General features: G+C 43.0%; 3 protein-coding genes and 2 pseudogenes across 4 annotated transcripts; all 5 read left to right on the top strand.

The window, feature by feature from the left end:
- Nucleotides 1-872: 872 nt before the first annotated feature.
- On the top strand, nt 873-1,805 carry LOC138846694 (vomeronasal type-1 receptor 4-like). Its single transcript, XM_070063197.1, has one exon. The coding sequence runs from the start codon at nt 873-875 to the stop codon at nt 1,803-1,805; it is 933 nt and encodes a 310-aa protein (XP_069919298.1).
- Nucleotides 11,078-11,944, top strand: ORYCUNV1R-PS1586 (vomeronasal 1 receptor oryCunV1R-ps1586 pseudogene; annotated as a pseudogene).
- On the top strand, nt 16,574-17,445 carry ORYCUNV1R-PS1582 (vomeronasal 1 receptor oryCunV1R-ps1582 pseudogene; annotated as a pseudogene).
- Nucleotides 17,446-25,665: 8,220 nt separating this feature from the next.
- On the top strand, nt 25,666-27,003 carry LOC138846380 (vomeronasal type-1 receptor 4-like). Its single transcript, XM_070061893.1, has one exon. The coding sequence runs from the start codon at nt 25,934-25,936 to the stop codon at nt 26,837-26,839; it is 906 nt and encodes a 301-aa protein (XP_069917994.1). The 5' UTR covers nt 25,666-25,933; the 3' UTR covers nt 26,840-27,003.
- A 1,558-nt stretch (nt 27,004-28,561) lies between these two features.
- LOC138846379 (vomeronasal type-1 receptor 4-like) lies at nt 28,562-37,428 on the top strand. 2 transcript variants are annotated; one of them, XR_011383867.1, is made up of 2 exons: nt 28,562-28,730; nt 29,088-29,271. XR_011383867.1 is itself a non-coding variant. In XM_070061892.1 (2 exons), the coding sequence occupies exon 2, from the start codon at nt 36,390-36,392 to the stop codon at nt 37,335-37,337; it is 948 nt and encodes a 315-aa protein (XP_069917993.1). In that variant the 5' UTR covers nt 28,562-28,730; nt 36,087-36,389; the 3' UTR covers nt 37,338-37,428. The 2 variants fall into 2 exon arrangements, 1 of the variants encoding a protein (XP_069917993.1); XM_070061892.1 differs by lacking the exon at nt 29,088-29,271 and adding an exon at nt 36,087-37,428.
- The last annotated feature ends 14,418 nt before the right edge of the window (nt 37,429-51,846 follow it).

Below are 51,846 nucleotides of genomic sequence, written 5' to 3'. Positions count from 1 at the left end.
CTCCGTAACAAATGAATATAAATTACATTGGACCGAAATTTTAGATGTGCTAAGCAAGAAAGACAAAGGGATGCTTTGTTAGACTGTGCTCATCACCATGTGTGTGTCTGCCTCTTGGGGCCAGAAAGTTAGAAGGCTGTCCCGTGCATTGTTGAAAATTTAGCTGTATTCCCAGCCTCTACCCACTGTGTTTCAGGAGCTCTGCAGCATGTTTGAGGATTAAAATAGCTCCAAACACTGTGGTTAGATGAGGAGCGGAGGCAAAATGCTCACTTGGAAACCTGTTATTCCTTTTTTTATTTTAAAATGTATTACTTCTGTGTTTGATTTGTATAATACATGAGTGTTTAAACTACTCTGACATGAAATGCTAAAAATGTTCCTTGTTTGAAAGAATTTTCTGCAGTGTAAATTCTAAAAAATTAGTTCAAAGACACATAGTACACGTCATGCATTGGAAGTAGAATATTCTTCAGAGAGGTGAGATATACACATTGGCTTAGAGATTACAAGCACTCCTGTATTCTGAAGTAAATGTCACATGCAAATTTTTCATTCATAGGTTCAAAATGTCCACCTGGCAAAAGGTGAGAATGTAGGATGTGAGCATTTGATGTCCACCTTCTTCATATCATGATGTATAACTTTACTCTGAAATTCAAAGAATGCCTGAATTCCAGTCCCTGGAAGTATCACAGTTGGGTCTGAAATATAAAAGATTTGAACATTTCATCACCTGTTTCTCAAAAGAGCTGTCAGTCATCATATTCTTCAACAGACTCCATTTTGTTTATAATTTCAAAATACAAACTGTTTATTTTCAGAGGATGCCAAATTAGCCTAATTAAAAATTCTAACACATCTCTGAGATAATGTTAACAAGTGATACAATTTATAGCTTTATTCTAATATGTCAGATTTGTATTGGTGTTATGGCAAACTCATTGCTCTTCATTATATACACATATACCTTCCTCATTGAGCCTCATCTGAAGAAGCCCATAGATTCAATTTTCATGCACCTGACAGTGGCCAATATTTCAACCATTATCATCCGGTCAATACCAGAACTTATGTCATCCTTTGGAGTCAAAGATTTCTTTAACGATATTGGTTGTCAAACATTTCTGTATGTAACCAGAGTGATTCGAGGTCTTTCCATATGTACTACCTTTCTCCTAAGTGTATTTCAGGCCATCACTGTCAGTCCCAGTCATTCTAAGTGGGTGTGGCTGAAATCTAAACTCTCCAAGTGGATTTTCCCCTCTTTACTCTTTTTTTGGGTCATCAATATGCTGATCTACACCCACATCATTGGATCTGTAAAAGCCAGACTGAATTTCACTATGGTTGGTCAGGGATATGTTAATGCACACTGTCAAACCCGGAAGCTCGGAGACCATGAATCAAGGTCATTTATAAGTATCATAGTGATTCACGATGCAGTGTTCCTGGCACTGATGATCTGGTCCAGCCTCTACATGGTGTGGATCCTCTACAGACACCGCAGGAGGGCCCAGCACATTCACAACTTCAGTCTCTCTTCCAAGACATCTCCAGAAAACAAAGCCACCCACACAATCCTTTTGATGGTATTTTGTTTTGTGTTCTTTTACTTGTCAAGCAACTGTTTGACGCTTTATGGATTTTATGCATCTGAGAAAAACACAAGGTTGGAGGGTATTGGTGGAATTTTAGCATCATGCTACCCGACATTTTGCCCCTTTTTTCTGATGAAAAATAACAAAATTATTCTCAAACTGACTTCCTTCCTTTCAAATATGAGAATGACCTTTTGTCCATGAGCTTTCAGTGGCTGATCTGACATCATCTTCAACAGAGGAGTCTGCATCAAGATTATATGAGGAGAAGCAGCCACAGGGCCCTGGGGCACTGGAAATGGGGCTAGTTTGAGTGGAACTATGCAGTCCATTTAAAAACATTCATGTTTTGATATGTTAATGTGAATCAAATGTGTTAATCTTCACATAGATGACACAGTTAAGTAATCTTTTGGGTTAAATGACTGTGTTGAATATCATTAAGCTAATTTTATCTGCTTGGTTTTCTCTTTTCGAGTGGAGCTACTGGAAAATACAAAATCGCATTTGGGATTGCCTTATATTTCTGTTACACTGTGCTGTTCATAAAGACTTCCTTTATGCATTCAATATGTTAACACCTTGCATATTTTGGGGACTCACCTGGATGTTGGATGTTCCCCAGTGACGTAAAGTTAAAACAAAGGAAGTAAAGAGAGCTCTAAAGAATGTCTGTGATGCTGGAAAAATAGTTGTATTTGTGAAAAGATCTAGGAAAATAGGGCTGATTAAGAGGATGAGAAATTGTGGGAGATTCCATCTCCAGCATCTGTGTAAATCCATCCATAATGATCCCCTCCCCTTCATATTGATAAGCTGACATGCTGATTATTTGGATCTGACTTACTGGGATGTCAGTGAGAAGTGTCTCTTCATTTAAAGACTCATCAGCAGGGGACTGATTCTTTCCCATAGCTCCGTGGTGTACTGGTTTACAGCATATTGACTTTGCAAAACTTTTCAACCAACATCTTTCTTTTTTTTTCTGTTTCATCTTCCCCATCTTAAATTCTCTGTCCTACTTACCTCATTGTTCAGTTCCCTGCCCAGGGACAGCACACTGGTGACTGTAGCTTGAGTCTTTGCACATATCTTTTTTCCCAGGGCTAAAGAATTCCACCTCACCTGTCCAAGGGTTCCAAGGTTTGGAACCCAAAATTTGTAGAGTTCCCATTTCCCCTCTCTTCAGCTTTCCATGGTTCAGACACATAATCAAAAACTAGAAACTCAATTTTCTCCATGAGGTTTTAAAATTTGCCCTTTATCCTAATGTGACAGTCAGGGTGATGTCGGGATATACACCTCAGGGACCTTCAGCTTAGACACTGCTTCATTACTGTGTGGCTGTCTTTCCTCCCCAGTGTGTTTCCTTTCAGGAAGTGTTGCTACTCATGAGCAGGCACAGATGCCCCGTGGACAGCTCTCCGCCCCTCCTTGGCCCTCCACCCCATCATGGTTTCATCTTCGTGATCAGTACAGTTTGAAATTTTCTTTTCCTTGAATTTGCAACATCAAGTCTTATGATTGGCTATCCTCTCCTTCAAAATTATTTTCTTTTTATTTTTTTAAAAGATTTGTTTATTTATTTGAAATTCAGCTACAGAAAAGGAGAGGTAGAGGCAGAGAAATCTTCCCTCTGTTTGTTCCCTCCCCACATGGCCTCAGTAGTCAGGGCTGGGCAAGGCTGAAGCCAGGAGTCAGTTGTGGGGAGCTCCTCCAGGTCTCCCACATGGGTGCAGGGGCTGAAGGACGGGGGCCATCATCTGGTGCTTTCCCCGGCACATCTACAGGGAGGTGGATCAGAAGTAGACTACCTGGGACTTGAACCAGTGCTCTTATGGGATGCCAGTGTTGCAGGCATCAGCCTTACCTGCTCTGCCATAGGGCCACCCCCACCCCCTGCTTATTTAGGAGAAGTTATTTTTTAAAGTAGCACAATACTCGGCAATTTATCTTGCTCCATGAATGCTCACTGTGGCCACACCCAGGCACCAGCACCCAGATCCAGACCAGCACAGCTGCCCTCACCCCTCACCCCACTCTGGCTGCACCCCGTGGTGTTTACTCTGGACCAGTGACCCCACCACCGTGCCTGTCAGGTCTCCCACTCACAACAGTTGGTCCCAGGTGTCACTACTGCGTGGCCCCTAAATTCGTAGAGGAAATCATGCAGTTGCTGAGGCTCTGTCCTCTTTCAGCAGTGGCTGTTGAGAGAGTTGTGAGGACTCTCCTGCTCAGGCTGCCATATCCGGGTCAGCTCATGCTCCCGCCCCTGTGCCTCTCAGGAGGATCTGCCGCAGGATGCAGAGCGGTGACGTCATTGACAGACCCGGATGTTGCCACTGCTGGGACCCAGCTAAGGCCTCGCCGAAGGCCTGTTTGCCTGCGGGTTTGCTGAGACCACCTTTGCCCTTGTTAAAATCCATGAACAATCCACAGGTATTTCCAACACAGAGCTAATCTTCATAGGAAATCCCTGGGTGAGGGTAACCATCACTGAAATTTCCTGCATGCGTTCCCTGCACATCCACGGGTTCTCCCCAGGCTGCCAGTCTGACAGAATCTGGTGGACTGGGAGGCTGAGAGAGTGGGCATTGATTTTCTCAGGCTTGTAGGGCTGGTATTTGGGATGAGGGCGCCAGGGTGGCTGGGCCGTGGGAGCACTCTCTCCCTGGATGCTGGTGGCCATCTTGTCACTGTGCCCTCCTGGGGAGAGGGGGAGCTCTGGTCTCCTCCTCGTGAGGAACAGAACTCTGACGGGGCCAGAGCCCCCCCTCACGGCGGCTGTCACTTTCCTTCTGTCAAGACCTGATCTCCAAATACAGTCACACGTGGCTCTGGGCCTTCCATGTTACATTTCAGGGCAGTACTCAGTCTATGACACACACACACACACACACACACACACGTGTTGTATTGACACCTAGAAACCTCCATACTTCTTGAGTATATAACTCTTTAAGCCACCGCTTTAGGGATTTTTGGGAGGCAAAAGTGGTTTGCTTTTTGAGTGGTTTCTGCCTCATCTTCCTCAGGTGACAGATGATGAGTGAACCAGGTCGCATGCAGTGCAAATCTGCGGAATTCTTCCCCCGCCCCCTGAAACCCACGAACATTGGTTCCCTTTGATTGTGTCTGGTGCCATTGGTCTGATCACTCCCAAAGCGGCAGAATCTGAATTCAGCTCAAGCAGGTTCAGAATGCATTGTGCTTCCAAAACAAATAGTAAAATCTTAGTAAAATGCCACCTACAGGATCTTTCTTTCACAGACCTTGTTTGGATTTTTACAACTAGGATCATGAGTTCTTTCCTTACACAAGTCTCCTTTCTACTGATGTCATTGATGGTCTTCAAACAAACTCTTCAGGTCCTTCATTGTGGTTCACTGAAGCTTTCTTGTGTTTCTGGGTCTGGAAGGGTTTTTGCAGTATTCAGGTGATTCTGTCTGTAAGTGCTTTAGAACGCATAAAGGAAGAAATCATTAGTTTTGGAGATATTTTAAACAATAGTGCTGATTGCTTCTTCGATGGTTATTCAACTCTTGTGTTTTCTCTTTTTCACTCTTCTATAAGTGTTAATTATTTTTAGAGGATCAGAAAGACACACAGAAATACAAATAGTCCTACCTGCTGGTTCTCTCCCCCTAAATGCACACAACACCCAGTTACTGGGCCTGGCAGAAGGTGGATCCAGGAATCAGGCCAGGCCTCCTACGTGGGTGGCAGAAACCCATTTACTTGAGTCATCAGCTGCTTCCTCAAAGCATGTGCATGAGGTTGAATCCATAATTGGAAGCCCAGAGCTGGGATTTGGACATAGACCTTGGATGCAGGATGTCTGCATGCCAAGTGACATATTCACTGCCAGGCTGCACACCCAGCCCTGTCATTTTTTTGGTGTTTTTTATTTACCAAATGGGAGCATTGCCTCAACCCTTCCATGGCAGCTGGCTGTCATACACCACACACGTGTGAACTGAAATAACTCTGGGTGACTGTGTGAATATGGGAGTCATTAAACTTCATGAGCATTGACTGTGTTTCACAGAAGATGCATCCATGAAGTTCCATGAGTCCCATGACTAAACAATGAAACATTGCAATCTAGGGAAAAATCAAATCCATACCAAACTGCTCTTTTAATGTCAGAACACAAGTTTTGCTGGAACAACATTACTGGATATAGGATTTCTTTATACTTTTAAAAATTTGTTAAACTCATTTTCTATCTTTAATTATTGTGTAATCTACTACACAGCTCTTTTGGGGTCGGTTGGTTTCCATTTGGCTCCTGTGGCAGATGGTCTGGGTTTGTCCTTCTCATCCTGCCTCTGCTGTGTTTGCTCCCAGGGTTGCAAGGTTTCCTCCACCCTCAGGAGCCTGTGGGTGTTGTTTGTGACTGGCAGTTTCACCTCTGAAGATTTCTTAAGCCCAGATTTTCCAGGGAGTGCTCTGATGACCACATTTTATCACAGTTTCTAATTTAATATTCTCCTGAACTCTTGGGTGTGTAAATATTGTGAAATTTGTGCATGTCTCCTATATTTCCAGATTTATTGGTGGAACTATGATCTGTGGTGGTTTCTGTGTTAGAAAGCTGCATCAGACTGGGGGTCTGCTGGGCAACTCGGTGGCTGGCACTTGGCCCCTGTGGGATGGGGCGATAGGAGTGCAGAGGAACCCACTGGACTGCAGCCACCGCCTCACTGTTCCTGTCGAGGTCACCATGTCATGCTGTGACTTTTAGCTGTCAATCACACTGATGTCCACAGTGGGTGTTCCACGATGGACTTTTTGGCTGCAGGGTCTTTCCCCTCTCTCTGATGATTCCAAAGTGCCTCTGCTGGAAGTGTTTGCGATACCCCCTTTCTTTAGAGTTGTGGACTGCCTCACAATTCCTTAGCATTGCCCTGAGTAAGAATTTTCTGCGAGAGAATCTCCTGACCTCGGGTCCATGGGACCGCACGTTTCCTGAGGGCTCTGGTGTGATTTGGAGAGAGGCACTGGGTGGATGAGTGGGTGTGGTCCCACCTGCTGTCTGGATCCCTTGTTGGAGCTGACTGCTCTGACCTCGCAGCCGGTTTTCTCGGTTACAGAGACTGTTAAATTTTCCACTACTGTTTGGATTCTCCTATATCCCTGTAAGTTTCTGTTCCTTGACATAATAAAGGAGCAGTCTTTGAAAGTCTGATAGAAAATAGAATGAAAGGCCAAGTTCACGTTGGTGCAAACATGGGAAACCCACATATGATTTTGTTCATACCATGTGTTCTTCACCAACCTCTCACAGGCCTCTCATGTACATGGATTTCACAGTGTTTTTTGGCACCAAAATTCAATTGGCCCTGGCTTTGTTTTTTTTTTTTTTTTCCCCATGAACTTTTTAATTGGGGGAAAAGGTATGCACGGGTTTCGGAGGCTTCTGCACCAAAGAAACCTGGTCTCTGTTGCACCTTCATGGACTGTGGAGGTTTCCCTCGCACACTGAATCTGGTTTCTTTGCTCACAGCAGCTTCAGACCTTTTAATATTATCAGAATGGGCATCTCGGTGCCCAGGATTCTGATATCCCAAAGCTGGTTCTGTCTGAGGGTCCTGCAGGAGCAGCGGCTTCCTGCTGGGGAGGTGGCACCAGGCCGTCCCCTGCCTGCCTTTCCTTGAGCCTTTGTGTCTTCCCTTGTTTTGGGAGCCGACTCTTAGAAAACCCAGGCAATTGCTCTTGTGGCCTCGTCTCTGCTGTGAGTGTGTAAACCCTGGCTCTCTTGGTTAACCTGGCCTGTGCATCCCTCCCCTTCTCAGTGCATGTGTCCTACATGTGTCTGTGTGCTGGACGTGCAAAAGCATTGGACAGGGCAGAGAGGGGACGTGACATTTTCTCGCTTTTCATCTCTGTTGTTTCGGTCTGTTCCATTTTCATTTCCTGTCATGGTGGATGGCATGGATTTAGGATTAGACAGTTTGCTTCCCATTCTCTCTTCTCCCCTCCTGTAATTGTCCCTGGATTTTCTTCAGCATGAGTCAGTTTTCTTTATCTCAACTCTCTCTCCATATGTACACAAATTTAATATCATTATGTATTCTGTTTAACAAATATGAAATGGTTTTGCATGCTTTGTTGCTAGTGTTGAGCACTATAAAACAGAATTTGTCTTAAGAGTTACCAGCAGCTTCTGAACAGCAGGCATAACAACAACAAGTGCAACCATTGTGTTTTTATTTATTTATTTATTTATTTTTTAATTTTTGCCAGGCAGAGTGGACAGTGAGAGAGAGAGACAGAGAGAAAGGTCTTCCTTTGCCATTGGTTCACCCTCCAATGGCCACCGTGGCCGGCGCGTTGTGGCCGGTGCGTTGCACCCGGTGCACTGTGCTGATCTGATGGCAGGAACCAGGTACTTCTCCTGGTCTCCCATGGGGTGCAGGGCCCAAGCACTTGGGCCATCCTCCACTGCACTCCCTGGCCACAGTAGAGAGTTGGCCTGGAAGAGGGGCAACAGGGACAGAATCCGGTGCCCTGACTGGGACTAGAACCCGGTGTGCCGGCGCCGCAAGGCGGAGGATTAGCCTATTGAGCCACAGCGCCAGCCAACCATTGTGTTTTTGTCTCCCCGTTTGGAGGGGAGGCTTTGCCAGGCTGCATCTGCCATATCAGAGCACGTTCTGGCCATTTCTTTCACGTGGAAGCGACAGAAGCAAAATAGACAGAGGATGTCACTTGATGGGTAGGTCCTGCTGGCATTTGTCTGGAAAGATCTTTATGTCTCTTGCCTTCTGAAAGCCGGTTTTGTGGGTGCCTTATTCTTGGGGGTGCATTTTTGTTCCCCTGTCCCATTGCTTCCCGGCCTGCCAGGCTCTGCTGAGCAGTGCACTGTGGATTATTCTGGAAGCTCTTGTAGTTGCTTGTTGCTTTTCTCCTGCTGCTTTAAGGATCCTCCTTGGCAATGCCGTGGGAGAGTTGTTTCCAGTACATTCTGGGGTAGACATTTTTGGGCTTGACCTTCAACTCCTGGATTTTCATATCTCTTTCCAGCTGTGGCAGTGTTCTGCGATTGCTTCTTTGAATGAGCCTTGTACTCATTTGTCTTCTTCTGCTCCTTCTGAATTCTCATTTACTCCTGTATGTCCTCTATTGATAATTTTTAGCTCCATGAACTCTTTGATTTTTTAAAAAATTGTTTCAAGCTGTCTAGATTTCTCTGATGAATTTCATTTTTAAAAAAATTTATTTGACAGAGTTAGACAGTAAGAGAGAGAGACAGAGAGAAAGGTCTTCCCTCCATTGGTTCACCCCCATAATGGCTACTATGGCTCGCGCTGTGCTGATCTGAAGCCAGGAGCCAGGTGCTTCCTCCTGGTTTACCATGTGGGTGTAGGGGCCCAAGCTCTTGGGTCATCCTGCACTGCCTTCCCAGACTACAGCAGAGAGCTGGACTGGAAGAGGAGCAACCAGGACTAGAACCCTGCACCCATATGGGATACCAGCATCACAGGCAGAGGATTAACCAAGTGAGCCCCAGTGTCGGCCCCTTCTTTTTTTTTTTTAAGAAAGAAAGGGGAGGGAGGGAGTTTAGGAAGGATGGGAAGGGTACAAAGGAGGAAGAGAATATAATTATAGTCAGAATTCCAAAAAATTATTTTATAAACATTTATTTATTTGAAAGGTATAGCTGGCACTGCAAGTTGTGGCTTAGCCCATTGTGTCACCATGTCAGCTCTAATTTCTCTGATAAATTTCTGTATGGTTCCTCTGGTTTCTGAAGTTCATTGTGTCCCTGTGAGACAACTATTTAATCAGCAGCTTCTGAGCAACAGGCATCTCACAGGTGGAACCATTGGATTGTTTGTATTCCTGTTCAGAGGGGAGGCTTTGCCAGGCTGCATCTGACACATCAGGCATGTTCTGGCCATTTCTTTCATGTGGAAGTGACAGAAGCACATTTCCGTCTCATTGGGGTCAGTGTTCCATACATTAATTTGTCCTTTTGATGTGATCATGATCTCCTGGATGGTCTTCGTACTCACAGACACGTGTCAGCGTGTGTGCATCACAAAATAAGCCACTTACTCCAGGCTGACTGACGTGATCCCTCAGTCTTGACCATGACAGTCCTTTCAGCACCTCAAGTGCAGGTTTTCCATGAGTGTGACAGTGACGCTGAGGTTTGCGGGATGTCCATGCCCAGACAGAACTGGGGGAAATGCACAAAGGGTAACTGGATGGTGTTGGGAGGTAGGAGAAGGCAGAGCTGAGTCTGGGCTCCCTCACATCTTCTGTGGGACAGCGACTGTCAAGTGTGACGCAGAGGCTCAGCCACATGGGTAACCTCTGGGGAGTGAGGTCTGTGTGGTTCTCCCTCTGGGTCCTTTTATGACATTTTAGTTGCAGGCCCAATGCCAAGGGGGCTGTAGCTAAGTTCACTGGGACAGAAGCCATTTCTGCATTTGACCCCAGGAGCAGGTTCAGTGGGTCTGCTGCCTGGATATAGGTCAGTGTTCCCAAAAGGACCCTCCTGGTTCAGGGCTCCACCAGGGCTTCATGACCCCTCCCACCTGGATCCAGAGACTCCCACAGGAAACTGTTGTCTGTCTATGATGAAGAAGTATTTTTGTGCTGGCAGGAAGAGTGGGTGACTTTCTGTGTTGGTAGACGAGTGTTTAAACTAAGCACTATATTGGAATAGGTATGTAATGTATACTGAAATATAAAGAAAGTTCAAGTATTCATGCAGTCTTTATGCATTATAAATGCAAATTCCACAGACATTTATGAATATTGAAACATACAGGTTCAGGGATAAATATGTAACATACTACTCTTTTTTATTTTTGACAGGCAGAGTGGACAGTGAGAGAGAGAGACAGAGAGAAAGGTCTTCCTTTTTTGCCATTTGTTCACCCTCCAATGGCTGCTGTGGCTGGTGCACCACAGTGATCCGAAGCCAGGAGCCAGGTGCTTCCCCTGGTCTCCCATGCAGGTGCAGGGCCCAAGGACTTGGGCCATCCTCCACTGCACTCCCAGGCCACAGCAGAGAGCTGGACTTGAAGAGGTGCAACCAGGACAGAATCCGGCGCCCCGACTGGGACTAGAACCCGGTGTGCTGGCACCGCAGGCAGAGGATTAGCCTATTGAGCCACGGCACCGGCCAACGTACTACTCTTAAGAAAAAAATGCCTTATAGAAATATTTCTTTTGCACAGACAAAACATATCCAGGTGACACATTATAGTGCATCTAAATTTCAGCTTCCCAGCGGTGGTTCAGTACATGAAAGTTCACATGAATTCCCATCATCCAGCTTCTGAAGTGGCACACTGGGCTTGAGAGCCAGAGTAATTGGACATCAGACACCACCTGTCACACTGACCTGTCACTCCTTCTGTTCATCCACATGCTGAACTGTTTATAACTGCAGAATACACTTTTCTCATGTTTGTTGGGAAGCCTGGCCTGATTACAACATCCAGAAATATACTATTATGATTGTGCTCCCAAGTGATAGACTTCTTGGATTTGTCCTCACATTTGAAATTGCATGGGGTACATTGGGAACAGATTGCTTCTTGTGTTATATACGTACACCTTGTTCATGCAACTTCATCTCAAGACCATAGATGTGATTGTCGTGCACCTGACCTTGGTCAATGTCTTGACCATTGTGTTCAGACTGGTATCAGATATCACATTGTCTTTTGGAGTAAGACATCTTCTGGACGGTGTTGGTTGCAAAGCTGTTTTGTACACCTCCAGAGTTTCCTGGGGTCTTTCCATCTGCACCACCTCTCTCCTGAGTGCACTTCAAGCTGTCACTATGAGTCCCAGTCATTCTAAGTGAGCCTGGCTGAAATCAAAACACACTGCATGCATTTTCCTCTGTTTTCTTTTCTTCTGGATTATTAGTATGTTGATCTATATCAAGATCATCACAGAAATAGGATCCAAAACCAATGTCACTGTTGTTGGCTCTGGGTAGTCTTATGTCTACTGTCAAACTAAGAAGGCAGAAGACTGTTGTTCAAAAGCCTTCACAAGCTTCATGTTGATCCGAGGTATGTGCCATGTGGTCCTCATGATATGGTTCAGCCTGTGCATGGTGGGGCTCCTCTGCAGACACTGTACTGCTAGGTACATCCGGGTACATCCGGGTACATCCACAGCTCACTTCCCAGCCATCTCCTGGAATCAAAGCCACCCCCACTATGGTCTTGCTGGTGGGTTGCTTTGTGGTTTTATATTGCTTGAATGATGCCGTTAACATTTAGTTGATTTCCAGGCTGGAGAAAAGGCCAAGACTGGAGAGGATTACTGGACTCATTTCCTCATGCTACCCAACAGTCTGACCTTAGGTGTGGATGAAGCGTAACAAAATTATTTCCAGATTCACTTCTTCCCTATGAAAGAGGAATGTAGGTTTTCTCAAAGAGCATACAGCAGCTGATGGACACCATGGATTTCTACCTTATATGAGTCTTTTTTTTTTTTTTTTAAATTTGAAAGAGTTACCCAGAGAGAGAAGGAGAGGTGGGTGGGGTTCACTCCTTAATTTGCTGCATTGGCTGGAGCTGCACCTGTCTGAAGCCAAGAGCTTCTTCTGGTTCTCCCACAGGGGTGTAGAGTCCCAAGCATTTGTGACATCTTCCACTACTTTCTCAGGCTACAGGAGAGAGCTTGACCAGGAGTGGAGCACCGGGACTCGAACTGGTGCCCATATGGGATGCTGGTACTGCAGGCAGTGGCTTTACCTGCTGTAAATGAAAAGCCTACATAAATTTTTTCTAATGAAAAACCTACATAAATATCAAGTGAATATATTTCAGATTGGGTATTTGTTGAAATTGTAATATTTGGTGTTAAATGAAATACATGTTGAATGCAATATTAAAGTTAATTTTAACCTTATCTGCTAGGTGTTGCTCTTTGTCCAATGTGGCTACTAGAAGCCTTAAAAGTTACATCTGGAGCTTGCTTATTTTATATTAAACTGTGATGCTCATTTGTCTATGAGCATTCAAGACAATAATTTAAAGATACCATGTGACCAAAACCCAAAAGCTAATAACTAAATTAGAGTGCATACAATGTTCATGGTATAAGAAATAGTCCAAGCAGATGTGAGAAGAGGCATACCAAACACAGCATGTTAAGAGAAGTTGGAGTCCTGAGAATTTCATTCTTTCACACAGAGCAGCATGCAAGTGTGTGTTTTGGCATCAGTGTGAACCCAGATGTAACAGTGACCTCACTTGGGATTATGGCTGATGTACTCGCCATGTTACACCCAGGCTCTTATGATAATTCTGTTGAATGCATCTCTCTACTTGCAATGGTTTTCTCAGAAATGACTTGTTTTGCAGTGAATTAGTGTGCATTCACTTTAGATATATTCACTTGTCATACTCTTACTGCTCACATATTCACTGTTTTTGTCTTGTCTCGACTGAAGAGACCTCTGTTTTCTTCACTCAGAGTCCTCAGGGGTACCGTGCAAGTGATGAGTAGTTTGGATCCTTGTATACTTTGTCCCTCAAGTGAATAAGGACTCCTGCCTTGCTTAGACACAAGGTTTTTGGGTATTGCTTTTATATGTTTGGTGGCCTTTCCTCCCAAACTCTCACCCCCCCCCTTTTTTTTTTTTTACAGTATTTTCTAGCTCTCTGCAGTTCAGACAAGAGGTCCAGGGCCAGAATGATGGTTTTCCTTTGAAGAAGGTCATTTTTTTTTCTCTCAAGAGGTTTTTGAACTTGTGCTTTAATCCTTAGACAGTCACAGAGCTTAATGACCATTATCTTGATAAATATAGCGGCGTTTTTTTAATCACTCCTTCCATCCAGGGAGTGGCCTGGTGTGCAGGTCAAGTGTTCTTCAGCCTGGGAAATCGCCTTTCATTGTTTGATGACTGCCTTTCCTCCACTGATTCTGTTCATTGCTCTGGCTTGGTTCTTTATTAGCCCATGGGGACGCATGCCCCTGGACAGCCCTCCCATGTCCCATCTCTGCCTCCCTCCCCAGCCTGGTTTCCTATCATCAATCAGCACAATTTGACATTTTCTTTGCTTGATCTTCCAAACCCAATTCAGGTTTCACTGTTAGGTGTACTCTCCTTCCAAGACACCCACTGGTGGTTTGTTATCCATTTTATTAAAAAAGTACAATTATACCATTCCATGAATTTTCTTGATAGACAACCCCATGTGGCCAGTACCTAGGTCACAAGATGTCAGTAGCTCCCAGGAGGCCCCCTTTGGTCGCTGACCCTGAGGACACCTACAGACAGGAACAGTAACACCATCTACTGTGGGCAGCTTCAGGATCTGCAACTCCTAGGTAACTCCACAAAGCCACCATCTGCTGTATCTGAACTTCTCTGAGTGCAATGTCTTCTTGTTCAAGTTCTCTTCCATCTGTGTCCTCATGTGGTGCAAAGTGAAAGGCAGCTAAGCTCTCTGGGCCTCTTACAAGGGCAGTAATGGGGTTGGTGCCCCAGTAGTGACCTAATTTCCTCCCAAGGACTCCACCTCCTAATGCTGTCACATTGGCCATCAGGAGTCAGCATATGACAAGGGAAAGGGCAAGCATGTAGACCACAACAGAGATCACAGCTCACCAAAAAGATCTACAACACAGTACCCTATTTCTCAACAATGTTGTTTTTTTAAAATATTTATTTATTTATTTGGAAGGCAGAGTTACAGAGGCAGAGAGAGAGAGAGAGAGAGAGAGAGAGAGATATCTTCCATCTGCTATTTCATTCCCCAAATAGTCACAATGGCTAGAGCTGGGCCAATCCAAAGCCAGGAGCCAGGAGCTTCCTCCATGTCTTTTATGGGGGTGCAGAGGCCCAAGCACTTGGCTCATCCTCTACTGATTTCCCAGGCCACAGCAGAGAGCTGGCAGATGTGGAGCAGCCAGATCTCAAACTGACACTCATATGGATGCCAGCATCAGAAGCAGCAGCTTTACCCACTATACCACTTTGCCAGCCCCAAACAGTGTTTCTTAAAAAGTTGAATCTCCAGGGCTTATTTACCAAAGGGACACAACTCTCCCTAATTCTGTTTCAGCTGGGGCATTTTGTGCCCATTCCTAATAATTGAAGTCCTGGAGCAGTTTTGAGCAGAACCCAGCGGGGGATCAGAAGAGTAACTGGTTTCAGATTCCCAGCATTCTCCCTGAGGTGCTGAGGAGTAGGAAATGTAAATGAGAGCATTGATCTCCATCTCCCACACAGTTCTGTAATTTCTCTACACTCACTATTCTTTTAAAAGTGTTTATGCATTTTCTTTTATTTGAAAGGCAGGGAGAGAGAGATTGATGGAAATTCCACTTGCTGCCTTCTTCCCCCAGTGACTGCAACAGTCAGAGCTGGGTCAGCAGAAGCCAGGAGCCAGGAACTCCATCTGAGTCTCCCACATGGGTGGCAGGGCCACAAATATTTGGTACTTGAGCCACTGTCTGCTGCTTCCCAGGGTGTGCATTAGCAGGGAGCTGGGTGGGAAGCAGAGGCAGGCTTGATCCCAGGTTAGAGGTTGAGTTTTAGAACATCAGGTTCTGGTTTCAATAGATAGGAAACTAGGAAATGAGAGAGTCTTGAGATGTGGAGGCCACGGATAGTATGGAGGAAGCTATGTCATCAAGTGCACCCAAATTCATGATCACAAAATGTGTGTGAGTGTGTGTGCGTGTGTGTGTGTGAGAGAGAGAGAGAGCAAGAACAAGAGAAAGAAATGTTTAAGCATCACTAGCAGGGCAGAGCCACACCCCCATCCCCAGGCTCACAACCTTCACCTGGGTGTGGATTGGAATGCCACAGGTGAGCTGCTTCCCTCTGCTTCCCCCTATAAATGTGGTCAGTGTGGAGGAGACATGTATCAAATTCATTAGCAATCTGAAGGAAGGAAGGTAATGCCTTATATGAGAAAGACATGGTCTTTTTGAGAATGACATTAGCAAAACTCCATAGTCCAAAGAATATAGACAAAGCATTAAGTCAACCTCAATGACTGTCATACCCTTCTGGTTCTATGTTTGTGAACCAACTGTTTCTGTCTCTGTAACAAATGAATATAAATTATATTGGCCAAAATTTTAGATGTGCTAAGCGAGAAAGACAAAGGGATGCTTTGTTAGACTGTGCTCATCACCATATGTGTGTCTGCCTCTTGGGGCCAGAAAGTTAGAGGGCTGTCCCGTGCATTGTTGGAAATTTAGCTGTTTCCCAGCCTCTACCCACTGTGTTTCAGGAGCTCTGCAGCATGTTTGAGGATTACAATGGCTCCAAACACTGTGGTTAGATGAGGAGCGGAGGCAAAATGCTCACTTGGAAACCTGTTATTCCTTTTTTTATTTTAAAATGTATTACTTCTGTGTTTGATTGGTATAATACATGAGTATTTAAAACTACTCTGACATGAAATGTTAAAAATGTTCCTTGTTTGAAAGAATTTTCTGCAGTGTAAGTTCTAAAAAATTAGTTCAAAGACACATAGTACACTTCATGCATTGGAAGTAGAATATTCTTCAGAGAGGTGAGATATACACATTGGCTTAGAGATTACAAGCACTCCTGTATTCTGAAGTAAATGTCACATGCAAATTTTTTTATACATAGGGTCAACAGGTCCACCTGGCAAAAGATGAGAATGTAGCATGTGAGCATATGATATCTACCTTCTTCATATCATGATGTATAACTTTACTCTGAAATTCAAAGGATGCCTGAAGTCCAGTCCCTGGAAGTATCACAGTTGGGTCTGAAATATAAAATATTTGCACATTTCACCACCTGTTTCTCAGAGCTGTCAGTCATCATACTCTTCAGCAGATTTCATTTTGTTTATAATTTCAAAATATAAGCTGTTTATTTTTCAGAGGATACCAAATTAGCCTAATTAAAACATCTAATGCATCCTTGAGAAATGTTACCAAGTGACACAATTTATAGCTTTTTTCTAATACGTCAGATTTGTATTGGTGTTATGGCAAACTCACTGCTGTTCATAATATACACGTATAACTTCCTAATTGAGCCTCATTTGAAGAAACCCATAGATTGGATTTTCATGCACCTGACAGTGGTCAATATTTCAACCATTATCATCCGGTCAATACCAGAACTCATGTCATTCTTTGGAATCAAAGATTTCTTGGACGATAATGGTTGTCAAACATTTCTGTACATATCCAGAGTGATTCGAGGTCTTTCCATATGTACTACCTTTCTCCTAAGTGTATTTCAGGCCATCACTGTCAGTCCCAGTCATTCTAAATGGGCATGGCTGAAATCTAAGCTCTCCAAATGGATTTTGCCCTCTTTACTCCTTTTTTGGGTCATCAACATGCTGATCTACACCCACATCTTCAAAACTGTAAAAGCTAAATTGAATTTCACTGTGGTCAGTTACAGATATATTAATATGTACTGTCAAACCTGGAAGACCACAGCCCATGAATCAAGGTCATTTATAAGTATCATGTAGAATCATGATGCAGTGTTCCTGGAACTGATGGTCTGGTCCAGCCTCTACATGGTGTGGATCCTCTACAGACACCGCAGGAGGGCCCAGCACATGCACAACCTCAGCCTCTCTTCCAAGATGTCTCTGGAAAACAGAGCCACCCACATAATCCTTTTGATGGTATTTTGCTTTGTGTTCTTTCATTTGTCAAACAACTGTTTGATGCTTTATGGTTTTATGTATCTGAGAAAAACACAAGGTTGGATGGTATTGGTGGAATTTTGGCATCATGCTACACAACATTTTGCCCCTTTTTTCTAATTAAACATGACAAAATTATTCTCAAACTGACTTACTTCCTTTCAAATATGAGAATGACTTTTTGTCCATGAGCTTTCAGTGGCTGATCTGACATCATCTTCAACAGAGGAGTCTCCATCAGTATTTATATAAGCAAAGGATACATGGCCATGGGGCACTGGAAATGGGGCCAATTTAAGTAGAACTAGGCAGTCCATTTAAAAACATTCATGTTTTGATATGTTAATGTGAATCAAAAGTATTAATCTTCACATAGATTATACAGTTAAGTAACATTTTGGGTTAAATGAATGTGTTGTATATCATTAAGCTAATTTTATCTCCTTGCTTTTCTCTTTTCGAGTGGAGCTTGTAGAAAATAAAAAATCACACTTGGGCTTGCCTTATATTTCTGTTACACTGTGCTGTTCATAAAGACTTCCTTTATGCATTCAATATGTAACACCTTGCATATTTTGGGGACTCATCTGGAGGTTGTATGTTCCCCAGGGACCTAAAGTTAAAACAAAGGAAGTAAAGAGAGCTCTAAAGAATGTCTGTGATGCTGGAAAAATAGTTGTATTTGTGAAAAGACCTAGGAAAATAGAGCTGATTAAGAGGATGGGAAATTGTGGGAGATTCCATCTCCAGCATCTGTGTAAATCCATCCATAATGATCCCCTCCCCTTCATATTGATAAGCTGACATGCTGATTATTTGGATCTGACTTACTGGGATGTCAGTGAGAAGTGTCTTTTCATTTAAATACTCATCAGCAGGGGCCTGATTCTTTCCCATAGCTCCATGGTGCACTGGTTTACAGTATATTTACTTTGCAAAACTTTTCAACCAAGCTCTGGTCTCCTCCTCGTGAGGAAAAGAACTCTGATGGGGTCAGAGCCCCCCCCACGGCGGCCGTCACTTTCCTTCCGTCAAAACCTCACCTCCAAATACAGTCACACATGGCACTAGGCCTTCAGCACTTGCACTTCAGGGCAGTACTCTGTCACACACACACACACACACACACACACACACGTGTCATATTGACATCTAGAAACTGCCATATCTCTTGAATTTATAACTTTATGGCACTGCTTTAGGGATTTTTGGGAGGCAAAGGTGGTTTGCTTTTTGAGTGGTTTCTGCCTCATCTTCCTCAGGTGACAGGTGATGAGTGAACCAGGTCACATGCAGTGCAAATCTGCGGACTTCTTCCCCCGGCCCCCTGAAACCCTTAACATTGGTTCCCTGATTGTGTCTGGTGCCATTCGTCTGATCAGTCCCAAAGCGGCAGAATCTGAATTCAGCTCAAGCAGGTTCAGAATGCATTGTGCTTCCAAAACAAATAGTAAAATCCTAGTAAAATGCCCCCTACAGGATGTTTCTTCCACACACCTTGTTTGGACTACGACAACTAGGATCATGAGTCCTTGCCTTACACAAGTCTCCTTTCTACCAATGTCATTGATGGGCTTCATCAAAGCTCTTGTGGTCCTTCATCGTGGTTCACTGATTGCTTCTTGTGTCTGGTTCTGGAGGGGTTTTTGCAGTATTCAGGTGATTCTGTCTCTGTGTGTTTTAGAACTCGTACAAGAAGAAATCATTACTTTTGGAGGTATTTTAAACAATTGTGTTGATTGCTTCTGTTTTTCTCTTAATTGTATATTTTATAAGTTTTAATTTTTCTTCCTTTTTCTGAGGATAGAAAGACACCCTGATAGGAAGACAAACAAATACCGCTACATGCTGGTTCTCTCCCCCAAATGCCCACTGCAGCCAGCTCTTCTGTCTGAGTAGAATAATAATGAGTTATGGACCAGAAATAAATAACTTTTAAAAAAGTTTTTTGAAAGGCAGAGATACAGAGGGAGTGAGGGACAAAGAGAGGTCTTCCATCTTCTGGTTCACTCCCCAAATGGCCACAACAGCCAGGGCTGTGCCAGAGCTGCTTCCAGGTCTCCCACATGGGTGCAGGAGCCCATACCCTTGGGCCATCGTCCCCTGCTTTCCCAGGCACATCAGCAGGGAGCTGGAAGGCAAGTGGGACAGTGGGAACTGGAACCAGTGCCCATGTGGGATGCTGGCACAACATGTAGCAAAGTTACCTTCCATGCCACGGCACCAGCACCACAATAAATAATTAAATAAGAAAAGTTATTCATAGCTCACATACCAAAACATTCAATCTTAAGAATAGTATTTCTGCCCGCGCCACGGCTCACTAGGCTAATCCTCTGCCTTGCGCGCCGGCACACTGGGTTCTAGTCCTGGTTGGGGTGCCAGATTCTGTCCCGGTTGCCCCTCTTCCAGGCCAGCTCCTTGCTGTGGCCAGGGAGTGCAGTGGAGGATGGCCCAAGTCCTTGGGCCCTGCACCCCATGGGAGACCAGGAGAAGCACCTGGCTCCTGCCATCGGATCAGCGCGGTGCGCCGGCCGCAGTGCGCCGGCCGCGGCGGCCATTGGAGGGTGAACCAATGGCAAAAGGAAGACCTTTCTCTATGTCTCTCTCTCTCACTGTCCACTCTGCCTGTCAAAAAAAAAAAAAAAAAAAAAAAAAAAGAAGAATAGTATTTCTAGGTAACCATTCAGAGAAAAGTAAATAAATTCTCTTCTATACAATCCATTATGTAAATAAGTGGTGTTAGGTTTGAATATGTCAGGGTTCTCGCCTTTCATCACCCCCAGAAAAGAGATGGAAAAGGAGACAGAGACCTAACTCAACAGACAGGTTGCTTTTAGTGTAGCAAAGAGGGAGGAGAGTCTGTTCTCACAGAGACTGTGTGAGGGCACATGTGGGGCTGGATTTTATCTGGCTGAGGCGGGAACTTGCTGCGGGTGGGAAGGGAGGCTTTCCAGAAGCCACTGGGAACTTTCCTCTTAGCTGTTTCACAGGCTGCTCCATGCAGGTTATCTGCCAGCTGTTTTGGAAGGAGTCTGGGGGAGGTTGAGCATGGTTTCTGTGCTGGGGTCTCTGGTGGGAGGGAGGGTGACATCTTGTCAATCCTTGAAATAGAACCCTATAAGAAAAGAATGATACTAGAACAAGTTCAGGAAGGGCCAGTATTCTGTGCAGCAGTTTATCCTCCCTCTTGTAAGCCAGCATCCCCACAGAGTGTCAGCTGCCCACACTCGAAGCAGCTTCCTTGTGGGTACCTGAGAAAGAGCAGAGGATGACCCAAGCACCTGGGCCCCAGCAGTTCCACAAAGATGGAATTCCTGGCTCCTGGCTTCAGTCTGGCCCATCCTCAAGTCATTTTGGCAGCTTGGGGAATGAACAGCAGATGAAAGATCTCTCTCTTTTTTAGTCTGCCTTTGAAATAAATAAATGTTTAAAAAAGAATAACAATAACTCTCCATAAGACGTTAATACGGTTGATAAAGACAAAAACAGAAATTCATAGAAATAATCACTGCTTGGAAAGGGAAAATAAAGTCAGACATCAGGTCTTAACTAAAAAAAATTAAGAAACCTCTGGTGAGACATGATTGCCACCAGCTGTGTGGAGACGAACTTCTGATGACATGTGTCATCCTGAAGTTTACTTTCTGACATTCAGCTTGGGAAAATGCCGCCCCAGACACTGACATTCCACTACGCATGATTCATTTTGCGTCTGGGAGGGTGATTTGGGACTCTCCCAGGGCCTTCGAAGTGACAGTGATAAACAAGGTGGTGGAGGCAGCAGGTGATAAGATGGCCAGTGCCCACTGGGAGGAGACATCCCGCTGGCCCAAGCCTGATCCATAGTCAGTGCTGGGCAGCCCCAGCCTGTGCAGGATGCCCCCAGTAAGGACCCTGCATCCCCCGCCTGGGGCCGGAGGGCAGCGAGGTCTCCCACCTGCTCACACCAGGTCCCTTTTAATGTTTTCATATTCATCCTTCCAGCGTTTTTCTGAGCAGTTTACCTGTATGTTCTTATTTTTGTTGCCACTGTTTCTTGTCACCCCTCCATTTGTTTTCACTCCTTCATTCTCTTCTTTCTCAGTCTCTGAACCTCTCCAGATCCCTCATTGCCCCCGTCCACTGAGTTCTTTGCTTCTGCCCTATGCTCTGCTCTTTGCTTCAGTACCTACTTGGATGTTTATGACACTGCAATGAATATGCCTCTAATTTGATTTTATAATTTTTTATTTTAATGTTATATTCCTTTTTATGGCATCTTTCCATTTTAAGTTGTTACTTCTTATTTCAAATTAATGTATACACCTTTTTATTTAAAAGGGCTTCAGTCACACTTAGATCAATTGATATCATTTCTAGTAGAGGTTTTTTATCTTATAATATATTAGCTATTATGTTTTCATATATCTGTTATGTAAGTAGTATCAGCCTTTAATTTTTTAGAAATAGAAATGTTCTTATACAGACTTTGCTCTCACAGTAACCTTGAAACTTCCTCAATCATTTAAATAATTTAGTCAATGTGTCTATGGATATCTTTATTTTTTTGAAGATTTGTTTTATTTATTTGAAAGACAGAGTTATAGAGAGAGGCAGAGACAGAGAAAGAGGTCTTCCATCTGCTGGTTCACTCCCTAGATTGTCGCAAGGACTGGAGCTGTGCTGATCCGAAGCCAGGAGCCAGGAGCTTCTTACAGGTCTCCCATGTGGGGGTAGGTGCCCAAGGACTCGGGCCATCCTCTACCTCTACCCCAGGCCACAGCAGAGAGCTGAATCAGAAGAGGAGCAGCAGAGACTAGATCTGGAGTACATGTGGGATGCCGGCACTTCAGGCCAGAGCGTTAACCTGCTGTGCCACAGCGCTGGCCCTGAATATCTTTCTTAAAACAATTACTAAATGGTAAAAGACTGTTAATTTCTTTGTAATGATATTAATATTATTCTTTTTAAAATAGACCGTTGCAAATGTGTGATGAATAAAAGTGGCAAAAGATATTTTTGCTCATATCCAATTCAAATCAAGGATTTTCAATACATAATCCTTATATGTTAGCATTGACGTTGTAGGTCTTTCATGTATGCTAAGCCTTTCTTTTTGTTCTGTTATATGAACTTTAGCCATTTTTCTCCTCTATTACAGCTGTGGTTGATCTTACACGTATCTTTCAAAATGTGAACCTTACCCTTCCCTTTTTTCTTTATTCTACTACATGGTATAATGTAGGAGAGAGCATTCAAAAATCACACATTATTTATAGAAATTAAAATATCCTGGGCCTGCACAGTGGGTTAAAGCCCTGGCCTGAAGCACCAGCATCCCATAAGGGTGCAGGTTCTAGTCCAGGCTGCTCCTTTTCTGATCCAGCTCTCTGCTTTGGCCTGGGAAAGCAGTAGAAGATGACCCATGCCCTTGGGCCCCCGCACCCATGTGGGAGACCTGGAAGAAGCTTCTGGCTCCTGGCTTCGGATCGGCACCACTCTGGCCATTGCGGCCATTTGGGGAGTGAACCAGTGGATGGAAGACCTCTCTCTCTGTCTCTTCCTCTCTTTGTAACTCTGTCTTTCAAATAAAAAAAAAATCCTATTGAGGTAGTATAAACACACGTCTAATCTGCTAAAATTAGATGATGATCACTTCACCAAATGCTTAAGGGAATTGTCACATACTGAGAAAATTCGAGTTTCAACTTCTGTGTAATGTTGATAATAGCAAAAGATCTGGAGTTGAAGGTTTTCGAAAAGAGGATGTGCAAACTACTGGGAAGATTCAGAAATCTTCGTGGTTTCTGAGCCATAGTTTGTTAGTAAAATGATTCCCACCTTACCCTTCCAATTGGGTAATTCTCTTGGTTTTTGGTACTCATTTTTACTCATTTTGGAGAGCACTGATTCGCTTTATAATGAATTTGTGTAGGTTATTCTCCATTTGACTGATGGAGTAGGTAGTCCTATCTCTGTACATTAAGACTTGATTTATTAGCTGTTGCTGTCAGTGTTGTGCTCACTACATTATGTGATTAAAGGAATGCTCTTTTTCTGTCCATAGGAAGGGTTTTTAGACATTGTTTATTCCTCAGCATTGAGGCAATCATTGGGATTCTTGGTGGAATGATATTTTTTCCTGCAACTCCGTTTCATCATGTGAAACTTTGCACATTGGTGACTTTCTATAATTCTAATGTATTTTTGGTGAGTCATGTTTTCTGGGGATTTGCCCATATGTTTCAACCTTTCAAATTTATTGCAATAGTCACAATATCATCTTTTACAACTATTTTTAACTTCTCAGTTTTGATTTTAACATTTTAAGTCAGATATTATTAGTATCTTCTCTTTAGGAAGTGCTACCATTCTCTAAGGGTTGGTAATGTTGTTATTCTTCAGAATAACTGCATTTTGACTTTATGTTTCTATAATGTGTTTCACAATACTGAAAGGTTTTTTTCACTTTGTTCTTACTAAGGAAAGTTTTTTGGAACTTAGTGAAAAATCAATGATAATATAAAATATCCTTTCCTTTTTAGAATTCATTATAATTCTGCTATGATAAATTATTCTGTTCAGTTAAACCCTGTACTTTGTTCTCATTTGGTTCAGTGTTTGCCGTATGGCTGCACTGATTACATGGTGCATGTTCTAGTGAAAAGGGAGGTTGGGCATTTGATAGAGATGCATGTGTTGGTGAAGGCATTGTGTGCAGAGGATGAACTGAGCTGCTCAACTTCTTCATTGTCTGACTCCCTCTTTGCTTGGTGGTTCTGAAATTGCATTGCCTTTGCTTACGTGTCTTACTACAATGGTGGATTCCCCTCCATGTTCTGATCCTTTCATGTGTTTGCATGTTCAGTGTTGATTCTCACAGATTTACAACCTTCATTATTGCGATGTGCACTTCATTATATCCAGCTCTTTTGTTCCATAAATGTTTGTTTTCCATTGTTATTTGGCATGAACCTGCTTTCTGTTGCTAGGTTTGTATTTTGTTATCTACCTTTATTTTGGATTTTGTCTTTCTTCTTTATTGGACTTGTTTCTTTTACAAACATTGTAGTGATCTTGAAGCTTCATGTATCTAATATTTAATGGACACACCTTATGTCTAGAGGTCAACATTGGCCCTATGTATCATGTCCCATCCAATTACTTTTGGACTGTGCATTTGTATTTATATGGATGCATTCGATGGCACATACTTGGGATGTGGTTTTTTGACTCTTGCATTCTCTGCTTTTACATTGTAATTTAGACTGTTTTCAGTTTTGTGGTGGTATAATTGGTAGATGATAGCTTATTTGATAGCTAAAACACTGGGATGATTTGACATACATTTGATATGAGTACTACAATTAAGTTCATTATCATACCATTCACCTTCCATAGAAACCTTATACATTGGGGAGAGCATTGTAAGAGCTATGTTGTGAGCAAATATCAACGATATAGTACATTATTATCAACTATATTCACCTTATAATGCAGCAGCTTTCCAGAAAGTATTCATCTTCTAACTGCAAGGTTGTACCCTTTCACTAACATCTCCCTCCCCTACCTTATCACTCCTGAGAATCATCTTTCCTCTGTTTCTCAAACTTTGATCTTTTATAGTCCATATAGAAGTGACATCATAACTAGAAATCTATATAGTAAAGAATGGTAATGTGTGCACGACAAAGACAATTGAGAAAAGTAAGTCTCTGAGAGAATGATATAGGCAACTTCAAAAATCAACAAACACAGATATTAAAGTTATTAATTTAGAAGTCAGCCTCAGTGACTGTCATACCATTCCTGTTCTCACTGTAATTGTGAACCAAATCACTCTACTCTGTTTCCCCTAAAAGTGTTCAAAATATGTGTGGGCCAAAATATTTATTTTACATGTGTTGCAGGGAGCACAACTCAGTGATGATTTGCTATTCTGGGCTCATCAGCTGTCATGTGACTTCTTCTTGGGGCCCAAAAGTTCTGTGGTATGGGCTATCCTGTGCATTGTGGGAAATTTTGTGCATGGTGGGAAATTTAACAGCAATCTTGGTCTCTACCCACTGTGACAGGAGCTCTGCACCACGTGTGAGACCAAATATGTCTCCAAACACAGCTGGTTGGATGAGGGGAGGAAAAAAACCCCACTTGAAAACTCCATTCTACTTCCTTCTGTATTTTGAAAATGAATTATATATTTAGAGTATCATAATATGTGAGTGGTTAAATGTTTCCTGTCTTGAAAGAATTGTGTCTGCAATCTAAATTGTAAAAATGAAGTTCAGATATTCATAGTACAGTACATGTATCAGAAATGTAGTGTTCTTTAGAAAGGATTGGATATACACATATCATCAGAGGTAAGAAGCAATCTAATACTCTGAAGAAAAAAAGCACTTTTAATGTAATTTGTCATTCACAGATGCCAGCATGCACTAATGGAAATGTAGGATGTGAGCATCTTCATATCACCTACTTCCGTAGTCTGAGGTTCAAACACTGCCCACTATTCTATTTCTGGAAGAGGCACAGCAAAGACTGAAGCGGAAAGCTTGACCACTTGCCCCTCCCCCCCAACACTGAACTGTCAGTCTTCACATTCTTCAAACATTCCTTGTTAAAAACATCACGTCACAGTACAATCTATTTATTTTTCAGTGGATGCCAACCTTACCTAACTGAAACGTTATTGACATGTTTCCAGGTGACAAAATTTTGAGCTTCTTTCTCATAGCTCAGATTTCTATTGGTGTCATGGCCAATTCATTTCTCTTTATGAACTATATCTATGCCTTCCTAATCCAGCCTCAGCTGAAGAAGCCCATAGATTCCATTTTCATGCACCTGACAGTGGCCAATATTATAACCATCGTGTTCCAGTCAATACCAGAGATCATGTCATCCTTTGGAGTCAAACGTTTCTTAGATAATGCTGGCTGTCAAACTGTTTTTTACATCTACAGAGTTGCCCGGGGTCTTTCCATCTGTACCACGTCTCTCCTGAGTGCTTTTCAAGCCATCACTATCAGTCCCAGTCATTCTAAATGGGCAAGGCTGAAATCTAAGTTGTCTACCTGGATTTTCCCCTCTTTCCTAATCTTCTGGATCATCAATCTGCTGATCTACATCCACATCATTGAAACTGTAAGAGCCAAATGGAATTTCACTTTCATTGGTCATGGGTTTGTTCATGCATATTGTCAAACTAGGCAATCTGGAGATCGCCATTCAGGGTCATTTATAAGTGTCATCTTGACCCGTGATGTCCTGTTCCTGGCACCGATGATCGTGTCCAGCCTCTACATGGTGGGGCTCCTCTACAGACACCACAGGAGAGCCCGGCACATCCACAGCTGTGTCCTTTCCAGGCAGATGTCTCCAGAAAACAGAGCCACCCACATTATCCTTTTGCTGGCATTTTGTTTTGTGTTCTTTTACTGTTGCAACAACTTTATGGATATTTATGCATATTACAGACCTGAGAAAGACTCAAGATTGGTGGGCATTACTGGAATTTTATCATCATGCTACCCAACATTCTGCCCATTTTTGCTGATGAAAAATACCAAAAATATTCCCAAATTGACTTCTTGCCTTTAATGATGAGAATGCCTTTTTCTCCAAGAACTTTCCTTGGTTGATGTGACATCATTTACCACAGAGATTTTATGAGGAAACAAAGGCAGGTGACCATGGAACTAATCTCACTTGAAGTATTCAGCTCATTTAAAAAACACATTTCAACATGTTAAATTGAATATATAAATTTTCAAACTGTGTACATGTTTAAGTTATGCTGTGGGTGTAATTAATGTATTGTCTATTATTAAAACTAGTTGCTTCTGCTTTTAATGCACCTAATAGAAAATGCAAAATTGTATTTGGTGCTTGCCTCATATCTGTTCAGCTGTGTAAGAATTTCCATATTCATTTATGAAATTTTGACAAGGGTCTCATTTTTAACACCCAGGTCTCATTTTTCAGGGACTTTGATAGGGGTTAGATGTGTATCAAGTGATCTTGCGAGATAAAACACAGGAATTCCTAAAGAATGGGCTGCAGGAAAAATAAATGTCCCTGTGTAAAGAGCTCAGAAAACAGAGGTGATGAAGATGGGAAATCGAGGAGGTTCATTGTTTAACAGACACTGAAATGCAGGCATGTCTCCCAGCATGTGCATAAATCCTTCCATAAGATCCCCTCCCCTTCTCATGCTTATATCTTTGTTATTAGGATCCAGTCCCTTGTGCTGTCCAGGAGTTGTGTGCTACAGTTAAATACCCACCAGCAATGGCCTGAAGCTTTCCCAGTGGTTGGGGTGTAGAGACTTTCAGTGTATTTACATCATAAAATCTTTTTAATCAATATATTTTTTTCCCAATTTCATCTTCTCTATCTTAAAGTCTCTAACCCACTTAACTTGTTGTTCCATTCTGTTCCTCAGGGACATCAACACGTGCTCTGCAGCTTGAATCCTAGCACATGTCTTTGTCCCAAGGCTGATGGATTTCACCTCACATTTCCGTTAGATTCCGAGGGTTGGATCCTTGTCTTTCAGGAGCTCACAGTTCCATTCTCTTCGGTTTTCTGTGATTCCAACCCATTATCTAACGCCAGAAAGAGGCTCTTCCTGTGAAGAAACTCAGTTTATTACAGGAGCTCATAAAATCTGTGCTTCATCCTGCTATGTCAGGGTGACATTTGGAAATACCCCTCAGCGACCTTCAACTAAGAACTGGTCCATCGCTTAGTGGTGGTCTGTCCTCCACCACTGCCTCTTTCCGCTCCAGGATTTCTCTGGTCCTGAGCAGATGTGGCTGCCTCCTGGACGGCTCTCCACGTCCCCCTCTGCCCTCGTCATGGTTTCATTCCCTTGATCAGTGCAGTTTGAAATAGACTTTTCCTCTAATTACCAAATCCAATTCCTGTTTTGTGGCCAGCCGTCCTCTCCTTCAGAAGTAGTTTTGAATGTTGAAGTTCAGCAAATTCTCCGCAATTTCCTGTTCCACGGATTTTGTAGTGGACACCCATGCACCAGCACCCAGATCCAGAAGCAGAACAGTGCCGCTTCCTCCATCCCTCACGACCCCCCTCCTCCGTCTCCACCGCGCCCCGTCCTTGTCTGGTCTTGTGCTGTTGCCCGTTCATCCATGAGGCGCTCTTGCGTGTCCTGCGACCTCTCGGAGGTGGTCTGTGTAAGAGCGCCTCTGTCCTGGGTCTGTGTAGGCTGTAAGAGAGTTGCGGGGTCTCCCGCTCAGGCGCTTGGCTGCACAAAGGCGACATCGCAATTCCGGGTCTGCTGGCTGGTGCTCAGGCCTTGGAGCCGCTCAGGAGGCACCACCCTGAGGGCGCGTGGAAGTGACGTCATAGATGGAGCCCGGGTGCACAGGCTTCTGGGCCCTGTGCTGAGGCGGCCGGGAAGTCCTCTCTGTTACCAGGTTTGATGAGGCCTTCTCTGCAGCTTGGTGGAAACAATAAACATCCTACACAGGTATTTACACTAGAAAGCCAACATTCACAAGAATTCCCTTTGAGAGAAACTGCCCCCAACATTTCCTCCAGGCTCCTTGCTGTGGCCTGCCTGAGCCCTGCCAGGGCCATTTGGGAAGGGAACCAGCTGATGAAAGCTCTGCTCTCTCTCTGCCTCTTCCTCTCTGTAACTGTAACTTTCAAATAAATACAATCTTTTAAAAGAAATGTAATAAGGCCACAGTTCCAGTGGAGTGTACACACGGGCTGAAACTCACAATCATATCCCATCATATCCGTTTCAACCTTGTTTATTAATTACTTCAGCCTTATTTATTAATCATAACGTATTAACACAATTCTGTTTTTCTCTCTTCAGGAAGAGTTTATTGATTTTTTTCGTACCTAACCATGGAAGCATTTGTTGGAAATCTTTGTGAAAATGATTATTCCTAAGTCTGGCATGATTGGTGTCTTCCCTTTAAGAAGAGGTACCCTCCTTCTAGAAGTTCATTAACTTTGTTATTCTTCAGAAATAACCTGAATTTTGAGTTTATGTTTCCAGAATGAATTCCACAATACATATGGATTTTTTGTTAATGTAAAATAGCCTTTCCTTGTTGTAATTGATTATAATTGTGTTAAGATACATATTCTGTTACATTCAACTCTTGCACTTTGTTCTCATTGGGTTCAGTGAGCTGTGACTGCGTTGATCACATGGTGACATTACAGTTGAGAATGGAGGTTGGGCATTTGTCATTGACTCCTGTGTTGGGCAAGGCGGTGGGTGCAGAGAATGAACTGACATGCTCAACTTCCTCCTTGTCTGACTCACAGTTTCTGGTGGTTCTGGAGTCTCTGAAAGCCTTTGGTTCCCCCTCTTACTACAATGGTGGCTTCTCCTAGGTCTTCTTATCCTTTCACGTCTTTACACTAAACGTTGCTGTTGTTTTGTGTTCACAAACTTAACAACTTTGATCTTTTCAAAGTAGGCTTCATCATATCCAGCTTATCTGTTCCCTAATTGTTAGTTTTTCCAATCTTATTTTGCATGTACCTGCTTTCTGTTGCTTAGTTTGTAGCTTGTCATCTTCCTTTATTTTGAATCCTGGTCATTCTTCTTTATTGGACATGTGTCTTGCAGAAACCTTGTAATCCTCTTGAATTTAGTTCCTCTCATATAAATGTGGACACTTGCTATGTCTGCAGATTAACATTGGCCCCATATATCAGGTCCCGGACTTTTGGACTAGATGTGCTTCTGTGTTTACATTGTGAAAGTACCAGACAGCACATGCTTGGAATGTGGTATTTATTTAAAGATTTTACATACAGTAGTTGGAGAGACAGAGAGAGGTCTTCTATCTGCAATTCACTCCCCAAATAGTTGGAATGGGCCAATCTAAATAAGGAGCCAGGAGGTTTTTGTGAGTCTCCCATGTGGGAGCCCAGGCAGTTGCACTATATTCAACTGCTTCCAAAACCATACGCAGAGAACTTAATTAGAACAAAAGCAGCTGGGACACAAACTGGGGCCTGAATGGGATGTTGATGCCAGGGGGAGGTCTAGCCTACTACGCCACATTGCTGGCCAGTTGATTCACATTTGAAATGAGTACTCTAGGCAGGCTACGTAGCATACTGTTCACCTTCCATCGGAACCTTTGTGTGCCTGGTGACAGGATGTAAGCTAAATGATGTTAGCATATTTCAATTATATAACACATTATTAGTTATGTAATACATTATTAATAGTCATCCCATATTAAATTACATAACCAGAATTTATCTTACAACAAAGCTTGTACCCTTTTACTAACAGCTCTCCATCTCTCTCACCTGACAGTCACCATGTCTTCTAGTTCTCTATGTTTGGTATTTATATTTCACATACAAGTGAGGTGATATAGCATTTGCCTTTCTGTGTTTTGTTTATTTTACTTAACATAAAGTCCTATAGGTTCATCCATGTTGTCATGAATCCATGGATTTTTTTTATTGCTGAATGAAATTCCCATCACCCATTTATTTCCCTGTTGATGGACACTAAGGCTGTGTCCGCATCTTGACTTTTATGAGTTATGCTGCACTGAGATGGAATGCATATATCTCATTCACATACTGACTTCAGATCTATTAGATATTTATCCAATTGTTGTACTGTCAGTTCATGTGCTGTTCTATTTTAACTTTTTGAGGAAACTCCATTCAGTTTCTTACAAGGATTGTTTCATTTTATACCAACAGTGAATAAAAATTCCTTTGCCACTTTGATAGTGGTCATCCATCACTGGAAGGTGATGTCGCTGTGTGATTTTGACCAGTATCTCAGGATGATTTAAGATTTGACTTCATTGTCAAATATTTGTGGTTACCTTTTCATATAACATTGGCCATTTTTATGTCTTTGAATAATGTGTATTCAGGACCTTTGCCCTGTCTATTGTATGATTTGCACATCTTTTCTCATAGTCCATAGACATTCTCATTTTGTTGATTATTTCCTTTTTCTCTGCAGAAACTTGTTATTTGGATGTCGTCCCATTTTATATATTTTCTCTTTTTTTCAGTGATTTCAGAGTCATAACCAAGTAAGCATTGCCTAGATCCAAGTCAGTGACTCTTTTTCCTTAGGGTTTCGGCTAGGAATTTTCTGGTGTCAGGATGCATCTATGTCTTTAATCCTGTTTCAGTTGATTTTTGTGTATGTTGTTAAATAGTGATTCAATATCAATATTCAGGTTTCAGCATCAGTTATTTTATACATTCTCCTTTCACCATTGTGTATTCTTGGAATCCTGCTCTAAGATTGGTTGGCCATACATGTGGATTCACTTCTGGGATCTTTATTCCATCTATGAGTGTATTGATTGATTGCTGTCAGAACATCTGACGATCCAGCTTGGTTTCTCTCACTGAATACAGGTTTTCTTTCTAGTGCCTCTTGTCTTGCACGTGCATTCAGGACAGCTTTTTCAGTTTCTGTGATTGGGGTAGGGGTGCCTTGAACTCACAGGTCAGTGTAAATATAATGCTCTTTTAATGCTATTAAAATGATTCATTTTTCTGTCTAATTGCTAAGGCTAGGGGTGGCAACAGTAGACATCTTGAGCCATATCTTATAGAGGAAGGTGTCATCTTTTCATCATTGAGTCTGTTTTAACTGTGAACTTGTCACATGTGGCATGAATTATATTCAGTTCCATTCATGTACTTAGTTTTTTGAGGGCTTTTTTGTCATGAGTGGATATTCAGTGCTTCAAGTGCTTTTTCTATACCGATGATGTATTGTATTAATTTTTCATTCATTCATGTAGTACATTTCATTTACTTGTGTGTGTAGAACTAACCTTACATCCCAAAGATGTCCTGATTACGTATGGTGAAATGCATTTATTCTGCATTTCAGTGTCAACATATTTTGTCGAACTTGTTGATAGCAATGTTCATCAGAAATATTGGCCTGTAATTTCCTTTTCTCATGGTGTCATTCTCTGCCCTTTTTATTTTAAAAAGTCAGGGAATATAGTCCTTCTAAACTGAGTTAGAAAGTATTCCCTGTCTTTATGTTTTGGAGATATTGAGAATTCTATTTTTATCTTGTCTTTTAATATTTTGCAGAATTCATTAGTAAAGCCATCAGTTTCTGGGATTTTCTTTATGGGAGATATTATATTCTTATAGATTTATTTTATTTTTTCGATTTACATACAAAAGCTGTTCCTCAACAGTCCAGACAAGGGCTCCTCAAAGTTGCTGCATCTGGATGGTAATTTGCTTTTTTTTTTTTTAAACTTAATTATCTTTAAAGTGGAACACAGAATGGTACAGCTTTTGTGACCACATAGATATAACTATAATTTGTGTTACATAAGAATATCTTCCACTTAATACATTAAAATGATATAATTCTCTGAGAACAAGTTTTACCATAATTCTTTAATACAACTCTTTGAGGACAGAGGTCCTGCATGGGAAGTTAATGCACTGTGATTCCTGTTGTTTATTTAAAAATCAACATTATTTATAATGTCAGTGATCACCCAAGGCTCTTGACATGAGCTGCCTAGGCTATGGAAGCCTTTTGGATCCACAAACTCCTTCATATTTTGAGAAGGCCATAGGCAAAGGGGAATCTCTCTTATCCCTTCAGAGCAAAGTACACCCTTCTTTGGTGGCAGCTTTTTTCCACTGGGGCCTCTCCCACAGAGATCCTTCATGTAGATCAATTTTTGCCACAGTGTCTTAGCTTTCCATGCCTGAAATGCTCCCCTGGGCTTTTCAGCTAGACCAGAATAGCTTAAGGGTTGATTCTGAGGTGAGAGTGCTACTTAAGGCAATTGTCATTCTATGAGTCTGCTGTATGGACTGCTTCCTATGTTGGAGCACCAACTCTCTTTTAATTCTGCCTATTATTATTACCAAAGACTTATCCTACTTATATGATCACTTTAACACTTAATCCTATATATATGCTCACTTTAACACTTAGAATGCTATTTTTACCAGTGGGCTTAAGGGGATTTAAGGTCCCATGGCAATTTTTTATGCTGTACCCTTAGAAGTAGGTCCATAGGAATGTATGCAGCACTATACAGCTTTACAGTTACAAACTTCATACTTTTCACAATTACAACTTTAGGATCACAGTGATTCTTCACTCCATGCCCACCCTTTCACCCATGTTGCATGTGATTTCTCAACAATGTTGCAGTGGATTCATTTCTGAGAGCAGGAGCGTGGTGGGGGCAAGAGGCACGGAGTCACCACACATACCCCGGGAGTCAGGTGAAAGCGGGATTGAGGCAAGCAGCCTTCAGACTCGATTATTTCAGATGGTACAACATCTTATATAGCCAAGACCAGCCAATCTGGTCAAGGGGCGGTCTATGCCCCAACTAATCACAGCCTGTTGACAGGCAGTTTCCAAAGCCATCCAATCACTGCCTGTTGCCAGGCAGGCTCCATTTGCCATGTGGGTTTCAAATCCATCCAGTCACAGCCTGTTGACAGGCAGGTTCCATTGCCAGGTGGGATTCAAAGCCATCCAAACACAGCCTGTTGCCAGGCAGCCTCCGTTGCCAGGTGGGATTCAAAGCAATTCCTAAGTAACTGATGCTCGCTTGCCAGCGGCCACCTTGGCATGGCCTTCTCATTCCATCACACACCAACACTTCTGACCCTCTTCCACTCTGTCTCTTATTCTTATTTCTAACTGAGATCTATATTCAATTAACTTCATACATATATGGTTAACTCTATGTTAAGTAAAGAGTTCATCAATTAGTATGAAGGAAAAAAAGGGTAAGGAAAATAAGATAAAATAAGATAAAATGAATGAAAAGGAGAAAAATGAAAATACAAAAAAACAAAACTGTTCCTCAACAGTGAAGGTATGGGCTGCTCAAGTCATTGCTTTTCAAGGTGTCCATTTCACTTCTACAGGTTGCCTTTTAGGTGCCCTATTAGTTATCACAGGTCAGGGAGAACTTATGGTATTTGTCCCTTTGGGGCTGGCTTATTTCACTAAATATGATGTTTTCCAGCTTCATCCCTGTTGTCACAAATGACTGGATTTCAATATTTTAACTGCTGTGTAGTATTCCATGGTGTTCATCTCTCACAATTTCTTTATCCAGTCTGTAGTTTACAGGCAATTAGGTTGATTCCATGTCTTTGCTATTGTGAACTGAACTGCAATAAACATGGGGGTACTGATAGCTCTTTCATATGCTGATTTCATTGTGCTTGGGTAAATTAACAGGAGTGGGATGACTGAGTCATATGGCAGGACTATATTCATGATTCTGAGGTATCCATACTGTCTTCCATAGTGGCTTTGCCTAACTTACATTCCACCAACCGTAGTTATTTAAGGGTATCTTTTCCCCTGTGATAGACTGCCAATCTTATGCATTTTCTTCTGTTCAGATTTAATATTTTTTATTTAAAATGTTTTAATAAATTTTTAGCATTTTCAACATAATTCATAGATACAATTCTAAGAATATAAAGAAATTCCCTTCCAGATTTAATATTTGTGATTCAATGTTGGTAGTTTGCATGTCTTTAGGAAGTGATTCATTACTTCTACTCATATTTCTTTGTGATTCAGTCTAGGTAGTTGTATGTTTTAGGAACTGATGCATTACTTCTAGCTCATGGTCTTCTCTTGTATATCTTAGTCTGTAGTAGGTTTTTATACTGCTTAGTATTTCTGTGGTATCAGTTTCCGTGTCTCATCTTTTATTTCTGGTACCACTTATTTTAAGCTACTTTTTAATTCTTTGAATAGGTTGGCTGAAGATTATCCTCTGCTGTATTTATAATTTTTGCATGAATTTTGAAATTTTTGTTCTACTTTCATCTCTGTGTCACTCTTTTTGCTTGCTTTCTATGTGTGCCTGTCCTTATCTACATACAGATATTTGTATATACAGAAAAAATGAAATATAAAAGCTCTAAGTATAGTCTGTGCATCAACATGTATGTTATCTCTTGATGGACCATGATAGTTTTACTTTTTTAAAGAGATCTGTATTTATTTATTTGAAAGTCGAGATACACACAGAGAGAGGGAGAGGTAGAGAGAGAGAGAGAGAGAGAGAGAGAGAGAGAGGTCTTCCATCCACTGCTTCACTCCCCAAAGGCCTCAATGGCCAGAGCTGAGCTGATAAAGCCAGGAGCCAGGAGCTTCTTCTGGGTCTCCCATGTGAGTGCAGGGGCCATCTTCTGCTCTCCCAGGCCATAGTAGAGAGTTGGATCAGAAGTGGAGCTGCTGGGACTCAAAGTGGCACCCATATGGGATGCCAGCACTGGAGAGTGAGAGAGCAAGAGAGCGAGAGAGCAAGAGAGAGAGAGAGATCTTCCATCTGCTGCTTCATTCCACAAATGGCCACAAGAGTCACGGCTGGGCCAGTGCAAAGCCAGGTGCCAGGAGCTTCTTCTGAGTCTCTGTTATGGGTGCAGGTGCCCAAGTACTTGGACCATCTGCTGCTGCTTTTCGGCGCATTAGCAGGGAGCTGGATTGGAAGTAGAGCACCTGGGACATGAACTAACATCCACATGGGTTTCAGGAGGCACAGACAGCAGCTTTACCTGCTACATCCCTTTGCCAACCCCAATTCTATTTTTTGATTGGCATGACATGTGATTGTTGAAATTATAAAGTTGTCTAAATAACATGTTAAAAATTTTTATTTGAAATAATTGTGTCTGCAGTGTAAATTCTAAAAAAGCAATTCATACACACACACTACATTTCAAGCAGTAGACGTGGATTATTCTTCAGAAAGGTGAATATACACATAGTTTTAGAGCTAATAGCACTCTAGGATTCTGAGGAAAATATTACATGCAAATTTTTCATTCACAGAGGCCAACAGGTCCTTGTGGCCATATAAGAGTGAAGGATGTGAACACTTGAATTTTACCTTCTTCATATCACCTACCTCTACAATCCAAACTTAAAGGATGCCTGGAATCCAGTCCCTGGAAGTCCCACCCTTGTATCTGAAACATAGAAGATTTGAACATTTCAGCACCCATCTCCCAAACTGAGCTGCTAGGCATCATATCCTTCCACAGGGCACCATATTTTAATAATTTCACAGTGCAACCTATTTTTCCAAAGAGACCAAACTTACCTAATTAAAACTTTGAAAACATCATTGAGATAATGTTTCCAAGTGACACAATTTATAGCTTTTTTCTCATAGCTCAGATGTCCACCAGTGTCACGGCCAACTCGCTGCTCTTCATGATCTATATTTACACCTTCCTCATCCAGCCTCAGCTGAAGAAGCCCATAGACTGGATTTTCATGCACCTGACAATGGCCAATATTTTAAACATTATTTTCCATTCAATGCCAGAAGTCATGTCATCATTTGGAGTCAAACGTTTCTTGGACAATATTGGTTGTCAAATTTTTTTGTACATATACAGAGTCACCCGGGGTCTTTCCATCTGCACCACCTCTCTCCTGAGTGTATTTCAAGCCATCACTATCAGTCCCAGTCATTCTAAATGGGCAAGGCTGAAGTTTAAACTGTCCACCTGGATTTTCCCCTCTTTCCTTTTCTTCTGGGTCATCAACATGCTGATCTATATCCAGGTCATTAGAGTCATGGGAGCCAAACTGAATTTCAATATGGTTGGTCAGGGATATGTCAATGCATACTGTCAAAGCAAGAAGATGAACATGCGCTATCCAGGACCATTTGTAAGTTCCATGGTGATTCGCGATCTCCTGTTTGTGGCACTGATGATCATGTCCAGCCTCTACATGGTGGGGCTCCTCTACAGTCACCACAGGAGAGCCCAGCACATCCACAGCTCCAGCCTATCCAGCCAGACGTCTCCAGAAAACAGAGCCACCCACACTATCCTTTTGCTGGTATTTTGCTTTGTCTTCTTCTATTTTTTACACAACCTTTTGACCCTTTTTGTGCTTTGTAGAACTGAGAAAAATACAAGATTGGAGAGCATTAGTGGATTTTTATCCACATGCTACCCGACACTCTGTCCCTTTTTTCTGATGAAAAATAACAAAATGATTCCCAAATTACTCTGCTTCCTTTCAAATATGAAAATGACCTTTCCTTGGAGAGCTTTCAGTGGCTGATCTGACATCTTCATCAGAGAGGTCTGCACATAGATATTATGAGGAAATGAATCATGTGACCATGGGGTACTGGAAGTGGGGCTACTTTGAGTTGAGTTACTTTTTATACACATTCAAATTTTAAAATGTTTTTTTTTTATAAAAATGAACAAATTAATTTTCACATTGATTACATATTTAAGTTATTGTATTTTAGGTTAAGATAAAGTGTTATATATTATTAAGGTGAATTGTATCTGCCTAGTTTTGTGCTTTTTAATTCAGCTATGAGAAAATACAAAGTTGGGGCCGGTGCTGTGGTGCAGCGGGTAAAGCCCTGGCATCCCATATAGGGGCTGGTTCAAGTCCCATCTTCTCCTCGTCCAATCCAGCTCTCTGCTCTGGCCTGGGATAGTCCTTGGGCCAATGTACCCATGTGGGAGATCTGGAAGGGGCTCCTGGCTTTGGATCTGTGCAGCTCCGGCCATTGTGGCCTTCTGGGGAGTGAACCAGCAGATGGATGACCCCTCTCTCTGTCTCTACCTCTCTCTGTAACTCTTTCAAATAAATAAATCTGAGAATAAATCTTAAAAAAAACAAAAATGAAAATACAAAATTAACACATGTGCTTGCCTTAGATTTTTGTTCCTAAGAATCCATCCAAAAACATCAAAATACTCAAATCATACATTTGAAGGACTCATGTAGATGGATAGCATCAGTGAACTAAAGCAATAAAACACAGGAACTAATGAGATTCCTAAAGAATGTCTGTGATGCAGGAAAAAAAAATTATATATATATAAACAGCTATGGCCGACATTGTGCTATAGCAGGTAAAGCCGCCACCTGTAGTGCCGCAATCCCATATGGGCACCGGTTCGAGTCCCAGCTGCTCCACTTCCGATCCAGCTCTATGCTATGGCCTGGGAAAGCAGTAGAAGATGGCCCAAGTCCTTGGGCTCCTGCACCCATGTAGGAGGCCTGGAAGAATCTCCTGGCTCCTGGCTTTGGGTTGTGCAGCTCCGGCCATTGCAGCCATCTGTGGAGTGAACCAGTGGATGGAAGACCTCTCTCTCTCTGTCTGTCTCTCTCTCTGCCTTTCCTTCTCTCTCTGTGTAACTCTGACTTTCAAGTAAATAAATCTTTAAAAAATAAAAATTAGAAATAAATGTTATGAAAATAGAGCTGATCAAGAGGATGGGAAATCTTGGGGGGTTCAATCCTTAATGTACAGTAAAATGCAGAGCTGTCTCTGCATCTTCATAAACCTACCCACAATGATCCCCTCCACTTCTCAGGCTGACATATTTGTCATTTGGATCCAGTCCCTTGTGCTGTCCTGAGATGGGTTTCTGCAGTTCAATACTCACCAGCAATGGCCTGAGGCTTTCCCAGAGCTCTGTGGTGCACTGGCTTGCAGTGTTTCACTTAGCAAGTCTCTTTCTTCAATACTATTTTTCCTTGTTTTCAGTTTCCCCAATCTTACAGCCTGTGTGCCACTGAAGTCATTGATGAGTTTCAGTCCTCAGGGACATCGCACAGGGCTCGGCAGCCTGAATCCTTGCACATCTCTTTGTCCCCGAGGCTCATGGGTTCCACCTTGTCTGTCCCCTAGATTCCAACGGTCGTATCCCCATCTCTCAAGAGCTCCCATTTCCTCTCTCTTCAGCTTTCTGTGGTTCAAGCACAATGTCGAACACCAGAAGGAGGCTCTTCCCACGGAGAAACTCACTTTTGTCCATGAACTTTTAAAAAATTGTCCTTTAGCCTGCTGTGTCAGATAGGGTGAAGTTTGGAAACCCATCAGAGACCATCAGCTCCGGTTCTGTTCCGGTCCTTGGTGGCAGGCTGGGCTCCTCCAGGTCCCTGCTCTCCCTCAGGTCGGGCAGGTGCGGCTGCTTCCTGGTCAGCTCTCCTCTTCCTCCTCTGCCCCTCTCCCTGTCATGGCTTCATTTCCTTGATCAGTAGTTTGACGTTTTGTTTTCCTTAAATTTCCAAATCATCTCAGGTTGCATCATTGGATGTGCTCTTGCTCAAAACTATTTTCTGAATCTTGTTTTTGAAAGTCCCGGAAATACTCAGCAACTGGTCCAGTTCCACAGGTGTCCTAGTGGACACGCACACAGCAGCTCCCATGTCAGGAAGCCGACGAGTGCGGCTGCCTCGAGCACCTCACACCTGCCCCGTCACCAGCCCGCGGGGCCTGCTCTGGACTAGCAAGCCCTCACTGCCCTTGTCTGCTCCTCCTCTCTTGTCCATCGTTCCTGTGTCTCTGTGGAGCGGACCACGCGGCTCCTCCCACGTGGTCCTGCCACTGCTCCCCTCGCACCCTGCGCCAGCGGTGGCTGCTGGGAGTTCTGAGGGTGCCCCCACCCCCCACCTGCCGCTGGCCGTTCAGAGGTGAATTGCACTTCCGGTTCTGCACACAGGTGCTTGGCCGGGGATCCATCGCCCTGAGGACGCAGAGAAATGACATCATAGAGGGAGCCGAATGTGGACGCTGTGCGGGGGAGGCCCTGCAGAGGCCTCGGGGTGAGACCCGTTTGTCTCCATGTTTGATGTGTGCCCGGTTTTCTCAACTTGGATAACAAAAGCAGTGAAGAAACTCTACAGGGACTTACAACGCAAAGCTGACAGGCGCAGGCTGCCTTGGTCACTAGTTTTCCTCAATGCGTCTGTTCCCGAGCACAGTCTAATCAGGCTGCCAGTTTGAGAAAATATTGTGGACTCCAAAGAGCAGAAATTCATTTCCTCCCGCGTCTGGAGGCTCCGCGTCTGAGATGAGGGCGCCAGCACGGCCAGACCCTGGCAGGGCTCTCATCTGGGTTGGGGAAGGTGGTCCTCTTGCTGTACCCTCACATGGCCTTTCCCGAGTGTGTGTGCGTGGAGACAGAGGCGCACTGGTCTCCCTTCCTCTTATCACAAGAACAACCCTAACGGGTCAAGACGCATCCTCGTGGCCTCCTTTGACTGTACTTACGTGACAGTCACATCTCCCAACACCATGCCATTTGGGGTTAGGGCGTCACAATGCCATTTCAGGGTCACAGGTGGTCTGTGAGACACACTCACATACACACACACAGGGGACTTATCTCGACACAGAAACCTTCATGCTTGAAACTTCCTATATTTATATGCTGAAAATATATAACTTCTTGTGCCACTCCTTTGGGGGACTTGGGAGAAGCAAAGGTTATTCGTTTCCTTTGAAATGTTTTCTGCCCCTTTTTCTGTTGGCCACAGATGATGAGTGAACCAGGTCCTATGGGGTGGTATGCAGACTTCTTGCTCTGCCCCCACAAAACCCCTGAAAACTGGCTCCTATTTGATTGTGTTGGAGTCTGTTCACTTAGATCACCCCCAATTTGGCAGAATGTGAATTTAGCTCAAGCAGGTTCAGAATACATGGTGGTCTCTACACAAATGGAAAAATCAGGGCAAAATTCAAAGCAAAGATTTATCTTTCAAACACTTTGGATTTTTGCAACTAGGATCAGGAAGAGCTGTCTTACACATTGTATTTCTATTATTGTCATTGACACACTTTGTTTAGTCCTTCATCATGTTTGAGTGCCTCCTGTGTTTTAAGTTTCTGGAATAGTTTTTGCAATATTCAGATGATTCTGTAAGCTTTTTAGAAACATGAAAGAAGAATTCACTATGTTTGATAGGAGTTTAAAAATCACATTGATTACTTGTTATTCAACTGTTTCTTTCTTTCTTTTTTTGTTTTTGACAGAAAGAGTTAGACAGTGAGAGAGAGGGAGAGACAGAGAGAAAGGTCTTCCTTCTTGGTTCATCCCCCAAATGGCTGCTACGGCTGGTGTGCTGCGCTGATCCGAAGCCAGGAGCCAGGTGCTTCCTTCTGGTCTCCCATGCAGGTGCAGGGCCCAAGCACTTGGGCCACCCTCCATTGCCTTCCTGGGCCACAGTAGAGAGCTGGACTGGAAGGGGAGCAACTGGGAATCTCGCACCCCGACCAGGACTAAAACCTGGGATGCTGGTTCCGCAGGTGAAGGATTAGCCTAGTGACCCATGGTGCTGGCCCAACTTTTTCTTTTATACTGAGTATCTGTGAAGCTCTCCAGATCTCTCACTCCCAAGTCTACTGAATGTTTACTTTTCCGTTAAACTCTCCTCTTTTTTCCTCAATGCCTAAATGGATATTATTATTTACATTGGAGATAATGTGCTTCTAATTTTATTTTATTAGTTCCTTGTATATTCTATTGTTATTTTCTCAGCAACATTCCATTTTAAAATAACCCTTTATTTCAAATTAATGGGTACATATTTTTATTTTAAAAGATTTATTTTATATGACAGAGTTAAGGAGAGACAGAGAGAGAGAGAGAGAGAGAGAGAGAGATCTTCCATCCATTGGCTCCCTCCCCCATATGGCCACCATGGCCAGGGCTAGTCCAGGGCAAAGTCAGGACCCTGGGACTCTATTCAGGTCTCCCGTGTGGGTTGTAAGACCCAAGCACTTTCAGTATCCTCTAATGTTTCTCACGTGGATTAGCAGTGAGCAGGTCAGAGATAGAGCAGCCTAGAATCCATCCAGCACTTACATGGGATGCTGGCAGCCCCATACCCTGCTGTGCCACAATGCTGGCCCTCACATTTTTATTTTAGAAGGTTTCAGTCACATTTAGATTAATTTATACCAACATTTACAATTAGAAATTTTATATATTTTATCATATATAATATAATTTTGAGGCTAATCATATATTCATGTTATTTAACTGGTGTAAATTTTTAACTTTTTAAAATAATTTTGTGCTGGAATATGCAAATCAAAATGATTTGTATACTGATTTACCTCTCACTAATCCTGGGACTCCCTCTGCTGGGGTTTTGGGACCTGTCACCCCGCCTCCCCCTGCTTCCCTCCCTTGGCCACAGTAATCACCATGTCATTCTGTTCTAACCTGAGATCCGCGTTTTCAGGTTTCACCTACGGGAGAAATTGTGTGGCGTCTTTTTATGTCTCTATCTTGTTTCACTCAACGTCTTCCTGTCTCATTCTTTGTCATCGTTGAATAATATCCTGCAGTGCACATTGGCCACATTAAAAAAAAAATTCATTCATCCATGGGTGGAGGCTTGGAGTGGTTCCCTACCTTGGCGTCTGGCTTTTGTGAATAGCGATGCAGTAACATGGCACTGTTTGCTTCTGACACAGACATTTCTCCTCCTTGGGGTGTAAACCCCAAGTGGGATGACTGGGTCACAGTGCGGTGGATTTATTTTCATCTTGGGCAGTGCCCATAGCTCATTTTATACTGGCTGATCTAATAATGCGCATCCTGAACCACCACGTGCAGCTGCCTCCACCCTGTGCCATCACGTCAGTCAGCCTGGAGTAAGTGGCTTATTTTGTGATGCACACACACTGACACGTGTCTGTGAGCACGAAGACCATCCAGGAGATTGTGATCACATCAAAAGGACAAAATAACGTACAGACCGAGCCGCAGAAGCCGAGCCATGGGACCGAGCTGCGCAAGCCGAGTCGCGGGACCGAGCCACTGGAACACGAGAGGAAACCCTTCTGGATTGAGTGGTCGTGAATCGGAGGACCTACTGGGAGAACAAGGTCGCCAACCGCGCGGAAGCCGAGCCGCGGGACCGAGCCGCGGCAGCCAAGCCGTGGGACCAAGCCGCGGCAGCCAAGCCGCGGGACCAAGCTGCGCAAGCCGAGCCGCGGGACCGAGCCGCTGGAACGCGAGGTGAGCCGAACCTCAATAGCCCGAGACACCGGCAGGCAAGCGGAGAGAGGAGAGTAGAGGGAACGACCCCCAGGGGGGGACTTCACCAGGCTAACTGGAAGAGAGAGAGAGGTGACTGGTACGGACACGGGTTTCTCTCTCTCCCCTCACCTCTCAAGGGCGAGCAAGACAAAGAGCAGGCGCCATCTTGGACATACGTCATAAGCAGAGCGACCTCAGGTCTGCACCGGCCCTGAGCCTAGCAGAAAAACCTGACTCTGGGCCGGGTGAATTAACAGGAGATTAGGACCTAGTAAATTTGTGGTGCTACTGAACTGAGACTGTGACAAAAGAGACGGTGGGGGAGAGAACTCACGGAATTCACGTGAGCACTCTCCAGAGATGCTACAATTCCGTAACTTTGGCAACGCAATGGGAGACTGAAGGAGAATTTGAGCCCACTCTGAGGGCCGAACAGATTCCCTGTGTGGTCCTTGGGAAAGAGCTTCTGATCTCTGGTTCCTGTGGTTATATCATTTGCCTGCTAACTACCTCCAACTTCGTTCAGCTGTGCAGAATAACTTCCCTTTTGAATCAAAAAAAAAAGAAAGAGAGAGAGAGAGAGAGGTTTACCACGCCTAACCTGGGAGTGTCACCTTTGGCACACCAAACAGAGCTCTCAGGCCACACCCATCTCAAGCCCTAAGGCTCCATCAAAAACAGATAGTCCACTTAATCTAGAGTCATAGTATAACAAGAAAAAGCACCACAGTGAAGAAACCAAATATCTCCAATATGCCAAATAACAAACGCAAAAACCAAGGTAATAAAAACAAGGAAGTCACCATGAAGCCCTCAAATGAAAAAGACACCCCAATTCAAGATTATGAAGATGATGACATAGAAGAAATGCAAGAAGCAGATCTCAAAAATTGATAAGAACATTAAGAAGTTCTCAAAAACAAATTCTTGAACTACAGAAATCCTTAATGGACAAGATAGAAAATCTCTCTCGTGAAAATGAAATATTAAGGAGGAATCAAAATGAAACGAAATAACTAGTACAACAGGAAACTGTGATAGTGACTGAAGTGAAGAATTCAATAGATCAAATGAAAAACACAATAGAGAGCCTTACAAACAGAATGGGTGAAGCAGAAGAGAGAATATCAGACTTAGAAGACAGAGAACAGGAAAGGATACAGTCAGACCAAAGAAAAGAAGAGGAAATTAGGAATCTAAAACATATTGTCGGGAATCTTCAGGATACTATTAAAAAACCCAACATTCAGGTTCTAGGAGTTCCTGAAGGCATGGAGAGGGAGAAAGGATTAGAAGGCCTTTTTAGTGAGATATTAGCAGAAAATTTCCCAGGTTTGGAGAAGGACAGACATCCTAGTACAGGAAGCTCACAGAACCCCTAATAAACACGACCAAAAGAGATCCTCACCACGACACGTTGTAATTAAACTCTCCACAGTGAAACATAAAGAAAAGATCCTCAAATGTGCAAGAGAGAAACGTCAGATTACTCTCAGAGGATCTCCAATCAGACTCACAGCTGACTTCTCATCAGAAACTCTAAAAGCTAGGAGGGAATGGTGAGATATAGCCCAGCTACTAAGAGAGAACAACTGCCAGCCCAGAATATTATATCCTGCAAAGCTATCATTTGTGAATGAAGGTGAAATAAAGACTTTTCATAGCAAACAGAAATTGAAAGAATTTGTTGCCACTCATCCAGCCCTGCAAAAGATGCTTAAAGATGTGTTACACACAGAAACAAAGAAACACGGTCATCAATATGAAAGAAGGTAAAGGAAGGAATCCAAGGAAGGAAAGCTCACAGCAAAAGATCACAGGGAATTCAAAGCATATATTAGAACTTATCTTTGGCAAATGGCAGGGCAAAGTTACCACTTATCATTAGTCACATTGAACGTGAATGGCCTGAACTGTCCAGTTAAAAGACACCGATTGGCTGATTGGGTTAAGGAACAAAACCCATCTATTTGCTGCTTACAAGAAACTCATCTTTCCAACAAAGATCCATACAGACTGAAAGTGAAAGGCTGGAAAAAGATATACCATGCCAACAGAAATGAAAAAAGAGCAGGCGTAGCCATCTTAATTTCAGACAACATAAACTTTACCACAAAAACCGTTAAGAGAGACAAAGAGGGACACTACATAATGATTAAGGGATCAATTCAACAGGAAGATATAACAATTATCAATGTATATGCACCTAACTACAGGGCACCGGTTTATCTAAAAGACTTGTTAACGGACTTAAAGGGAGACTTAGACCCCAATACAATAGTACTGGGGGACATCAATACTCCACTCTCAGAAATAGACAGATCAATAGGACAGAAGATCAACAAGGATACAGTAGATTTAAACGACACTATAGCCCAAATGGATCTAACAGATATATACAGAACTTTCAATCCTACAGCTAAAGACTTTACATTCTTCTCAGCAGTACATGGAACCTTCTCTAGGATTGACCACATACTAGGCCATAAAGCAAGTCTCAGCAAATTCAAAAGAATTAGAATCATACCATGCAGCTTCTCAGACCATAAAGGAATGAAGTTGGAAATTAGCAACTCAGGAATCCCTAGAGCATACGCAAACACATGGAGATTGAACAACATGCTCCTGAATGAACAATGGGTCATAGAAGAAATCAAAAGAGAAATCAAAAACTTTCTGGAAGTAAATGAGAATAACAGCACAACATACCAAAACTTATGGGACGCAGCAAAAGCAGTGTTAAGAGGAAAGTTTATATCAATAGGTGCCTACATCAAGAAATTGGAAAGGCACCAAATAGATGAGCTTTCAATTCACCTCAAGGATCTAGAAAACCTACAGCAAACCAGACCCAAATCTAGTAGGAGAAGAGAAATAATTAAAATCAGAGAAGAAATCAACAGGATTGAATCAAGAAAAACATTACAAAAAATCAGCCAAACGAGGAGCTGGTTTTTTGAAAAAATAAACAAAATTGACACCTCATTGGCCCTACTAAAAAAGACCCAAATCAATAAAATCAGAGATGAAAAAGGAAACGTAACAACAGACACCACAGAAATAAAAAGAATCATCAGAAATTACTACAAGGACTTGTATGCCAGCAAACAGGGAAACCTATCAGAAATGGATAGATTCCTGGACACATGCAACCTACCTAAATTGAACCAGGAAGACACCAAAAACCTAAACAGACCCATAACTGAGACAGAAATTGAAACAGTAATAAAGGCCCTCCCAACAAAGAAAAGCCCAGGACCAGATGGATTCACTGCTGAATTCTACCAGACATTTAAAGAAGAACTAACTCCAATTCTTCTCAAACTATTCAGAACAATCGAAGAAGAGGGAATCCTCCCAAATTCTTTCTATGAAGCCAGCATCACCTTAATTCCTAAGCCGGAAAAAGATGCAGCACTGAAAGAGAATTACAGACCAATATCCCTGATGAACATAGATGCAAAAATCCTCAATAAAATTCTCGCCAATAGAATGCAACAACACATCAGAAAGATCATCCACCCAGACCAAGTGGGATTTATCCCTGGTATGCAGGGATGGTTTCATGTGTGCAAAACAATCAATGTGATACACCACATTAACAGACTGCAGAAGAAAAACCATATGATTATCTCAATAGATGCTGAGAAAGCATTTGATAAAATACAACACCCGTTCATGATGAAAACTCCAAGCAAACTGGGTTTGGAAGGAACATTCCTCAATACAATCAAAGCAATCTATGAAAAACCCACAGCCAACATCCTATTGAATGGGGAAAAGTTGGAAGCATTTCCACTGAGATCTGGGACCAGACAGGGATGTCCACTCTCACCACTGCTATTCAATATAGTTCTGGAAGTTTTAGCCAGAGCTATTAGGCAAGAAAAAGAAATTAAAGGGATACAAATTGGGAAGGAAGAACTCAAACTATCCCTCTTTGCAGATGACATGATTCTTTATTTAGGGGACCCAAAGAACTCTACTAAGAGACTATTGGAACTCATAGAAGATTTTGGCAAAGTAGCAGTGTATAAAATCAATGCACAAAAATCAACAGCCTTTGTATACACAGACAATGCCATGGCTGAGGAAGAACTTCTAAGATCAATCCCATTCACAATAGCTACAAAAACAATCAAATACCTTGGAATATACTTAACCAAGGACGTTAAAGATCTCTACGATGAAAATTACAAAACCTTAAAGAAAGAAATAGAAGAGGATACCAAGAAATGGAAAAATCTTCCATGCTCATGGATTGGAAGAATCAATATCATCAAAATGTCCATTCTCCCAAAAGCAATTTATAAATTCAATGCAATACCAATCAAGATACCGAAGACCTTCTTCTCAGATCTGGAAAAATTGGTGCTGAAATTTATATGGAGGCACAAGAGACCTCGAATAGCTAACGCAATCTTGTACAACAAAAACAAAGCTGGAGGCATCACAATACCAGATTTCAGGACATACTACAGGGCAGTTGTAATCAAAACAGCTTGGTACTGGTACAGAAACAGATGGATAGACCAATGGAACAGAATTGAAACACCAGAAATCAACCCAAACATCTACAGCCAACTTATATTTGATCAAGGATCTAAAACCAATTCCTGGAGCAAGGACAGTCTATTCAATAAATGGTGCTGGGAAAAATGGATTTCCACGTGCAGAAGCATGAAGCAAGACCCCTACCTTACGCCTTACACAAAAATCCACTCAACATGGATTAAAGACCTAAATCTACGACCTGACACCATCAAGTTACTAGAGAACATTGGAGAAACCCTTCAAGATATTGGCACAGGCAAAGAGTTTCTGGAAAAGACCCGGGAGGCACAGGCAGTCAAAGCCAAAATCAACTATTGGGATTGCATCAAATTGAGAAGTTTCTGTACTGCAAAAGAAACAGTCAGGAGAGTGAAGAGACAACCGTCAGAATGGGAAAAAATATTTGCAAACTATGCAACAGATAAAGGGTTAATAACCAGAATCTACAAAGAGATCAAGAAACTCCACAAAAACAAAACCAACAACCCAATTAAGAGATGGGATAAGGACCTCAATAGACATTTTTCAAAAGAGGAAATCCAAATGGCCAACAGGCACATGAAAAAAATGTTCAAGGTCATTAGTAATCAAGGAAATGCAAATCAAAACCACAATGAGGTTTCACCTCACCCCGGTTAGAATGGCTCACATTCAGAAATCTACCAACAACAGATGCTGGCGAGGATGTGGGGAAAAAGGGACACTAACCCACTGTTGGTGGGAATGCAAACTGGTCAAGCCACTATGGAAGTCAGTCTGGAGATTCCTCAGAAACCTGAAGATAACCCTACCGTTCGACCCAGCCATCCCACTCCTTAGAATTTACCCAAAGGAATTTAAATTGGCAAACAAAAAAGCGGTCTGCAGCCTAATGTATATTGCAGCACAATTCACAATAGCTAAGACCTGGAACCAACCTAAATGCCCATCAACGGTAGACTGGATAAAGAAATTATGGGATATGTACTCTTTAGAATACTATACCGCAGTAAGAAACAACGAAATCCAGTCATTTGCAACAAAATGGAGGAATCTGGAATACATCATGCTGAGTGAAATAGCCAGTCCCAAAGGGACAAATACCATATGTTCTCCCTGATCGGTGACAACTGACTGAACACCAAAAAGGAAACCTCCTGAAGTGAAACGGACTCTATGGGAAACGGTGACTTGATCAGCATAGCCCTGACTGTTAATGAACAACTTAATACATTATCCCTCTTAGTAGTTTTTTTGTCTGTTCTACTTAATATGACTGGTTTAATTCTGTAATTAATACACAGTTATTCTTAAGTGTTAAAAATTAACTGAAATGTGATCCCGGTTAAACATAAGAGTGGGAATAAGAGAGGGAAGAGATGTACAATTTGGTACATGCTCAAGCTGACTTGCCCCAAATGGTAGAGTTAAAAACATACCAGGGGATTCCAATTCAATCCCATCAAGGTGGCATGTACCAATGCCATCTCACTAGTCCAAGTGATCAATTTCAGTTCACAACTGATCATAATGAAAGGACTAAGAGTCAAAGGGAGCACATAAACAAGTCTAGTACCTGCTAACACTAACCGATGGAATAAATAAAGGGGAGAGTGATCCAACATGGGAAGTGAGATACTCAGCAGACTCATAGAATGGCGGATGTCCTAAATAGCACTCTGGCCTCAGAATCAGCCCTAAAGGCATTCAGATCTGGCTGAAAAGCTCATGAGAGTATTTCAGGCATGGAAAGCCAAGACACTCTGGCAAAAGATCTCTGCGAGTGAGATCCCAGTGGAAAGAACAGGTCTTCAAAGAAGGAGGTACCTTTCTCTGAAGGGAGGAGAGAACCTCTACTTTGACTATGACCTTGTCTAAACAAGATAAGAATCGGAGAACTCAGAGGGCTTCCATAGCCTTGGAAACTCATGACTGGTGCATAGGGAGATTACTGATGCCATAGACAGGAGTGTCAATTGGTAAAGTCAACAACAGGAGTCACTGTGCACTTACTCCTCATGTAGGATCTCTGTCCTTAATGTGCTGTGCATTGAGATTTAATGCTATAACGAGTACTCAAACAATATATTTCACTTTGTGTTTCTATGGGGGTGCAAACTGTTGAAATCTCTACTTAATGTATACTAAACTGATCCTCTGTAAAAAAAAAAAATTATCAACTCCCAACTTGACTCTCACTGGGATTAAACATGACAATAGGTCTGATCTGATTTCATCATCATTTAAAAAATATCATCTATTATTTCTCACTTTATGTTTCTGTGTGAGAGCAAACTGTTGAAATCCTTACTTAATGTATACTAAGCTGATCTTCTGTATATTAAGATAATCGAAAATGAATCTTGATGTGAATGGAAGGGGAGAGGGAGTGGGAAAGGGGAGGGTAGTGGGTGGGAGGGACGGTATGTGGGGGAAGCCATTGTAATCCATAAATCGTACTTTGGAAATTTATATTCATTAAATAAAAGTTAAAAAAAAATAACGTACAGACGACCGACCCCAATGGGATGGAAATGTGATCTTTGAGATAATGCTGATTATCTCACAGGAGCACAGTGAACTTCAGAAACCAAGAGGAACCATACAGAAATTTATCAGAGAAATCAGAGCTGATGCTGTGGCACAATGGGCTCAGCCACCATTGCAGTGCCAGCGTCCCTCCTCAGAGTGCTGGTTGGAGTCTTGGTAGCTCCACTTCTGATCCTGCATCTTGCTGATGCCCCTGGCTAAGCAGGGAAACATGGCCTCTGCCATCCATGTGAAGACCAGGTCGGAGCTCCCAGCTCCTGGCATCTGCCTGGCCCAATCCGAGCTGTTTCAACCATTTGGGGAGTGAACCAGCACATGGACAATCTCCCTCTCTCTCTGCCCACTATATCTTTCAAATAAGTAAATGTAAGATAATTTTTGGAATTCTGACTATAATGATATTCTCTTCCTCCTTTCTATCCTTCTCCTCCCTCCTAAACGCCCTCCCTCCCCTTTCTCTCTTAAAAAAAAGAAATTCATAAGAGAAATCTAGAAAGTTTGAAACAATAGTTTAAAAAATCAAAGAGTTCATGGAGCTTACGATTATCAAAAGAGGACATACAGGAGTAAATGAGAATTCAGAGGGGGCAGAAGAAGACAAATGAGTACAAGGCTCATTCGAAGAAGCAATCGCAGAACGCTGCCACAGCTGGAAAGAGATGTGAAAATCCAGGAGTTGAAGGTCAAGCCCAAAAAAGTATACCCCAGAATGTACTGGAAACAAACTCTCCCAGGGCATCGCCAAGGAGGATCCTTAAAGCAGCAGGAGAAAAGCAGCGAGCAACTACGAGAGCTTCCAGAATAATCCACGGTGCACTGCTCGGCAGAGCCTGGCAGGCCTGGAAGCAATGGGACAGGGGAACAAAAATCCACCCCCAAGAATAAGGCACCCACAAAACCGGCTTTCAGAAGCCAAGGAGACACAAAGATCTTTCCGGACAAACGCCAACAGGACCTACCCATCAGCAAGCGACCAGGAACGCGACGGGGGCCCCTTCTGCTCATGCACCTGCCACAGGCACCCGGGGCCCGGGAAACCGACGGGCTGGAGGCTGGGGCTGGGAGCCAGGCAGTCCCACGGTTGTGCCCCCAGCGGAGCTGCAGGCCCTAGGCAGGGTGGCCGGCTGGCCCGCGGACTCTGCAGTGTGCCTACTGCATTGGAGCCAGTGGCGGTGGATTCTGGTCTTGACTTCATCTTACAGAAGGGAGCCTTGAGGCCCAGAGGGGAGCGAGTAGCCGGAGCCCGGTCTCTGCCCTCCGCGGGGGAGTCAGCCCTTGTCTGGTTCCTACCTGTGGCGCCCTGGGGAGGGTCGCAGCTCCCTGGGCTCCTGCCTGTGCCTGCGGCTCGGGCGGGGCTCTCTGCTGCCCTCTGCTGCCCGTGCACTCTGTGCGCTGAGCAGGGCAGGTGCAGGTGTTTGTTCCCTGAGAGCAGAGCTGAGCAGGTAGAAGGCTCAGCTGGGCCTTGTTGGGGAGGGGCCCCAGTCCGGATGTGTGCTCCACCATGGCCCCGCTGTGTGACCTGGGGCGGGCCGCTTGCCCCCTCTGCGCTTCCGTGTTGTGCTCTGCAGAATGGGAATCAGAGCAGGATGCAGCTCACAAGGTGGTTGAAGGGACTAAGTGTGCAGTACAGAGTCTGACCGTGCAGCGGGGTCTCTGTGTGTCAGACGCCCACCGTGAGCAGACGC

This window comes from Oryctolagus cuniculus, chromosome 18 (assembly GCF_964237555.1).
Source record: "Oryctolagus cuniculus chromosome 18, mOryCun1.1, whole genome shotgun sequence".
Taxonomy (NCBI): domain Eukaryota; kingdom Metazoa; phylum Chordata; class Mammalia; order Lagomorpha; family Leporidae; genus Oryctolagus; species Oryctolagus cuniculus.
This window is presented reverse-complemented; position numbering and strand designations above follow the sequence as displayed.

Excerpts from the sequence above, each read along its gene's own strand:
- LOC138846694 (XM_070063197.1), top strand. The coding sequence starts at position 873 with ATGTTAACAAGTGATACAATTTATAGCTTTATTCTAATATGTCAGATT.
- LOC138846380 (XM_070061893.1), top strand. The coding sequence starts at position 25,934 with ATGTTTCCAGGTGACAAAATTTTGAGCTTCTTTCTCATAGCTCAGATT.
- LOC138846379 (XM_070061892.1), top strand. The coding sequence starts at position 36,390 with ATGTTTCCAAGTGACACAATTTATAGCTTTTTTCTCATAGCTCAGATG.